The sequence below is a fragment of the Perissodus microlepis genome, chromosome 17 (genome assembly GCF_051167445.1).
Source record: "Perissodus microlepis isolate ML-2025 ecotype Zambia chromosome 17, ASM5116744v1, whole genome shotgun sequence".
In the NCBI taxonomy this organism is placed as follows: Eukaryota; Metazoa; Chordata; class Actinopteri; order Cichliformes; family Cichlidae; genus Perissodus; species Perissodus microlepis.
Window position 1 is genome coordinate 13,115,797 of NC_140477.1, and position 72,089 is coordinate 13,187,885.

General features: G+C 38.7%; 4 protein-coding genes across 5 annotated transcripts in view; 3 read left to right on the forward strand and 1 right to left on the reverse strand.

Moving 5' to 3' along the window:
• Positions 1 to 13,397: 13,397 nt before the first annotated feature.
• On the reverse strand, positions 13,398 to 17,689 carry LOC146369289 (uncharacterized). Its single transcript, XM_084911060.1, has 6 exons — positions 16,512 to 17,689; positions 15,596 to 15,684; positions 14,679 to 15,453; positions 14,096 to 14,270; positions 13,801 to 13,966; positions 13,398 to 13,648 (listed from the first exon to the last, which is right to left on the reverse strand). The coding sequence occupies exons 3-5, from the start codon at positions 15,283 to 15,285 to the stop codon at positions 13,801 to 13,803; spliced, it is 948 nt and encodes a 315-aa protein (XP_084767186.1). The 5' UTR covers positions 15,286 to 15,453; positions 15,596 to 15,684; positions 16,512 to 17,689; the 3' UTR covers positions 13,398 to 13,648.
• A 13,323-nt stretch (positions 17,690 to 31,012) lies between these two features.
• Positions 31,013 to 51,679, forward strand: dcn (decorin). The gene is made up of 8 exons (XM_084910145.1): positions 31,013 to 31,489; positions 39,391 to 39,611; positions 44,398 to 44,510; positions 45,619 to 45,832; positions 47,019 to 47,132; positions 47,351 to 47,444; positions 48,735 to 48,873; positions 50,228 to 51,679. The coding sequence occupies exons 2-8, from the start codon at positions 39,410 to 39,412 to the stop codon at positions 50,426 to 50,428; spliced, it is 1,077 nt and encodes a 358-aa protein (XP_084766271.1). The 5' UTR covers positions 31,013 to 31,489; positions 39,391 to 39,409; the 3' UTR covers positions 50,429 to 51,679.
• Positions 51,680 to 61,601: 9,922 nt separating this feature from the next.
• lum (lumican) lies at positions 61,602 to 66,662 on the forward strand. Of its 2 annotated transcripts, none has more exons than XM_084911000.1 (3): positions 61,602 to 61,730; positions 62,599 to 63,480; positions 65,002 to 66,662. In XM_084911000.1, the coding sequence occupies exons 2-3, from the start codon at positions 62,607 to 62,609 to the stop codon at positions 65,154 to 65,156; spliced, it is 1,029 nt and encodes a 342-aa protein (XP_084767126.1). In that variant the 5' UTR covers positions 61,602 to 61,730; positions 62,599 to 62,606; the 3' UTR covers positions 65,157 to 66,662. The 2 variants fall into 2 exon arrangements, with proteins under 2 accessions (XP_084767126.1, XP_084767127.1); XM_084911001.1 differs by having other exon boundaries at positions 61,604 to 61,730; positions 62,602 to 63,480.
• Positions 66,663 to 71,352: 4,690 nt separating this feature from the next.
• The window catches only part of kera (keratocan), a 5,531-nt gene continuing 4,794 nt past the window's right edge, over positions 71,353 to 72,089 (forward strand). The window contains exon 1 of the mRNA XM_084910355.1: positions 71,353 to 71,541. Coding sequence (XP_084766481.1) covers positions 71,531 to 71,541 — 11 coding nt within the window. The 5' untranslated portion in view covers positions 71,353 to 71,530. The remainder of the gene's footprint in view (positions 71,542 to 72,089) is intronic.

Genomic DNA, 72,089 nt, shown 5'->3' on the forward strand with positions numbered 1-72,089 from the left:
TCACCACCATATCTACCTGGGTCTTCTAGAAATCCTACTTATTTCTTTTTATACCTTTGTGCCTTTCTCTCCCTCCATCTGTCTCACTCACTTTTTTTTCTTTGTTGCACATTATGTTCCTGCACCCACTCACCTTTAAACTAAAGTGCATATCAGTTTATGCATATGTGCATGCCTGCGCGCATGCATTTTTCTTCTCTGTACTTGTGTGGGAGTCAGATACGTCATGATCATGTGAACTGCTCCCTTGACACAGTCTGAGCCCGTGTGCTCATTTAAGCAGTTTGGCAGATGGTTGATTTGGCAGATTTGTGTACGTCGGTATCCTGTGCTGGATGCTATCTAATATTTAAGCTTATCCTAACAGGAGGAATGCAGGAGTAGTAGTAGTAGTAGTAGTAGTAAAAGTCGGGGCTTTGGCATTCTTTATTAAGAAAAGCTTTTGCACTGATTGATTTTCATTCAAATATGACTTATAAGGCAAAGCAATCATGTAATATTTGACTAAAGCCCAACACCACATTTACTGACTTAAACATTCTGTCTATTTAATTTAGCATTGCAATTTTACACTTATATACAGATTTCACTCAAACAGTCCCATAGGTACAAATGCTGTGACTGGGAACAGAAAATATGCAATTTATTTAATTTTTTTTTCACTCTAATGCTGACCAAAGTCATGAAACTCCTAGAGGAATCTGACCACAAAAGAGAGAATAGGAAGACAGAAAAGAACAGACTGAACAGGATATTAAACCACACCCTAGATGTGATCCAGCCAGACAAAACACACAGGCTGACTGGACTGAGTTGTGGTACTATTCAGCTGTTCAGTCTTTTCCTTTCCCATATTTGTAAAACTTATGAAACTTGTATAAATTATCAGATGATTTATATTTTATGCTAAAAGTTTTATTAGCTACAGCAACAATTTTATGGAATACGTATAAACGAAGTGATGAAGTGTTTCAGTGATGGTTGACACTGACAGCATATCATTTGTGGCTGGCCTTTTTCACATACAGTAATTGAATGCAGTTCTAAGAACGACACACATAAAGAAATCATTTTTGCTGTGTATATGTGCTGGGTTTAAGGGTGTCTTGCACAAAAACACACAGACACATACACATACACACCCATCTCTCTCTCTGTTTATCTTGCTGTTCGGCACTATACAAACCAATGGCTGAATTCATCCCCTAAGCCGAGCTCAAACTCTAGACTCCACTATAATTCAACCCCTGTCAACCCTTAACCTTAAATCAAAGCAAAGATGAATCCTAACTCTAACCTTAAGCCCACACTCTGAAGATAAGATTGACCAACACGACCTCAGTTCTAAATCTCAAACGTAATCCTAAAGAATATAAAAGTCCTCATTGAGATTCAAATGGCAGCTCGGTCCAAGCACGGTGACATTTCAAAAGCCAAAGGTAGGTGGCGCTTGAGTTAGCCCGGAGAAAGGGAAGGCAGAGGGAAGTAAAAGAGGGAGGGCAGCAAGTGAGGGAGGAGGCGATACAGAGAGAAACCATGGGAGCCAGAGGGACCTCTAGACACACACATACACACAAATACAGCCCATCATATGGCTCTGCCTCAGGCCTGCACTAACAATACACACAGGCATGAGCACAGAAGTCACACAAGCAGATATACAAAATGCTAAATTGCTCTGCACCATCAAATTTTAGTTACACAAAGCTACTAAGGAACATTTAACGAAGACACCCATTGCAGGGCATTCATTACTAACACATGTGTGCACACACTGTGCACATATGTTACTCAGATTCCACAAGGGGGCCTGTGAATGTTTATCTTCTGGAGCGAGACCGAACATCTTGATCTAAAGCAAAGCACAGTGGTATAAGCAGTCGTTACACTCCAAATGGGCCACATAATGTTATCTAAAGTAATTCATTTGTTGGCCAGTTTGAGAAAGCAGAGAGTGGTTTAGGTGGGATGAGGGAGTCTCTAGAAATGTCACACAGCAGATAAGAAAACTTGCAGCAGGAAAGGATTTCCTCTTCTCTTCTTTGTTACAGTTGAAAACGTGTCTTACATTTGCTATCATTGATTTAACATTTTACTACTGGCATTAAATCCACCTGACACAGGCTTCTGACTAAAAAAAAACTTTGCAGGGTTGCAGTATGCAGAAATATAATTGCCTGTGAGTTATTACCAACCTATAAGTACTCAGGAAACATGCTCACAATAACCTGATTTATCAAGTCTTCTTTCTATCCCAGACCTAAAAAGCTGGTTGACAATTCATTTCACATAAAATAAATCTTCCAACTCAGTCTCCTAGCATTAAACTTGATGGTTGTTTATCATCAAGTCAATGCCTGTTTAGCTTTCAGCTTTCCTGTAGCTGGCCATTTGTTTGAAGGTGTTTGCACAGGGATTCATGCAAATAGCAATTACTGTACGTGCATGGAGCCATGCAGGGGTCCCTATTCTCTGTTCACAGTGAGGACAACTTTGATCTTTTCCTCCCTTTTATCTCTGCCAAATAATTAATAAGCATATTCCATTGCATCTTACATATTCCCTCAGCCTTTTTAAAGTGATCCATATGATCCTTCCAAATAAAAGTAGAGACAGCACGGACTTGTAAAGTTGCCCAATTTCCAAGCTGTTCTGTTTTTTGAGAATTGTAAAATCACTAGCCAGTAATCTCCTGCAGGATTTCCTGGAGCACACAACTTTAAGTCCCTGTAAATCTGGTTTTGGAGCCAATCAAAGCACCTTGTTTGTCTCATTCCCAGTTTGAGGAGCAATAAACAGTCTGACTTCATATCCATTCATCGAAATAAGTTTGAAGACATTAATCATTGCTTACTATTACAACAGTGATAACTGGGTTTTATCCAAAAGGACCTCCTGGAATTGGTGTTTGTCAAATAGTCATGCATAAGATACAAACCAACCATAAGCCACTTTCGCACAAATACTGCAGCTTCCAAAATTTGTATTATCTGATGCAGATGCAAGGGAGAATTAAAATATCTGACACAGATTAAACTCTTTAAGTTGCCAGCTCACCAGTCGAAGGTCAATGTAAGAATATTGCAGGTACATTCACTTGGATCAATACCAAGTGAATGGATGCCTTGCTCAGCCTTCAGCTTGCTCTAACCAGGCGGCACCTTACCTAAAACCATACTGAGTATTTCCAGTATTTGGAATGCAACCAACCTAGACTATTTCATGCTTTGCGCTTCATGTTAGAAAGGGCATCTGCAAGCAGCTAAATATGCAATTTGAAACATACACTTATTACATACGTATACATATTTTGTTTCCAAAAGTGACATGGCTTTACTTCTTGTAATCTTTTAATCCTGCACTCAGACCAGTCCCATAACTATGATAAATATTGAGATTTGAATACATATTATAATGCAAATGTGGAAATATTTTACTCTAAAGCCCAGCTACATTTTCTACATTTCTGTGGTCTAAATCCATCTTTTTAGGTGTCTCAGAAGTCTGTTGTGCTTGGTTCTACATCAGCAGCGATAATTTATTCACCAAAGCCCACAAAGCAACCTAAGAATGCACCTTTGCCTTCAGGCCTCTAATTCAGTAAAGAGGCACTAACACTCACGTTTAGTTCATGAACTGGAATCTAACTGAACTGACTTTTGTGTTTTCTCTTGGTTCAGTCTTGGGTTTCGATCATTAGGTTGGTGAGTCAAAGGTTAAACCTGACTCCTGGAAAATTCCTCATTTTAAATTGAAAACCCGCTGAGCTTTCAGGTGTAAAGTAAATGAAAACAAGTTATAACCACAGACAGGATGCAATGGCATTCCACTTGGTGCTTGTAATATAGTTTAAAGACTTCATTAGGGGACAGACTTTTAGCAGCTGAGTCATGTAAAGATCACTGAATAACAAGATTTGTGCCGATCATGATACTCGGCAACCCATCAATCCATCTACGGTTCCAGTGATCTTCTGTGTCTCACTTTTTTATTGGTCCTGAACCATATGTCTGCCATCAACATGGGAAATCTATAAACCAGGTCACCCTCAGGAAGCATGTCGTTTGTTTCTCCAGCTTCCTGTGTGTTGGCTTTTGACATGGGCTTCAAACAGGTTTGTCTGAGGCAAATCAGGTCACACACAAAAAAAAAAGTAATTCAAAGAAACCTTAGAAATATCATGGGCTAAAAAAAGCCAAACAGTGACAGCTGGCACTTTAAATAAATAAAGATCAAGTAGAACATGGGGTTTTCCATGGTAGCAGACATTACCTAAGAAATTGTTTCCCCACCCCAATTTTACTGATGTCTGTTTTGAATGTCAATGAGCAGAAAGTAAGACAGACAAAGCCAGTGGTTTTATTAAAGGGAAAGTAGGGAAAGAACTACTAGGAACTCTCCAAGGCCACTTAGTGACATTTTTCTGGACCTAATCCATAACAGCACTATATTACATGACGCAAATACATTCAAACAGTAGTCAACAAATCACCTGACACCACAAATCATCACCCAGCATTAAAACATCTGACAATGCTGTTTCTCCACTTCCTGTTTTGCCTCTAATCTAACAGCTGTAAAGTAAATTAGTAACACTAGCAACAAGATGTTAAATTAGAGGTAAGTTCATTCTCAGCAGGTATTACACAGCTTTAATGTCAACAGTGGGGGTTGTGACACACGATTGGATGTTTTAAATAAGAGGCAAGTCTAAACACATGACGATGTGATGCAGACGTGGAGTAGAGCGGTGTGTATAGACACACGATTGGTGACTCCTCAAAAACACTGTCACAGCTAATTTATCTCCCTCGCACACTTCGGTGAGATTAACAAATGGGCCACTGCACGAACAAAAACATGACTGACAAATTAGATCATCTGATTATCTTAACGTGACAGCAAGATGAGTTGGCTGGATTTCAATAATCAGTTCACCGCTCATAGCAGACATTACAGTCAAAGAGTGACTGGCAGAAATGATTCAGACATTATCTGTGTTCCCTGCAGTGTTATTGGCACTTATAATCTAAGTGGCATCTACTATTTTTATGTGAGAAACACTAAGGATCTAAGGATAACCATACTGTTCAAAGCTGTACTTGAGCAGCATCCTAGTTGGTTTTGCATGTATTTTTCTCATAAAATATCAAATAGGTTATAAATTTGAACCCAATAAAGAAAAGACAAGGATTAGCACGTACATTATAATTGACTTTTGGGAGAAAAATGATGTTTTTCACAAATATCATGGCAATCAATCAAGTATTCGTGTTAATATTTCATTAAGACCCCAAAATAATCGTCGCCATACACTCTATGATTCATTTCCTTGCAATCCATAAAAACGTTGTGTATGTTTATAGACTTGCTGGACCCTTTCTTAGGTGCATCTTGTTAGTACTAAGTTGGACCCCCCGTTTGCCCTCAAAACTGCCTTAATTCTTTGTGGCATACATGCAGTAGGCTGGAAACAATCCACAATCCATGCACATCCTTGATGAATCTCTTGTTCCATCAGATCCCAAAGGTGCTCTGTTGGATTGAGATATAGTGATTATGGAGTACTTTAGTGACATGAATGAATAAATTAATTAATTAATGTACTGGGATCATAAAGAGATGGACTTGGTCAGCAACAGTACTCGGATAGACATGCCTGTTTACATGCATGTCCATTTCAAGTTTTGGAGAGGCGAAGCGTGAGATGGACACCCTTGCAGAAGTTTCATTGCTGCATGCAGAAATTGCATTACCAGCGAGGGGAGATAATATATTTAAAGCTATAAAGCAAATTAAGTATATTCCAGCGTGTCTATTACATGCTTTGTCGTGATGTGGAACCATAAATGTCGTGACATGGGTTGTCACATCACCTCAGACTGGCCATCCTCCTCGAACATTTGTGAACAACCGGACATTTTCATCCATAGAACTGCCATTCGCTGGCTATTTTCTCCTTCCTGGTGCTGTACAATTCCAGCAGATCAGCAGTTTCCGAAAAATCTATCTGGAAGGTTCAAAGTCATTCAAATCACCTTTCTTCACCATTCTGACATTCAGTTTGAGCATTGAGTTGGTGCCATGTGATTGGCTGAATAGTTATTGAACTGAACAAGCAAAGGCTTGAAGAGGCGTGTCTAATAGGGTGATTCAAGTTATTTCAGTTGTAACCCATATGCATTATTGACAGTCTAGATGCATTAAAGCACAATTTTTAACCAAATGTTTAGAAAATAACAAGCAAACATTTTTGTCTTACACTTGACCGTCACCCTAATCAAGGTCATGTCGACTTTGGTCTTCAAAAGATCCCTTGTCCTGCTGCATCAGCAGGGACTGAAACAGCATTTGGCAACAACATAATACACTTAATTCCTCGATCCAGGGCAGAGTTTCCCGGAAAGAATGAGCTGTTACATAGAAAACAGATGCACTAAATTTGTGACATTGAACTCTGATTTTCCACAGTGAAACAAAGTTATCCATCCGGGTTTAATTAGTTTGATTTAAAGTTAAGAAACAAATTGAATCATTTAAAAAGGTGGGCAATAGTTTCTCTTATTTTGTTTTCCATAAAAAACTAAATAACAATGGAAATTTCCACACAAAAATGGATTACCATCATGTTTATTTGTTTATTTGTTTGTTTTTATAACAGCACTATGATATACAGTTATTAAAACAAAGTATTGCATCTAAATGTAAAATCCAAAATCCAAATAAAGAATATGCAAACTATAACAGTTACTTTACCAAAAAGAAACAACTCCAGTTAGCATATTTTAAAAAAGGATTTATGGACCAGTCAACTGTTTGTGCCAGGTATTGTGAAACAGTGACTTCTTTGTTGCCAGATATTTTCAGTTGTGCAACAGTTCAATGACTGTTACTTAAATCAGATACTTCATCCATGTTTTTGTGTGAAAATACTACCGCCAACTTTAACATCTGCCCATTTTTCTCTGCCAGGGTCATCAATGTGTCTGACAGAGAACTACAGAAGGATTATGGGAAAACACCCCAGTGGGTGACTTGGATCTGTGAACAGCTAACACCGATGAATCAGTGAATCTTCCTGACTGTGACTTTGATGTGGTTCAGATCCAGTTTTGTAGTGAGTGCTACATGTTTTGTGTAATTTCAGAAAGATAATATATATTCTTGTTGTAACACAGATAAAAAGAGGACTAGTGTCTGAAACAACATCAGATTTGGTTTCCTTAGAGAACTGCTTCCTCTTTGTGCTTGAGCTTTACAAACTTTATAAACAGTCATAACCGAAGAGGCGGAGGTCGAGATGTCCTGACTTTGAATCCCTAGAATGGAAAAATCTTCAAAAGAAAGAACTGCAAATTCTGTGACGCAAACCGCGATCTTTTGTTCAACCCAAGCTTTTAAATGTCTTGTCGTTGAAACATTATGCTCTTGCCTATCAAAGACTTTCTGCAGTTGCCAACTTCAGCAAAGCTCGTCTAGAACCTTTATACAACAGTCTAAAGACAATTATGCTGACATTGGCAAGTTATCGCTGCTTGGAAACTGGAAAATCCCACCACACAAGTTGTTCATTGTTGTTAAAATTCCTGTCTGTATTAACAAATGAGAATTTCAGAGTGATATTTGCGGAAAAAAGATCACCGTGTCTGTCAGAACACAACATTAAATGATCTTCTTCTTACTCTAATCAGCTCTTATAGTACATTTCCAAATTTTCTTGCATTTTAATGAAAACATGATGATCTGTGACTCAGCTCCAAAGCCATCAATCACCCGAAACTCTATGGTCCAAGGAGCTCTCATGATGCACATACCTGGGAAACTGATTCATTTAGTTCAATAATATGACTTGCTTATATTTATGTCAAATGTGTTAAGCTTCTACTTGCATTTGGTTGCCATGTGGTTACATACTTTACAGGCTGGCAAAGCAAGCCTGCATATCTGACATTAGGCTTTCATTGCCAGGGTTACTAATACAGACCATTTTAAAGGTGGAAAAGTGGTTGTGACTACACCCTTGTTTTTGTGTGGTCATCTTTCCCATCAGTAGACTCGAGACACTGTAAAGCTATGCAAACCTGGATGTGAAAATGTGAAGTATGTGGAAAGAATGGGGGCAGACTCAAGAGTAAACTTCAACTGATCCAAGAGTAACTGAATGATCTTTTGGCCTGCTGGTAAAATATCCTGGTTCAATCAGTCAGGCAGAGGTTCTGTACCAGAAATGATGGGCTCTATTAGTACAAGATTAGGCTTAGACACAGAATTCTGACCCTTTGCCACAGGTTTTCTGCTGCAGCAGCATTTAGCTGATCAGACATGGCCACTCCAAGAACATTTCATTTCATCCTAGAGTGAAGAACTCCATGAAAGAGAGGGTTTTTTTCTTTTCCTTTTTTTTTTGTTTTTGGAGTGTTCAGTGCACTTTGGAAAGCTTCATGAGAATACTGGGGAAAACTCTGACCACATCTCATCCGTTCCATGGATAGCCGGTCTGCCATTAACCACGGATAAATTATCAGAGTCTGGGAGAGAACAGATGTGGCCAACACCTAATTGGCTCCACCAACACTCCTTTTGTGTGTTAATCCTTTTCTCCTGTCGGTCTGTATTGTCCTTTCTTCGAAAATCAACTTTGCTTTCTCCCCTGCACATAAAAGACAAACGGAACAATATTCATCATTGTTTTGAAGTTGACCTTAGCATGTGTTTTGCACATGACAGGTACTTGAAAGCATTTTCCATCTTTCAGTGAATGCTCCCTTCAGTTCCTGTACAAATTTTTCCAATCACCTGAAAAGCATTCCCGTGGAATATCAAGCATTCATGCCAATTCTATTTCTATCCCATGTGATTTGGGCAATCTACGAATGCTGACGTGTGTGAAGCAATAAGTGAGATAGGATATGTTTACATAGTTATGCTATGAGGTTATTGAGGAACTGGGAGTGAAAAGTAAATGTCTCATATGTCATTTAAAAAAAACAGAAATAGAGGACTACTTCCTTCAAAACTAAAACATACAAACAGCAGTTTATTTTGTCAGTTGTACTAGCAATAAACACTAAAATTAACAAAAAATCTATCCACTGAAGTAGCAAGTAATAATGTTTGTGTTTTCTTTCACTTTCTTCCTTTTTCTGTCACATCTGGTCCAGTAACAAAGTACATGTTCCTACCACACCTCGATGAAATAAACTTAAACAGCTAAAATGGGAAGTTGGACTGCAGCTCCTTTTGGCACACTGAATTATAAATGTGGATAGAACAGAAAAACATTTCTCAGGAGGCAAACATCACCATTAGTCTGTCTTACTGTCATTCTGGTTGGGAACTGCCATCCAACATATACAAAGGAAGTGTTTTGTCTAGTGAAGAGACAATTCCTCTCAGTTTAATTACAATCCACGTTGGTACTTGAACTTCATCTGGCCTGAATTCTTGGTGAAGATAGATGGTTGACCCACTATTCTACAAAAGCCCACATGCTGCTGCCAAAGTAGGGTGTGGACACTGTGATGGCTCATGAGGGACAATTTGGAGACATAACACATGTAAGTGTTTTCTTATGGACGTGTCTGAAAAAGGGGCAGGAAATAGGTCAAACAAAGTTTCTAAAGACACTGTACAGCTGTTACAGAATAATTACTAATGAAAAGCAACACAACAACATTTAACACCATGCTGCTCCTTTACAGTAACTGTTCTTTGTTCCAAGAGCACACTCAGTTATTAAGGTCTATGAATAGATTAAGACTCTTTCCATGTTGTGGTGATGTTCAAGAATTTTCCACTGGATCTGCTAAAAGTTGCACCAGTTATGTCCAGTACTGGTCCAAGTTGGTGATAAAATCAATAGAGCCTGTAGCGGTCTGTTTGCAGTAACTGGGTAGGAACACTTAGTCATGGCAAACACACAGAAACCCAAGTCTGAGGTTCCCAACAATGTCAAAGTCCGAGCTAAATGAAGGGAAGGTATTTGAAAGTCCTAACTGCATTCCAGACTTTAAACCTGTGGGCGTAGACCTGGAAAACGTGATAGCCGGAGGATAGATTTAAAGAAATAATCAGATATTTTGGGAAAAGCATGTATTTGCTTTTTTGGGCAACATTTTTGTGAGTTTACTTTAGCATAACAACTAAAACCACTGAAAAAAAATCACAGAAAAGGGTGGAGTGAGGGCGATAACACTAGCTTTTGAGGTTTGCAAGCTGCACCTGTAGACTGGATGTACCACATAGATCTATAGTTCAACTGAAAGTGAAGAAAACTTCAGCTGGGACTTTTTGCAAGGTGTTAGTACAATTAAAGGCACAGAAAGTGATATTATCTGTTAGTTAGTCATATTAAAATGCTCCAAAAAGGACTAGTATTAAGGGGTCAATTTTAGTGAATTAAAATTAGCTAACTTAAGTCTATAAATGCTAGCAAAAATATAGAGAGGGATAGTAGCTACATATTGGCTATTTTACTCAGTCAAAGGACTCATGTTGGAGTTGGCATGTCAATATCTGTGGTAAATTTTGTAAAAAATAATTTTTTTTTAAACCACCAATAAAATGCATGCAACTGATTGGCTAGTTACTAGTGTTACTTGATTAGGCTGTGTCCTTCATGAAAAAGCAAAAATGCCATTTTGAAAGCCGGCAATGAGGGAAATGGATACACAACAGCAGCAAGTATACCATCAACTCGACGTCCTCCTTTGTTGTAGCATTCATGTTGCATACCAATGACATTATGGGACATTGCTTTAACGACCCATTAGGTGGTAATGGAAAATGATGAAAACTGAGTCAATTTGAGCCACATCAAGTAGGTACTAGTGGAAAAGGGCTACTAGGGCTGCACCCTCTTTCCAACTAATTTCACCTAGCAACAGCTAGCAACTAGACTTGTAGTCAAGACCGCCTAATCCGAGACCAAGACAAGACCAAGACCAGAGGGTATCGAGACCAAGACAAGACCAAGACCAAGACCAAGTTGAGACGAGACCAAGACCGAGACCGAATCGAGACGAGACCAAGACCAAGACCGAGACCGAGACAAAAAAAGTCTTTAAACTGCAGCCAGATGCTGCTTCGTTTACGGGTGTCAGGCATATTTATGTGTTTTTGCTTTCGCACAGCCCTCCTCACCGCTGTCTACTGTCTCACTCACTTACTGAGAGGACAGACGGATGCTCCACTTGACTGTCGCATCTCTCACCCTCTCTGTTTTTCACATAATGATATTATCCTATATCCTCGCATGTGATTGGCCACAATATGGAGTGATTGGAGCATAACTGAGCCACTTTGTGAGAGCTGAGCAGCGAAAGGAAATTAAGTGAGGGTAGAAATGATTGAAAGATTATTATGGTCTGTTTTGAGTTTTGTTCAAAAAAGAATGACTTCATATATATATATACTTCTATATACATATGCAGGACACCTTAAACTAGTTTTTTAATTAAGCAGCAAGGCAGAACAAAGTCGGGCCTCTATCAAGACACAGGGACTAAACCCCAATTCAACCAGACCCAGAACTGATCCGGAATCAAAACAGGACTACAACAGTAAACAAGACAGAACCAGAATCAGAACTAGATGTTAGTAGCACTAAAAATCATCATAGACCTGCACTACACTTATTTTTTAATTCTACCAAAGTACAATATTTAGATTGAGAAATGTTTATATAATTATTTAGCCTTGTTGTGCAAACAAACCTGCATAACTTAATAAATATAGAATTTGAAAAGTAACAAATGGTATCTAAAAAGAAACACTAGGTACATACATGTTCTGATGAGTTTTGGCAAACAACCATTTGACTAACATGTGTGTCTCACCTGCTCTTGTTCCATCTCTGTTCTGTCGTCATTCTCTCTCTCTCTCTCTCTCCCTTTCTCTCTCTCTGTTCCTCTCTCTCCCTCTCTCTCTCTCCCTCTCTCTCTCTGCTCCTCTCTCTCCCTCTCTCTCTGTTCCTCTCTCTCCCTCTCTCTCTCTGTTCCTCTCTCTCCCTCTCTCTCTCTCTCTCTCTGCTCCTCTCTCTCCCTCTCTCTCTCTCTCTGTTCCTCTCTCTCTGTTCCTCTCTCTCTGTTCCTCTCTCTCCCTCTCTGTTCCTCTCTCTCTCTCTCTCTCTGCTCCTCTCTCTCCCCCTCTCTCTCTCTCTCTCTCTCTCTGTTCCTCTCTCTCCCTCTCTCTCTCTGCTCCTCTCTCTCCCTCTCTGTTCCTCTCTCTCTGCTCCTCTCTCTCCCTCTCTGCTCCTCTCTCTCCCTCTCTCTCTCTCTGCTCCTCTCTCTCTCTCTCTCTCTGTTCCTCTCTCTCCCTCTCTCTCTCTCTCTCTCTCTGCTCCTCTCTCTCCCTCTCTGTTCCTCTCTCCCTCTTTGTGCTGACAATCAAGCCAAACACCAACATCATCAAATATACAGTTGAAACCAGATATTTACACACTCTTCAGATAAAAACACAAACACTTTTTTAATTGTAACATCAAATCAGACTAAATGTTTATTTTTTTTAGATTGATAAATATAAAAACATATTTGTTAAGTTTATTCTGAGCCACACTTATGGAGCTCCACAATTCTTTTCCAGGTGTTTTGGTTGACGTCTCTTGATTTTCCCATGTCACAGAAACAGGCTCTGTGTTTTGCCTTATATGCATCCACAGGTGTGCCACCAATTTACTCACATGGACTCTACTAACCTATCAGAAGCTTCTTCAGCTCAGAATGGAATCGTCTGGAGTTTTCTTATTAATTAACAATAAACTTAGTGTATATGTACTCCTAAATTTGATGAAAGTGATTAAAATAGACAGCTCCCTCTTTTTATTCTGACATTTAACTAATTCAAAAGATATTTCAACATTTATTTATCTAAAACAAAAGTTTACTCTAAATTGATGTCTACACTGTTAGACATTTTATTGTATTTTTACATTAACTTACTGGCAACACTATTGCCAGTAAGTTACTGTAATTACTGATCTACAGTATCTTTACTGTTGTGATGTTTTACAGTTCAACCACTTTACTGTAAACATATATTACAGTATAACAGCTTTACTGTAAATGTTGTTTGTGGTAATGCAGCTTTACTGTAAACGTGGTTTACAGTTAGAAAGACTTACCGTGATTAAGTTTTATAGTATCACTGTACTGCAATTGTGGTTTATGGTATAACACTGTAATTGTGTACAGTATAATTTGTTTAGACTGTAATTGTGTTTTACAGCATATAAAATAATATTAACATTCATATTCAATATAAGAACATTTACAAAAAACAATATAATTCAATAAAGTAGTCTCAGAATAGTGAATTAAACCAACATTTATTGTTGATAATTTTTTTTTAACATGAAAAACATTTTTCAACTGAATAAAAACAATGTCAAAATAAATAGAAGCGTACATGAAAACTACACAGTCCTTCACCTTTCTGTGTCTGATTTTTTTAAGGAAAACAGTTTTTCATTCCACTAAAAACAGGACAAACCCACCAGCATGAACATTAGATAAGCTATTACAATTGTAAAACAAAAATTATTTACAAAATGTAATAATTATCAGTGGGTCCCAGGAAATAGAATGTGACATGGGATTTAGATTTCCGTTACCAGGATGGTCGGGTTCAGCGTAGTCTTTATCACCACCTGTCAAAGACACATCATCAATATTCATGTTTGCTCAGGTTATTCACTTGTTCACATCTGTCTGAGATCATTCATACTGTTGTATGGATGTGTGTACAGTATGTATATAATTATCAGCTATGTAAAAGATATTATCATCTCTGTATTCTTACCTAGTTGGAAGTCCTCCATTCAAACTCAGAGAGCCGCTGGAGGAAGGTGGTGATCCGAGGGCTGATGCTTGTAACCTTCCTCTTTACGACACGACCTGTCTTGCGGCTTGTACCAAGTTTTGCAGGGCATTTTGTTCCCATGTCTGGATTGATCCTCACAAAGAACCTTTTAACGGAAAAAAGGCTGCTTTAATTTCAAAATTAAAACATACATTACAGCAATCACCTATATGTTTCTGCAACTGTAGTCAAGCTATCACATATATTTCATTCTTAAATGGTGTAAAGTATTTACCTCTGTATCATCTCCAGTGTGATGGACGCTGACTCCTGATACTCAAGGTTGAAAACGTAGTATGACGCAAAGAAGACAGCAAGGGTGCTGGCAAAGTCATGCATCTGCTCAGGCTCATAAAATACCTTGCCCTCCAAACTGATCATCCAGCGGCTTGCAGACATGAAATTATTCCCTAAAAACAGACAAGAGTCCAATAAGACAATGTGCTCACCCTTACAAATAAGGTTTCCACAAGAATGCTGGATAGCAGGCCTCACACTGTACAAAAATAGAATCCACACGGTTTGCTGCTATTTCTCTTATTATTTATTATGTAATGAAAATTATGATCAATTACAGGAAAAAACTGCCTAATGTTTTGGCATTTTGGCCTGTGCTGAAATGTTAGGCTGTTTTTTCCTGTTGGTCATTGTGTATAATAAATAATAAGAGAAACAGCAGCAAACTGTGTGTATTCTATTTTTATACAATATAAAACAGACAAACCCCTGTTACGTAAGTTGTTGTGGGTACAAATACCACAATAATTACATAGATTTTTTACAAAAATATTACAAGAGGATTGAAACTATTTACTTACCAAGCGCTATTACCCTTGGTGTGATGGGTAAGGTCATCTCTCTCTCAACAGACATCTTGGTGGAAAAAGCCATTAAAACACAAAAGGAACTGATTTGAATGATGATACCCAAAATCATTGAAATATTTTTCCTTTGTTTATGTTGACAGTATTGAGAGTGCATGTGTAAAATTTTAAATATAATTACGTCAGCCAAGATGAAGATTGAGTCCTCTTTTTCTTGGAAGTACTTCATCAGAAGAAGGATGGCTGCTGTGGCGATCTGGTTGTGGTTCAGCTTTGCACTGTCGCACTCACGTAGCAGATGTTCAATCTCCTTGTTCCACTGAAGTCTCTGGCTTTGAAAGAAGTTCAAAATTCTCCTTCCTTTCGTAAGAAGGGCTTCACTGAGACGTGTCTCTACCTCAATATCTGTGAGTGTGTGGAAGAGAGTGCAGAGGCCTCTTTTAGTAAAAAGAAATGGCCAATGCTCTTGAACCTCACATAAGGTGGGGGCAGGCCAAGAATTAAGCATGTGCCTCTGGTAAATATAAGTCAAAGACATATAAGTATTTACATCTGTTGTTTCAATTGCTTGAGGACCTGCTGATCTGAAGACAGTTGACATAGTCTGTCTTTTTGTCTCCAAAGTTTCAGTCGTTTCTCCTTCTGGTAGGGTTGTGGGTTGCCAGTTGATGCAACCATAGCTATCAAGTTCAGATCTCCCCCTTTTGATGGCAACATCACCCTCATTGTTTTCCCTGGTAGACCTTTTTCTTGGCTTTTTAAATGGAACCTATGAAACAATAAACCACAGTTGAGATTAGAGCAGGCTAACCTGCATGAGAAACTTCAAAACTGGGTTAGATTGTTTTAGCAGTCTTTAAATTTCCAAAAAATTTTGTCTACCTTTATTCTCACTAAATATGTCTTTTTACCTGCTGTTTTGTCTTGTCTCTCAAAGAACTCAGGCTACATCACACTGTCAGCGCGGCCAGCAAGGGCAGGAGGACAGCAATGCACCACACTGGGCGGGAAAAGACAGAGAGACAATTGTTAATTTAATGTTGCATTTATTTAACCCTTGAAAAATATATTTACATAAGTAAATAAAAGAAAAAAAACACACAACCCATCTTTTCCAGAATAATTCAACTAATTGCTCTTTTGACCAACCTAACACAGACGTTACATGGTTTTCCTATGAAAAAGACCCTGGAAGACGTTGTATTAAAGGAAAAAAACATGCTCTCCCCTTCCCACTTAAAAAAATAATAAATATTAAACTTAGGTTGGAGTTCCTCGCGCCACCAACCTAATGTTATATTAACTTTTTAATGTTGTGTACTGCAGCTCACACAAAATTAAATAAAGCAGGCTAACCTACATGAGCAAGCTCAAAACTGGATACGATTGTTTTAGCAGTCTCTAAATTTCCAAAAAAAAAGTTGTCTTTCTTTATTCTCATTAAATGTGTATTTTTACCTGCTGCTTTGTCTTGTCTTTCAAAGAGCTGAAGCTAAATGTCCCACTGTTAGCGTGGCCAGCTTCTCAATAGTCATAGAACAGAAGCGCAGGAGGACAATGCACCACACTCGGCGGGAAAAAGACAAAGACTGTCGTTGCGCCTGTGTTCCTCGCCCCTCCCCGTGGAAAATATATATCTAAATATATATTTAAATAAGAAAAGAAAAAAAACACACACAACCTATTTTTTCCAGAATAATTCAGCTAATGTGCTATTTCGACCAAGCTAACACCGATTTTAAGCCCCCCCCTCCCCCACACAAAAAATATATATGCTCTTAAAAATTAATAAACGAGTATGTTAGGTAGGAGAGTCCTTTGCATTACCTTATGACGTCCCGTTTGCAGTTTCCACACAGAGGTCCAACAATAACAAGGTGCAAAATCTTTTGTCCTCTCGAGCATATCGTAAGGAAGAGTTAAGAAAGTTGGCCTGTCTTTCCTCTCCTGTCAATCACTGGATCACAGGTCATGTCAGTCAGGATATGGAGTGGTGGTTGGTAGAGGTAGGTGGGTGGGCGGGGCCAGCATGCATTCAGTGTGTGTTTCACTAAGTTGGGTTGACTAGTTCCCAGAAGAGTTCTGTACATGTTGCACGTTCAGTAAATGAGCAATTCAGTTACTGCTCGACTGAGAAGCCTCCGCCAAATTATTACAATATTCTCCACTGACTGAAGTTCGCCTTTCTGCGTCTTTTTTAAATAACTTTATTCACTACTTGTCACAAGTACAAAATTACACAAAAACAGACAGCAGCAACAACCTAAGTGAAATCCAACAACAGAATAGTGGCAAGTAAAAAAATTAACAAAAGGAAGTGTGAATCTTGTTCAGGGTTAATCAGAGATAAGTGATGGAGATGCAGCAATGTGAATTCTGCTTTTTTTATTTGTAGTTAACCTTATAGTCTTTACATATGAATGGAAGTCAATTAAGAAAACACAGAATTTTGGGAGAGATTTGGAGAACCTTGCTTTATAAAATTTCCCTACAAGGAGGCCTTTCTGCATTCTTTTCCCTCTCCCCAGGAGCAGCTGTCACTTGAATTGATCTCTATGGCAACGCAGTGGCAAGCACACATTTGCAGCAGCTGTGCATGTGCATACAACTGCATGCAGCAGATTAGATGATCAGAATTCTTGAACCTTTCACACAGGCAAGTCCCCTAAAAAGTCAAAACCATAATACTTTCACTGGTATCATACTGACAAATGGCATAGGTTGGAGGAAAATCTGGAAATGGTTGGCAGTGAAAGAGTTAAAATGTAATGCACTATTGCAACCAACCACTGAAAGAGTAAAAATACACAAACAGTATGATGAACCATTCAAATCACATAATACAGTAGCACTACTGCTAATGTGTTAACGGTAGGTATAACTACTACCGCAATTTTAAAAAATACAGTAAGTAAATGTAAATAACCTTAATATACCCATAATGCAAAGCAAATTACAGTAATTAACTGTAGAAATGTTTTCAGGTAAGTTACTGGGCATTTTGTGGTATTTTACTGTGAAAAATACAGCAAAGGTTAACAGTGTAACAGTAAAAAAAAGTTTTTATGTTTTCTCCCTAAAGCAGCGGTCTCCAACCTTTTTTGCGCCACGAACCGGTTTATGCCTGGTTTATTTTCACGGACCGGCCTTTAAGGTGTCGCGGATAAATACAACAAAATAAAACTAGTACCGGTACCGAAAAAAAGAAGATTTATTCATAACACACGTGAAAAGACCCAGGAAAACCGAGTTAACGATCAAAACGATAACAAAATAACACTGAAAACCGATAAAAACCCTGAAAACCATACATTTCACACCTGAGCCTCAACTCTCGCGGCCCGGTACCAAACGACTCACGGACCGGTACCGGTCCGAGGCCCGGGGGTTGGGGACCGCTGCCCTAAAGTGTATGTAAATATCTGGTTTCAACTGTGAATATACTGCTGTGTACTGAAATTCCTCTTGTTTTGCATAGATATACTGAACAACATCCAAAGCATAATATATAAAATAACATCTACCTGAGTTTTTTCTTTGAAAGAAGCTCCTTATGTCCATTGTTGTGTTCATCAGTACACAATTGAAACCGATTTAGTGAGTTTGTTTAGCCGTGGAGGGTAACAACTGAAAATATGAAATGTAAGCTAAGACTCTCTAAAAAATCAGCATTGCTGTTCGGCTTTTTATTTATCCATTTGTTGATTCACTCGAAGAGCAAGTAACGCAACCAAGTGATCAGTTTGATATCAATCTTTTGTGATACACCGTCATATTTACATTATTAGTTCAGTACGAATGATTTGCTTTGGTACCTGGTCAAACTTAAGCTCTCCTCTGTCTGCAGCAAACTCGCAGACAGCAGCTTCTCCCCCCTCGCTCACATGGGTGCTGTGCTCAGTCGCCTAGTGCCTGAGCTCGGATCATACCAAAATTAGGGGGAATTTACGACGGTGCGCTCTGTGCTTCGTGTGTTGTTTTTGTTTTATACAGTTGTCAGTCAGGCATCTAACTAACAAATTACACTCCAAAAGACCCCATGCTTCTGAAAAAATGACACGGGCTTAAGCCCAGTAAGTCACCCCCCCGCTCCGCTGATGGTTGACTCCAAATCTCCTGAACACTATGTCGATTTGAGAACGCAAGACCGAAACAGCGAGACCGAGACCAAGACAAAAGTCTGTCGAGACCAAGACAAGACCAAGACAAAAGTCCGTCGAGACCAAGACCGAGACCAAGACAAAAGTCCGTCGAGACCAAGACGAGACCAAGACCACGTAAAAGTGGTCTCGAGACCGGTCTCGAGACATCCAACTCTACTAAGACGTCAATGACCTTTCCCTAGTTCTGTGTGACTCAGACAGCAATTGGTGAGTTTTGGTGGATGGACTTTGAGGCAGAGTGAGGCTCCCAGTGTGTGCAAAGCTAAAACTGTTGACAAAAACCAGCTGTTTTTGAGCAAAGCAGTGTTCCAGTATATACTCTGGACCAAATGAGAACGAGTTGCCCAAGATTTTGACCTGAGGGGAGCAGTGGGACATTTTTCCATTTTTATTGTAATCATGTTTGCAGTAGTGTTCTTTGCACAAATAGTGTTTTTCTCTATCAGCATCCTGCTGTGTTTGGGCCTCCTGTTGTTCAGATTCAGGAACATTTTAGTCTTATCTTGCTGACAGCTTGTTTATAATCTGCCCTCCACTGTCTGGCGAGGCTGATGGAGATACTCTATTTCACGTAACGCTTTATTTGGACTATGTTGAAAAATACTAAAGATATTTGACATTTTGGGAAATAACTGACCCCACATTCACATGTGCGCTGGTCAAACAGGATCTCTGTTGGACTGCTGCATTAAATATTGCTACTATCCATTACTGTGTCTGTGTATGTGTCTCAACATCTGTTTATCTCATTACTTTGCAGATGTGTTTTCTCCAAAGTAACAGAGTTGGCTGACTAACACCCAAACTTAGCTCATTATGTCCTGTTGTAAGTTCATATTCTGTGTTTTCAGCTGATGAATTACTTTAAAAAACTACATCCTCGGTAACTTAGAACTTTCTGTTTTCCTAATATTGCTATATTAGAGCTCTTTACAGCTATAAACACTCTTCAAACGAATACAGTGACAGTCAGGCACAGACTAGTGCTTATTAGGTGGATTGTCTCTCCCATTCTAAGCTGACAATGCCACGGCAGGGTTTGACTGTTAATGTGTTTCCCATGCACACACTTTCTGCTTCAGCCTTACCAAATGACACTCGAGAGCCCTGGACTGCCTGCTGAATACATCACCCATTTTACAGCCACTCTTTTCCACTAAAACTCTCATACTGCTACTATTTTCCAAGGTTTCTAAGTATTAATCTACATTTAGTGTGAATAAATACTGCATTTATACAAAATAAGTTAATGCAACATTTGAGAAGCAAGTAAGTTAGACATGGCGGGACAAAGCAATGCAATATGTATGGCATTATTATTAGTTAGCAACTGAAAATCAGCATTTTGTTGATGGATGGCTTCAAAGCTGATACACATTGGCAGTGCCTACTCTTGTGCAACAGGACAAATTCCAGTTTTACAAAACACACCTAAGGAAAAATGTCACAAATCTACCAATCTGTAGCCTTATCCATCCCGGCCTTCCTTCTTTTGATATCTAACCTTAACACAAGCCAAGTTTTGCGTTATAAACACTATTCAAGCATCAACTGCGCCAACATTCCCTTCAGTCGCATCAAATCTTTACCCTAATTCATCTCATGATAGCTGTTAAGAATAGACTGAAATGTTAGGACAGATTCACCAGCTCTTAGGAAGAAAGACTGACAGGGCAGTTTAAACAGATGGTGCAGAAGTCCTGGACACTCCCTTCAATTTGGTTTGGACAGACATCAAAATGGACCGTTGGGAACATTTGAATTTGTAATGTGGTTGTAATCGGTTTGTATATCTTCACTGGTCATTGAATAATTCATTTAGTAAGAATTCTGTACATCGTGCCTCATACGCTCCTAGTATTTTACTCCCGATATGTTTTTTTTTTTTGTTTCTTTTACTAGAGGAAATTAACAAATCTTCGCATGCAAACATTAATTCTTGTGCTGGGATGAATTGCAAAGTGCACTGCCATGCTTATTTGAAATGTGATGTGAGTATTTCTGTCAGAAATACTTTTTGTGGTTTACCCATCCTCCCGAATTGCTGACTATATCTTCTGCCATAATGGATTACTGGAACATCCCAGTGAATTACCATCATTGGATTCAGACCATTAGAGATCATGTCTAATGTGCTGCTTCTTGGGGGAAAAATTAAAGGCATACATTTAAGGAATAAATGTTTGATATATATAAAAAAAAAACAACTGCTAGATAAAGCTATTGCTGCTGTTTGTATTTCACCCACCATTAAACCTTTTTATACTAAAAAACTTAAACTTTACTATAACTGCCTTCACTTGCTGCTTGTTTGTGGGTCTTTCTGTATTCAGTATTGTATTTAATAAAAGCATGCTATATTATGGACTGAATTTGAGCAGCCCTGTATACTTCATACTTCCCTGCTGTTTCTATCAGCAGTCACATCATCGATATGTGTTATGATGTGTTATTCATCAGATCATAAGCTGTTTCTCTCCTTCTCCATTACAAGTTAATCTTGGTTTTGTCTGTCCAAAGAATTCTTTGCATAATCGTGTGGCTCTTGTAGACGTTTAGTGTAACCAGTGGTTGGCGCCTAGTTGTAAACCCTCTGTATTTCATCCATGGAGGTACTATCTCTTGATTGTAGACCTTTACAGTGATACACTGTATTTCTTCAAGAGTGCTCTTGAGTTTGTGAAGTTGTTTTTTTAAGTATGAAAATCTGACATTGTGCACGTTAGTTGTCTTCTGTGGTCTTCCAAGCCTTTTGGTGGTACTGATCTGACTATTCCCTCTTCTTGATTTGCCCACTCCTGAAGTTTTCGTGTCTCTCCTGTCAAATTATTTTTGAGACTCTGAAAAAAGGAAATGCATTAAACTGGTTCTAGTTCCTAAACAGTTAACCTAAAAAAAAAAAATCTGTAAACCCCCAGTTTACAGATTAAAGCTGAAAGTCTGCACTTTAATCACATGTGGATTATCTGATTTAAAATCTACAAAAAATTGTTTCTTTGTCCAACACTTTTTGGGCCTATCTGTATCCCAGGCTACTTAATGCTGTAGTGTTATGAAAGGTTTGTCCTCCATGAATATTATCACACGCACACATAGTAATCGAGTTGATGAATATTAGCCCTGTGGGCAAAATAATGAATTTCAACCAAAGGTAGAACAATATCGGAAAAATGTTGTTTTGCCTCATGTGCATGGAATATAAAATGTGTATAAAAGACATACAACCCTTAAATGCCTACACATTGTCTGGTGTTGTGTGAGGTTAATGGTATATTAATAAAGCTGTCACTGAGACACACCGGCATGTAGTATTTAGCTCATACAGTGTTTTGTGGATCATCTGACTCTGTAAATACACCACAGTGTTAACGCTTAACTTCATTTTGTTTCCATGACTTGAAGGTTGAGCGGAAAATATTTGTGTAGCTCTCAAAGCTTGGTTCACTATAAAGCTTGGCAGCTAACATATCTGTTTAAAAGCAAGCGGCTCTGGAAGGGTCAAACTTCGTTGGCAGACAAGAGAGCTGCTTGGCTGCTCACCTCAGCTCAGTTAATCAAAAACAGACTGAAATGGAAAGAAAAAAATGCCCACCAAACACATGCAAGCCCATACGAAAGATTAATGAAGTCTCTCAAACACCCAGTGGCCATTTGTACTTTGAGAAAAAACATTCAAGGCGGGACGCTTGCACACAGTTAACCCTGTATCCACTGCAGATTTGTGGATGTGAGTAATAGCCACTTATATTCCTTCACCATTATTTAAAAGCAGCACAGATTACACGCCAAAAAAGTGTTCACCCTGTGAAAATGTTGCTAATAGTTGAGCAGAAAATAAAGCAGCTTTGGTCACGCTTTTGTTTAAGCTCACAATGAACTCAAACCAAATTGGATAAAATAAAAGTTAATTGTGTAATTAACTAAGAAAAACAATAGGTCAGCTTGACCTCCTCACCACCACAATATTTTATTGCCTTTTTAATGACACCACCTTGATACACTGGTGTGGTTTAAAAATGATAAAAATCTTTTCCTTTGTTTTCTACCTCAAAGCGTTGGATCAGAAAAGTGTTTTTTATTGTTCTTTTGTGGTGTTCCACAATAAAACACCTGCCAACTGATGGGTGTATTTTCTTCTAATGAGCTTAAACTCTGTTGAATCAAACCACTAAAATTTAGCTATCGTTGCCATTGTTCTCACTTTTTGCTGCAATAGTCAATTTAAAACTGCTGCCTTAGTAGAAATGCATTGGCTTTTTAAAAAACATTAGTGTACATTTGTTGAGACAAAGATATCCTGTCATTTAAAATACAGTTTACAGACAGGCTTGTCAGTGCTTTTGTTTTTAAGGAAAAAAAAAAATTTAGTCTAATCCCACACACTGTTGTCAGGGTTCCTGGGTCGTTGACCCAGTGCTTTCAGTTTTGTTCATGTTCAGTTTATTTTGCCACTTCCATGTTCTCACTTCCTGCTTTTCCTGTGTCAGCTCGTCTCGTGTCATTAGCCAGATTATGTTCAGCTGTGTACTCACCGGTCTCTCATTATCATCCTCATCAGTCTGTGTATTTAAGCCCTCTGTTTCCACTCGTTCACGGTCGTGTCATTGATGTCGATGTCGTCTCTCCGTATGTATGTTCAGTTCAGTCAGCCAGCCAGCCAGCCAGTCAGTCAGTCAGTCAGTCCTTCGTTCCTGCCCTGTTCATCCACGATTCATAATAAACCATCTTCAGTTCTTCACTCTCCACGAGTCCTGCGTTTGGGTCATTTCCTCGCCTCCACACACGACACTCCTGACAACTGTCAGGAAAAAACCAACAGTAAAGTTCATTTTCTATCCCTACAGGTGCAATTTACCCCCCAGGGATAATTATTATTGAACAACAATCTCATTTTTGCATTTCCAAAGGCTAAAAGGGCAAATATTTTATTCCAAGGCAACAAATGGTACATTTTTGCATTATTTCTTTTAGCAAAAAATCAGAAGAAAAATCAGTCTTTGACTTAATACAAAAGAAATAAATAAAATCTGTTAGTTTAACTCTGAAATGATCATTCTTTACAGTAAAAAGAAAAGAACTGAATCCATAGCAAGCTTTTGTATCTGTCTTTTATATCAGTGGCCTGTCATCTCACAGCACCGTGTTCGTGACTTGATGAAGTTGACAAAGGGTGATGATGTGAGAGACATAAAGATGTGATAAATGTGAATCAATTTGTTTAAATTATATAAAATCAATTATAATTAAATATTTTTTGATACCATTTGATTAAAGACTTGGCTTTTTGTAAAGTATAAACTGTAAGGGAACATAACAGTAGCTAAGAGTGTTCTGCCCACTGGTAAGCACCTGTACCCCTAAAAGTATGGTGAGGTTCCTTATTTTCACAGATTTCTCAGCACATCAAACATTTGTAGATTTACTCATTAGCTGAGCTCAGCCACTACATTCATCTACCATAATTGATTAATGCTCACCTGAAATTAACAGGCTGTGATTTGGTTAAGTTCTGAAAATGCCTTCAGTTCTGGTTGTGCTGATAAGACTGGACGTGTAGCTGGAAGTTCCAGCCCAGCCTTGTGGCAATATAGCCGGCGTGCCCTTTTAAACCTCGAGGTTCAAATTCAGAATGCATAAATGTTTAATTTGGCACGAAAGCAAACTGAAAACACAGCAGAATAAGCTTTGTTAAATATCAAAAGATCAAATCAATTAAAACTGATTTGTTCCCAAGGTTCCATATGAATAATCCATTTTTTATGCCATATGTTGCACTTCCTTAACCTAATTCCGCTTCTTCGATTTAAAACTGTGTAATACAACTGAGTCAATATTCTAATACAAAAGCTTTCAGCAACTTTGTGACAACTTTGCAACTACAATACATGAATGATTTTATAAATCAAAACCTGAGCAGTGCAGAGAGTACTGAATCTCTGCTGCACATCAACTCTTATTTGTCCTTTTTTCTACTTTATTGTACAGAGCAGGTTAGTAAAGGCTTTTTAACCTAAGAAACAAAATTATTAATGTTTTAACAGCACTGCTCAGCAACCAGGCGTCTGTGTTTGCCGATTCCATCGTATCCCTCTCCTCTATTACAGGATGTGATGTCTTGATGACTTGGCTGATCGTGTGTTCCGTCTTTCACTTCATTTTCTGCCACACAGGAGTCTGTCTCCATGGACACCGAAAGTCCTGCCGGCCCTGAATGAGCACGTTTGTATCAAAACACTTCTTGAGCATGTTTCCGTCGTCTGTGTGACTCATGTGAGGGCCGAGGTGAAATGCAGAATGAAGGAGACATCTATTTGAAAAGACTTGTGCATTGTTGTGACGATAGGTGGCTCACCTTAATATGGACTAATTTGCAAGGAACATGAAAAAAACAAAAACAAAAATCTGATTTAGCACCCATCTCTTCTTTCACTTTGTATTCATCCATCTTAGTTTCAATTTCCCACAGTACTTTGAGGAACAACCTCTTACCAAGAGATGATAAATGACATCTTCCCTCTATACACTACCAATGCCACAGTTACTCACTATTTGTGCAGCGGCACAGCACCCATCTCACCATTAAGGCTGGCAACTGAGTTGCCCAAGCTTTGTGTGTAGCTCAGAGGAAAGGGTGCAAACAGTGAACCAAAGTGACAGGATTCCTCCACAGCAATTATCATATGAATAAGTATCAACACATAGCCTTGCTTTGATTGGACCAAATAAGGTCATTTCCCACAGTACTGCTGACCCACAACCCGATTGTCTGCCTGTCACTGCCATCACTGGTGCCTCGACTCTCATTCGTGTGTGTGTGTGTGTGTGTGAGACAGAGAGCATGCATGTGTGTGGAGGGTCTGTTTTGTCCATTACAGCTGAGACACTCCATTCAGAGCAATAGGAATGACAGCTCTCCTACACCTCACTGCTGGTGAATTACTTAGAGAACCTGGGATGGGATTTGTGTTCAGTCCTGCACTTTAAGGACTTCCGTTGGTTTGTCACTGAGAATGACAGAAAAACAAAACTTTATTTGAAAAGGAATGTCACCAATGTGTACAGAAGCTGTAAATCTATAATGCAGGAACAGGTACAGTATTCAAATATTTATTTATATTTGCTCTACCATTCAGAAGAATTATAGAAAAAAACTATTTCATGAATTCAAAAGTTTCCTAATTTGTTGTATTAATTTCCTCAAAAATGTAACTAGAACCACAATGGTGCCGGTATTTCACTTCGTGCCATCTGGTTTTGTAGTTTTACACATGCAGCGATTCAGTCCCCCCTCCACTTGTAAATCAAGCCACATTAAGGCTTACTGAGCGCTGGCTTTCTAAATGAAACATAATTTTAGCTCATTATGGTGAAGCAGAGTTTGCTGTCCAGCTGACCACAAACGACACTCAAGGTCATTCTCAGTATGTGAGAACATGACAAAGATTTTTCTTCCCAGAGTTGGTTACGTGCAGGTTACACACATCTGTCTTGTCACAGAATGTAGTATAAAAGCCACTTTGGTGGCAGTGGCACCATAAGAAGCTGATAAAATCTTGGAACGATAAAGATATGTTCCTTTACCCAAAACTTCCCACCAGAGTACCCCTCATTAATGCTGTAAGGCTGCACTGTAGTGTAGTGCATTATAATTTCTATAACACAATATCCATCCAGCTTCTTACAAAATATATCTACTAAACCGTTTTCATTATTTTATGACAGTAGAAATTTCTGTACACATCTACTACTACTCTTCCTTGACAGACAAACACAGTGGAGCACTATCAGTCATGGATTGGCCTCCCCAGAGCCTGGACCTCAACATTTTCAAAGCAGGGTGGGATCATCTTGAGAGAGAATGGAAAAATAGGCAACCAGCATCCAAAGAAAAGCTCTGAATGTTCAAAAAGCCTGCAGAACTATACCTGAAGACTACTAAAATTACAAGAAAGCTTGCTTAAGAAAGTTGAAGAATAAATGTCATACAAAATACTGACTTTCAAAGTCATTTGAATTTCGCAAACTTTTAATATACTGTATTTCCAGTTATGTTTTAACGTGTTTCAATCAATCAGTCACCACAGCAATTTCTAATTTTCTAAGAAAAATATAAAGAAATGTGGGGTTAGCCAGATAGTTGAAGTGACACCAAACAGCTTTTTTTTTCTAGTACTAAAGACTTATGCTAAGTTCCTAATAGGATAAAGTTCGAATGGACTTTTCGTATTTTCAATTTATTCTCAAGAACAGGAATAGTGACCGCCACATATGCACTTCTTCAAGTTAAAAGAAAACAGAGAGATGAAATAGAGCATATATTTAGCCTCCAGCTCTCTGCAGCAGATCACATATGTGTGTGTTTGTATGGTGAGTGACGGATCAATGAATCATCACTCCCGTCACTGAATATGTTAGCACAGGCAAACAAACCTTCACATGCCTGTGTAAAAAAAAAAAAAAAAAAGTAAAACATTTCTAATGCCATTGAAATGTCTGGAAATGGTGTTCAAACAATCTCTGATATGAAGGGAACGAATCCAGCCAGTGGCTTTCTTTAAGACGGATATCAACTTTTTTTCTGCCCAGAGAAGTACAACTGTGAACGGTTATTATTGTCTTGGAGAAAGGCATTGTTCTTTTGTTTTTGGCAAATCCTCTATGATTTAAAAAGAAAAAAACCCACTGCTGAGGTCACAACTTGATGCTGAGCTTTTGACCTTTCTTTCTGACTCCTCTTTACAAGAGATTAACCTTGCTAACCTTCCAATCTCTTTTTTAGACACACATATATAAAGCTATAGGCTATCTGAAATCCCACTTGTAATAGTGTATGTGCTTTCTGCACTCCTCTTCCTTAAACCTATCTTCTTCCTTTTTTGACTGCTCTCAGCTTATTCTTACCTCTAAGTTCTATCATTTTTCTGTCTTCATGAAACTTGTTCTTTTTATTTGCGTCTGCTTTTGACTTTAATTAGTGTTTGTAATCCGACCCTCGTTTGAGTCTGCAGAAATATACTGTAGTCTGCCTGAGGGAGGTCGGATTGAGCTACAAGGTTCAGCGTTCTATATCAAAGCAGAAGACTTCATCAAAACACCCACCCTGTAAGCATAAGGTCAGAGGTTAAATCTTCTCAACACATCCACATCTCCACAACAGCCACGTGTCACGGCAAAACCACCTTCTGTTTTCCATCATCTTCCAAAGATTGAAGGCCACAGACAGGTTGTTTGGGGGTTTTTTTTCCCTGTCTTCATCCAGTTATTGCTATATGTGCCAGGTATGATCTCAGCTTTTGTGCTGGACACCCGATTTTATTCAGTTCCTCACACAATGCTGTAATCTTTCTGGCCTCTGACCTTTTTCCATGCTGGTGTTTGGCTTGTGTCCTTCCTCTCTCCTCTGGCTCAAGTCTCATTAGAGCATAAATCGTGGATTTTAGTTAAGGTCACTATTTTGTACAAAAAACAGAAAAATCATGGTGCTTCTTCCTCCAAAGTACAATGTTAAGACAAAGATGGACCATTTCAACACACTTGGGGGCCACACCATGTGTGGTCTGCCCTTTGCCTTTTGCAGTGAGAGAGTGAGCCAGACAGGATAGAACTTGCTCCTCTGCTATCTGATACTTTTTCAAAAGGAAGAGCCGAAGACAAAGAAAAGGCAGAGCAAGAGTGTAGAGCTGAGATGGTGGAACTAAAATGTATCCTTCTAATGTCTTTTTGATTAGCTGAGTTTTCAAAATAAAGACTTCAACAAAGACACGAGAAAAGAAGAGGAGAGACATGAATTTGAGAAAAAAGAAAAGTGACAGCTTCAGACCTTCATTTAAGGTCTTCCCAGATGTTCATCTCGGCACTGGCTTATTTTACTTAATAATATATACTCACTTAAAAAAAGAACTGGGTAACACCTGAATAACACCAAATATAGTCGTATGAATAACAAAAAGTACAGTACAGCCTTGAGTTATGTCTAGATGAACAATTCAAACTAAGCCAATATACAGAAGCAGTGTGTAACAAATCAACATGGTTTACAGTTGGTGTTTGCACTGATATGCTGTATTTGGTTTTCTGTGCATTATGGCCACACATCTCAACTTCGGTCCCAGACGTTTTGTGGTTTGTTCAGATGCAACTTTGCAAGCCTAAGCTGGAAAACAATTCTAAACAAGCCACTTCAGCCTTTTTCTAATTGTTTCCAAACGCATTTTAAAGTTTAAAATGCTACCTAAGGTCTGTAGTCTGGCAGTCGTATCTAAGATCATTGCTCCCTTCCTCAATGGGTTTGTGTTAACAAACTTGAATGCTCCAGACCAGCAAACTCCCAAAATTTCTGCTTTGTAGGTGGACTTACTTGCTGATAATCAATTATTCAAGTGTATTTAGTTAGCAGCACCTGGCTACTAAATACCCTCTTAATTCCTCCCTTTCATTGTTCCATGGTGCTGTGGTGTACTTGTGTATGCATGAAAACCCAATTTATAAAAAAGCGAGAGAGAAAAAGTGTGTTTTCCCTTTTAAATGAGAGATGTAAATACATCATCTTAACTTATCTGCACTCTCAGTAAATCAGGTTATGGCACCAGTGAAGCAAGGCCTGGTGCCATAAACTGATTTTGGAGGGAAAATTGAGATTTCATTATTGCAATCAAAGCAGAAATAACTCTGCAGGAATAAAACTAGTGACATAATGCTTTTATCCATGTTTCATCATTTCCATTCTAAGTACAATAGCTACTTTTATGACCCAGAGTAAATTACTACAAGGAAGCAGATAGAGGCTTGCCAACTGAACACATGGCTGCACATGGAGATATTGGGTAATGCATAAGTTGAACTTAATGCGACCTTCCTACAGCAGCAATACACTTTCTCTAAACACCACATTTCTGCCTTTCAGTCATGATTATAAGATGACATCTGCCTCACCTGAAGTTGAAAAACTGAACCCCTCAAGCCCCGATGAGAGCATGCTTACACTCATCCAATCAAACACGAACAAAGGCAAGATTTAACACAACCTCACTTATTAGAAGTTTTCTTGAACCTGATGGCTGATTTGGCACTTAATGCTCACCACCCTCTGCCAATGGTCAGTGCATTGCAATCTGGGAACCAATGAGTTCGTCATCTCACTCAACGTTTGGATACTAAAACCAATATTTCAGTGTTTTAGGTGTAGTTAGCAGACATCAAGGCCAAGACTTCACCTTCAGCTGACCATTCTTTGCTTATTAAAACAATCTGAGAAGCTCAGACCACAGCTTTCGGGTAATTTGGGAAATGTTATATTTCTTTACAGTGATTATTATTGACTTTGTAACAATTACCCTTCTCATGGTTTTTCCCTTGCAATGATATTGAGTACTTATTGACTAAATGGTAAATGGACTGGTACTAATGTAAGGCCTTCTGACTAAGTTTGAGCACTCAAAGTCTTCCTGCAACGTATCTCATTATTACAACGGTTTTATTTATATCTAAGTGCTTTGTCTAACTTTCACACGTTCACACTTTGATGGCATGCATTGGGGGCAGCTCGGTATTCAGTATCTTGCTCGGGGGACACTTCGACATGTGGACTGGAGGATACTGATCCACCACCTGGGACACAGTCGCTCCTGAAAGAGTGAAATAGTTCAATATCTACTGGTTGGATTTTGTACAGACATTTGGGTTTCGTTGCTAGATAAATGAAAGCTAATATGTCCTTTACTTCAGTCTTTCCCCATCCATAACCACAGCAATAGGTGGGCTGCTGTGGTAATTTTTTAAAATAACACTATATGAGTTTCGGGGTATTTTTTTTGTTTTTAATAAAAATATATTTTAAAAATTTAATTTTTTTTTTCTCCAAGGACTAAGATTGGAGGGCTCCTCCTCTATTTTTGTCTGGTAAAGCCCAACACATCCTGATTCATGACGGCAGCCTAAACAAACCTCATTAAGATTTGGGCAATGGGGTTAAAAAAGAGAAAGAGGTTTTTGTGTGTGTGTGTGTGTGTGTGTGTGTGTGTGTGTGTGTGTGTGTGTGTGTTTTTCCTGGAGGTAGTCAGTGGAGTTTGAATGAGAATGAATGACAGAGCGTGAAAGAGAGAGAAAAAGAGTTTGTGTGCAGTGTTCTCTGCTGAGCTCCACAGAGGACCTATCATTACCAGATGTCTCAGTAGTTTGCTTCCAGACGAATCCCTGCTCACCGCCTTTAATTCGACTCTGCCTCTTTCTCTTTCTATCTTCCCTTCTTTCTTCCTTTCTGTCTGCTCGCCCTCTTTTTCTCTCTCCTTTTTTTCCTTCCTCCCTTCTCCATTCCCAGCTGTTTTTGGAGCACACGAGTACGAAGGAAGTTCTCCACCAATTGTTTCGGTCCTGAGAGGAGCTCCGCAGTTGGACCCCTCCCCCTTTCTGTCTCACTCCCCTTTCCCTCCTGCTACTCTTTTCCTCTCTCACCCTCTCTCTCTCTCTCTCCCCTCCCCTTGTTGTGACAGAGCACACCTGCTTGATCTTGGCTGCATGCGCTCCGAGTCCAATTACCCCATAGGCCCTCTCAGCCACTTCACAGTCTCATCCCCCTGCTCGACTGGATTTTGGGAGTCAAGCTCATCTCAACCACTCTCTTTGCCTAGCTTCCACTGAGAACAGGTAGGTTAATCTTTTAACTCTGATAAAGGATGAAAATCTGAGAATGAATGAGTGATCTTAGCTCAAGAACAACGACTTAGGCTTGACTGTGAACAGATTTGTTTAGTTTGAGAATAGTTTTGAGATAACTCTTCAGAATTTTGTATCATTTAATGTCTTGCTTACACATATAGGGATGAATTAGGAACATCTCTTTGTCCATTATATAAAACTGACATTATTTGCTGATGATGTTATTTTCTAAACATGTGTCTACATGTGAGGCAAATTGGGTTTAAGTGTGCCTCCTTTCATACTTAATTTTGCATGTGTGTGTTGTATATATTCCAGATTTGTTGCCAACCCTTGTTCCCACAGCACTCTTGGCTTTGTGATGAGACTTTAATCATTCCCAGTCCAATCTCCATACAGCTCTGAAAGCAGCGACTAGGGAAGGGGGTGTGGTAGTGCTGTTGATACCAGTACCTCGCTCGTCTGCCAAAAATGTATTATTTTTCCCCCGTATTTGATCTCCAAAGTATCCACCAGTGAGGACTGTGTGAAGTTCTCTCACTTTACAGTTTTAACTTGCATTTCTAATTTGTTGGTTTTTGTGGTAGCTGACCAGAGAAGTGTTTGGACACTTATTTGTTGACTGTTTAGATGTAACCCATATGTCAGGGGATTATTCAAATGTGTTGTATTTTTACATGGTAATAGAATCAGATTTGCAATGCTTATGGAAGGATTTAAGAGAGGAAAAGGGAGAAAACTTGGACTTTCTTTCTCCTTAACTTGGTTAATTCTTTTTGTCATTATTTGCTAACGTCAGTGGAAAAGATTCTGATTTGTTGCATTCATTTTCCCTCTCCCTCTCTCTTTGTTTAGCTTTCCTTTTCTCTCTTTTTTTCCTTTCCCTGTGGCGTATTGGCCAGTCTACAAGTAAATGAGTGGAGAAAAAAAGTTGAAACGACAACAATGAGGATTTCTTTGTGTTTATTCAGCCCATTACTGCATGTCAAGATGTTGATTGGAAAGGTTGTTTCTGGTGCTTCTCACACTTTCCATTTCAGTGACTCATTTCAGGCCATTTTAACCCCAATCCCTTATCTGTCTGCTCAGTGAGCCTGTTTCCTTTCAGTACATACCTCCTCTGTCCGCCGTGGCATTTGCAACTGTGTTTTCACAGAAGCAGAGCAGCGCCCAAATTGCTAGGGGCAACTTAAAGTGAGAAGAGGAGATGAAAAAGGAGGAGATGAAAAAAACCCTCTACCTGGCAACACACAGCACCATTAATCCTGTAATGGTACAGCTTCCTCTATCAAAGAGGTCTGAAGACTTCCCGGCAAGCCACCACACAACTCTGAGCTAACTCATTACATCCTTTCTTTGCCAGCAGGGAAAAAAACTTAATAAGGCTCAGCTGCACTGAATGACACTGAATGGAATGGAGTAAAACTGGGGAAAACTTAGAAACAACACAGAAAGAAAAATGTCACTTAGAATAGAATCGAAGCCAAAAAGAGGCATACACATTGTGCTAAAATACACCCAGAGCAATAAAAGTACTCCTCCAGATCATAGTTTCTTGGGCTAAGCAGCTGTTTAAAGTTTGAACCAGAAACCAGAAATACCAGATTTTAAAGTAAAAGCTGGACGGCATTTTTTTTCCATTTGGAATTCAATTGTTTGGGTCAAAAAAAGGAAAAGAACAATGGAACTTGAATGGACATCAGCCTTGAAGTATTTTCCCCCTGTGTGTGTTGGAATACCAGAAAGTTCCACATGTCAGTCCTTCTGGCCAAAGTTAAGGGGTCAGACAGAGAAAGAAAATACCAAAAGCTATGAGAGAAAGGCTTGGGAAGGAAGGAAGAGAGCACAAAATGGGAGGAGGAGATGGAAAGAGAAGAAAGGTGGAGAAGGTTGGGCAGTTTGTCCACGTCTGTACAGCACAGACGTTTGATAATGGGACTGAGGCTGATGGCAGGTTGACAGCTCTTCACATGGAACAGCTGAAATGTGGTTTAACCACTCACTGGCTTTCTCATACTTTGATTCCAAACGCCAGGCAAGGTTTTCAGACCCAAGAAGTTCTTTCTGTTATATTTTTTAGTCTGAAACTTTTAGTTTCTCTATGAAGAAACTACTTTGAATCGTAGTGGTGAAAAACCCTTGGGTTTTTCTTGGAGCCTAAAACATCCCATCATGCAGATATACACGGAAGGAAAGACTGATTTGGCTTTACTCATATTAATTTTAGAGAACTCGTTGGCACTGACATTGTTTGTTGGCGGTGTCTGTGCATATTTTCGGATGTTCATGTTCTCCCTCACAAAATCCCGCAAATATGTATCAGAAATTCGTTGACTGTAATGACCACTGACTTGTTGAATAACTGCTGAATTAAAAGTTCTCAGTAATTTTATCATAGTCATCAATCAAACATATGTGTTTGTGCAATCATGTGGGAGGGGGAAACACATTAATTTGCTGATAGGTTAAAGGGGCCACATGTGTTTTAAATGTCCTGTGGCCTTGTAAATACCTTCCAGTGATTCATGGCCTGCAGACACTCTGCTAAGTCAGGAGCAGGCCTGTGGAGAGTTAAGAGGAGAGGAGCGAGGTAGCAGACAAGGGTCGAGAGTGGCAGTTAGCGTCTGCTTTATGGTGATTGGTTCATCATGGTTTGATTTGTTCAAATTAAAGCTCTGTGGTGTTTAAAGCTCGAATCTGTTTCTGTTCTGCTGTTGCACTTTGGTCGATCAAAAGTGACGAAGCATAGAAGGGAAAATTGCTTTACTCCCTCTTGCAGGCTCTGTTTCCTGTCTGGGATTCATTAGTAATGCTGAGGCCAGTTTTGGGGGAGAATGGAGGGAGGGAAGGGAGATGAGACAAAAGTTGAAGACAGGAGAACTGACAAGGATGCCACCGCCACAGGAAATGTCAAACCCTTCCGCCACTTTTTTTCATCAGACATGAACTGATGAATCCCAGGTTTCAGATACGTAAGAAAATATTGTTGAATGGTAACCTTATCGATTAAAGTTTTTCACAGCTGCCCGAGCTTTTCACATTGCTATACCTAGTTTGATTCTTTGGCCAATGCTTTGAGAAGCCTTTAATGATCACTGGAAGCCCTTTCAAAGTCTTTGGAAGTCGTTAAACCATCAGTTGTCTCAGTGCAGTAAAATACGACAATTAAAAATTGCTACTACACCAGTATCTTGATCCAAGTGTGTTTTAAATCTCAGTATAAAGCCAAACATATTTCTCAAGTTAGGTTCCAATGACTGGCTATATATCACTTCTGCACATGCTAATCTTTGTTTTACTGATGATGACATTTTTTGCAGCCCTGTTTCTCAAACATGCATTTGTTTTTAAAGTGCAAGTGTTTGTTTCATAGCTCAATAACAGGAAACCTTTCGTCTAGCAGCTTTTGCCAATTAGTTTCTGTCCACTTTTTGTCAACAAAGAATTTCTCATTGTCACCTTCCAAGCTGGCATACAGCCACACCATCAACAATATTCGTCATGTTCCTCGAATAAAGACACTCTGACCTGAAAGATCAAGCAGGGAGGTTTGGAAGATGGTTTAATGCGGTTACTATTTGTTCACACTTTCATGTACGTTTAATTTGAAATGTAATTTGGAGATTTTACAAACATTAAATCACTGAAAACATATATTAAAGTTGGGGTTTTTTGTTTTTATTTTAATAGAAATAAAAGATGTTTTCTGCATTTTTAGGAACAAAATGATAAAATTTTCTAGTGTTATGTTTGTATCTCCAGCTTTGTGGTGTCCTCTGTAAAACTGGAAGTGATAAAGTGAATCACATTTATCCTGTAACAGAAAGCTGTATCTTCTTAGAGGGAATTAGAAATGCTAACACTGGTGTGATCTGGAGTTTTTCAGGGTCAAGTCATGTTCCTGCATGCTGTTCAGGGCTGACAGCCCTTCGGGTTGTTTGAGAAGCCATATTTCAGATTTGCAGGCCAATCCTTCGGGGCCTGTAGATGCATCTGAGCAGACTGGTAATTAAGGAAGCAATGCCTGGGGTGCAGCAGGTTGAATTTTAACTTTTTCATTGTGTCTGTGGGTTTTTAGAGTAAACATTAATGCTTACAGAAAGACTTTGGGTGACCAAAATTTTTAACTAATATTCCCGTGATACTAGTTTATAAATTTCTACACCTCTTGATCCAAAAACGCCTAACTTAATAATGCTAATACCACTTCAAGTTTATTCTGCAGCTATGGTTCCAATTTCTTAGTTAACGTCCCAAACAACAATCTCTGTCTGAAAAGCTTTTAGTTTTAGTTTTCTTGGGTTTGTTTCAACTAATTTTACTCTCATCATCAGCAACTCATGAAGTAGTAAGCAGTAAGCTTTGTGTTTGCAGTATTGCTGCAGCGGTTAAAGGCTAACAGAGCTCAGTTTGAGATTGCTCTAATATCGTTCTTCCTTTTGCATGTCTGGCTTCCATTAAAAGATGCTAAAGTGTTTATGGACACCGTCTGACAGATTGACGGCAGGGAAACTGAAATTCTGCACCAGTGAGCATGTTCATGTATATCTAGTTATGTGTTTTTGGCCAGAGGTCAAAGCAGACAGATAAGGTTCAGTAGTCCTTGGTTATGTGTGCCCATTTCTGTTCTGTTCTGTTAAACAAACCTGGTTTTGCTGATTAATTTGAGTTTTCAGCCTCTGAAATGTGCCAGATGTAAGGAGTTTACAATATCAGTAGTTCACTGAAAGGATTGGCAAAGTGGCTTCAAATAGTTAAACTATAATGCTTTAGCAAATGAATTATCATGCAAAACAGGTCCATCCAATTTGACATAGATACTTTGTTATAGATACTGTGTCAACAGCACAACATGATGTTGGTTATAGTTATTTTGGTACCATATGATCTGGCATCCACTGGCTCATAATACTCATAATACTGGCCTACGAGTGCCTTACATCCCAAAATCCAACAAAATTAAAGAACACTGCATTCAGTTTTGTAGACGAGGTTTTTATTGGATTGAATTTTCTGCTTTGATTAGATATGAGAGCCTAACACAGCCAAGATTACGCAGCCCTTGGAAGACTGGAACAACTTGTCCTCTGGATCAGATGTTTGCTGAGACCAGAGCTTTTTCATTCAACACATTCAAGTGAAGCAAATGCAACATGTTTTTAAAGCACAGAAAGCTGAATCTGGACATCAAACACATGATCATGTGACACAATTCCAGTTTCTAATATCCAACCTATAGAATCAGCTGCTTTGTTTGGGGGGGGGGGGTTTCTGGTTTTTGCACTTCATAGCAAAACAAGGAAAGTTAAGAGGCAGAAACGAACCTATCGAACTTGATTCCCCTCTGAATGGATGTGATTTCAAGCTTGGTCACACTGTATGCAAGCACTGTAACCGCTGGACTGAAGCTGTACAGTGTGTCAAATCGGTGGCTGTTTTGTGGACAGAGACTATAATTACTGCTCATGTTGAGAGTCACTTTGAGCCGTGATCCCCATGACCCGACACAACCTTAACCAGGATTTGCACTACGTCAGCACTCACTTTCACTCCCATTCTCACAAACACGCTCTTAAAAGCTTACAAAATAGTTTAAGCAAAAGTCTAGTATTTTCATTGTGACATGCCTAATAATAGAATAGAAAAAGTACTACAGTACAAAAGAACAACACAGGCACCTGTGTTAACACACATTAAAACAAACTTTTTGTTTCATCCACACTTGAGAAGACCTTAACATGAACCCAGTTACACAAAAACCCCCCAATAAAATAAACATATGGGCCACTAACATCCTATGTGTGCTCAGAGGTCATATAAGCAACCTCGGAGTCGCTTTTAACCCTGGCCAGCTGATGGTTTTTGTTAAGTTTCATCATCCTGGTCATGATGCTCAGGTCAAGGTCGGCTGCAGACCAGCAGCTCCAAAATTGTTTGTTAGCAGCTGTGGCTCAAAAGCGCCCTTCAATTATTGTGGCACCACGAGGGAAGGAGGAACGTTTGGCTTTAAGGTTGACAAGCAGATTGCTGGGTCTTTGAGACTCTGCATGCGTGTGTGTGTGTGTGTGTGTGTGTGTGTGTGTGTGTGTGTGTGTGTGTGTGTGTGTGTGTGTGTGTGTGTGTGTGAGAGAGAGAGAGAGAGGTTATCTTTAGAAATAGGAAAAAAAAAGGAAGTAGGATTCTCCCAGCGACTCCACTTGTACTGTAGATATAGACCCATACAGAAGATGAAGTGTTCGACAAGCAAACGATCATTATAACTCGTTAAATATGATATACAGCTGCAACCATGAAATTTCTTGTCATGCATCTTCTTTGAATTACTGTAAAAACGCAAGCAGCTGTTAGCTAAAATGGTTATTAAAAAAAAGAATTAGGTGCAAAAAATATGAAACATGCTTAATGAAAAGGTAAAAATTAATGGAAAATGAGCCTGTAGAGGTAATCCAGGACTTCTTTGATGCTACATACTGGAACCAGAGTACTTGGTTCACCTCATGGACAGGACATTAACAGTTTTGCTGGCAGCATCACAGAACACATTAAATTTTGTGACCACACTATCTCCCCAAACAGGATTTCATGTTGATTTATGAACAATCCTTTGGTCATTGAAAGAAATGCTTAATGAAAAGATGAAGTCTTCATGTCTAGGGATAGGGTGGAGCTGAAGGTTAAGTTGAAAATGTAAGCGCTCATAGAGGAGGAAACTCAGAAACTGTGCCAAAGCACAACAGACAGACGACCAGTGGGCAGGCTGGAGAAAGCAAATGTCTTGGCCCACTTGATGCTGCTCATGAAAACATCTCTTGACCCTCTGTAGTTTGCATATAGACCAAATCTGGGAATGGATCATGCAGACATCTGCAGTATGTGCTGCAGAAAGCATACTCCCATCTAGATAGCAACAGGATCACCTTCTTTGATTTTCCAAGTGAATTTATCATGAGAAGATACAGGAAATGTCAGTAGACTATCTGACAGGCAGGACTCGGTGTGAGTTTGAGTAGTGCTCTGTCTGAATTGGTGATACAGTATGAAAGAGACTATATTGTCTCCTGTTCCTGTTCACCTTATACACCTCATAATTTCAGCAAAGTTTGCAATACAACCTACAGAAATACTGACAATTCTGCAGTGGTTTGCTGTATTGGTGATACAGGAGGAGAAGCATGGAGCACTACTGGATTTTTTTTTCTAGAGTGGACTGGGAGGTATCATCGTGTGAATATGAAGGGCTACGTGGGCCATGTTTATGCTGGGATTGGATGTTGATGTGGTGTAGGTGTAAAAGTACCCAGGGATCCACATGGATTACACAAAGGCTCTATGGGGATAAGTGGATGATTTTCTCTTACAGACTGAAACTTAGGTGCCAAAAGGACAGATAAAGGAAATCTTTCATTTCATTTCATTTGTATATCTCATTCTATAAATGTTTAAATGTTAAGCCTTCTGTAGTTCCAGCAGTAACAGTAGAAATGCAAACTTGACCATGGTCACAATAAGGCTGACACTTGGATTGTAACAATGTAAAAAAAAAAATAAATAAATAAATAAATAAATATATATATATATATATATATATATATATATATATATATATATAAAATAAAAATATATTATTTTATATGATTGTTATTTTTAACAGTATCTGTAAGATAACCCTCAGTCGGATGACCCTCACTAATCTCTTTAAACTAAAGGTGTTTTTACTTCTACATTTCTTATTCTTTTTCTTATAAACTGCATTCTTTTGTCTACTTTTGACTTATTGCAGCATTCAACAGCATCCAATTCAACAGAATTTGGTCTTTTCTAAACTTATTTTCTAAACTAAAAGACTATATTCAAAGTGTATCCACCCAAAACCTTCTGTGTCATTTCAGGCTCCCTACTATCAGCACCATGAGGTCTGCCTGTCTCTCTCTGCTCCTGGTCACCGCCTGCTGGGCTCTGCCCTTTCGCCAGTCTGGCTTCTTAGACTTCGTGATGGATGAGGGGTCAGGGGACCCTGTTACTCAGTCCCCATTGCCCCCCGTGATTGGAGGCCCTAAATGCCCCTTCAGATGCCAGTGCCACTTGCGTGTGATCCAGTGCTCTGACCTTGGTAAGGCAATACACTTCCCAGTGGTGGTTTATATGGTTGTGTAGACTTGTTTTCTACCACTGATTAAACAATATGAGAATTATCCATGGTGAAAGTCCAAAATCTTTCAGTATATATAGACAAACAGAACTCCATCACCTATAAAGATATGCTTTGCATGTTTCTTTTGGGTTTGCTTGAGCACAGCTAACATCTATTTTAGGGCCTAATTCCTAAACATTTGTGAGACGAAATGTTTTCTTCATTCAGTCCTTCATTTGCAGTCCTGTTCTAGACTCAAAATGCCTGAGCTTGTTCCACTGTACCATTCATGGCATTACATTTTTTAACTCTTTTCCTCCTCAGACACCTACTAGGGGTAACCATAGCTTCTCTTTTCTGTCATATTTCAGGCCTGCTTCCTAAAAAAAGATTGGGTGTGCATCAGGTAGTGATGGGAGTGATTTCTCCCTGTACAGTTCACTAGGGCTACCCTATTAGTTGCCAAACCACATCTTAATTTATATATAGAGGTGTGAAAACTCATCATTAAGGGTACTGGAGAGATCACCAAATGTTCTTTATGGGGGAAGGAGTTAAGAGCCTGAAAGAAGTCACTTGCTTTCCTCGCTCCACCCAAACCGAAAGGGTCATTGGAAGGGTGTATTGTGTTACTCATTCTTGCACAGTCCTCCAGAGAACTTGTTTTGATACATTAAATGCTTCCAGATGCTGCAAGTCTTATTTCATTTCTTGTAACAACAAGATTATCTTCTTTTTCTGGATAACAGCTTTTCTTTAATCACAGCGGAGATTAAAGGTTAACCTGGACTTCATAAATATATTCTAGTACCTTAAATTAACCAAAAAGTGCTTCTATAAGTTTACATGGTTTATTTACCAACGTTAGAACTACTATTAGTTGGGTTTTTCATTCATCACACTCACAACAATTTACTCAATAGTCATCTTCTTTGTTTGGACCTCATCTGCCATGTTTGTCTAATCTCATGTATGGCATACACAAAAGGTTCAGTCATCTTTCAGAATCCAACACACAAAAGTCCCTGACCTCATTTATATTTGGTTATTATGTAAAAGTGCTTGACTAGGCAGTTCGGTTTGACAATTCTTTGGCCCTGTTTTTGTTTGGAAAGTATGAGCTTCAAGGAGGAGGAGGACAGGGAGGAGTGTCACTAATGGAGGATACTAGGATGAGGAGTAGACAGACATCGCTTAAACAAACAAAAGATGTTTCAGATTCTGGAAAAGAAGCATAAGGAGACGGGCAAACAAATACGAGCAGGCGACTCAAACGGTTAAGGGACAGACAGGCAGTCACAAACACAGACGGTCAGAGAGACCAGTTCCATTATGTCATTACTCCAAGAGGGGCAGTGAGCAGCAGCACTTTCCCCAAAGATGCAACTCTAGTCTCCACTCTTGCATCAGCACTATTTTCCAGATCCCCCATCTGCTCCGCAGATCTGCTGGCATGTCCACAATAGACATTCAAATGCTCAGATGCACACAGGAATAAACATTGCATGTGTTTGGACACACACAAGTCTGGCCATAAAATGTCTGAAAGAACTCAGAGATTTGGATTTTTCTCAGTGAGGCTGATTGCTGCTGGCACGATGACAGTTAAAACATTCAGGGGGAAAACCGGTGTAAGGGTCAAAAGTTGCGATTATATCTGTGAGAAAGAGGTTTTGCTGACAGGCTGCAGAACAGCTTTTCTTTTTCCATTACAAGTAATAAAATGGCGCAATCCCCCATTAAACCTGTAAAGCTAATTGTCTTGTAAAAATATATGACGGTATAAAGTGAGCAACCTGAGCATCACACCCTTCTGAACAACCCAAAAAAGTCCCAAACTTCCCAAGAGCCATTTGGTTCTGTGACAACTCATCCTTCCCAGACACAGTTCCAGAAAACGACAGGAAATTTCATAAATAGTGTCATTAATTCTTTGTAAGGCTCCAAATTAGTCCAGTCTACTCCAAAGCAATCATGCACTTGAGATTGTAATCACTCTGATATAAAACTGAGTGATTAGTGAAGTGAGGACAAGACTCGAAGCCCATTTTTTTCCTTGCTCATTTCCCGATTGCTAACAGATGAAAACTAAGAAATGAAACATTCGGTTAATTTATGCTGTAATTTTAAACATTTTTTAACTTTAGATATTTGCTTTTGTGTAATGAGGCGTTTTTCTTTCAAGCTTTGCATTCGCAGTACATTTGACAGCTTGGCTACAGTTCATTAACCACAAGAGGTTAACTTAAAGTCTCCAGTCACACAGGCTTAGAGAAAGATCAGAGACCCTCCGGTAACCACCTGTTCCTAGGGGAAAATGTTTATTCCCAAGCTAGTTGACTAAAACGTCCTTGTTTTGGAACTTGCTTTGGTCGCTAGCGTATTGGTGCACTCGTAGTATGAATGGAGGTAATAAAGTTGTCTACTAACCAGAAATGAAGACCGTTTGACTTCAAAGTTAAAGCTGCAACTTTTGAAATGTTTTGGCTGCAGTGCCGAGGCTCAGATTTTATTTATAAGGCAGCTAGGCAGCGAGTATTTGCAGACCAACATGAAAAACTACAGACAACCACGCCAACTCATTTCACCCACGAGAAAGCCAGCAACCTTCAGGAATCTCTACTAACCAGTCCAGGGATACAGATTTGTCCCTAGCAACCTGTGATTGTATCACATACCAAAGGGCAGACAGCTCTCCAACAAAGAGTGCATGACATCACATGGAGAACATTAATTAAGCCAAACTTCGTGTCCAGAAAACAACGCATTTGTTGGGCCTTATGGAGTTCATATTCAGGTAATTTATGGCTCAACTACTTTGAATCACATCAGATTGCATGATTATTGCACAACGCCCTTTATCTTGAATGTTTTTGAGTTTCTTGCGAGATTTTTTTTTCCACACACGAGATGTCAAATCATTATTCACACTCAAATAGAAAACATTTCTTTTTAGTCAAGTTTTAAGTTAAATATTTTGAAGGGGTGGTTTTTAATTAATTTGACACTCTTATTATAAAAAATGAATCTGCAGATGAAACATGCCGTCATAAAACCATGTATTTTGTTGGATAGTCAGCACCACACGTTCCACCCATTTTTCTTCTAAACCTCCGGTTACATGGAGTACTTATTAAGCTGTATTTGTCACCAGATAGTTGACTGTAAATTGTAATAAATAGTGTCTAACTGAGGCAGATGACAGATGTTGGGAACTAGGTTAAGGCCATATTTTTCAGCAGTTGTCATTTGCCTGACATATTAATATATATGGTGCATTTTTTGCTTCTATTAGAAACCACAAACACATCCTTTTGAAAGTTTTTCCAGCTGGCTTTCTACAAAATTGTTGCTTTTACAATAGAGGCATCAAAAAATGAGATTTAGGCCCATGGAAGCAGAGATATTTTGACTTTTTAGAAAAGAATAATGAAAGGTGTGTGTGTAAGACTAGAGCTATACAGTGCAGTGCTGTAATGATGACCACAAACTGCTGTGTTAATGTGTCATGCACTGCCAAGTTGGAAAAGCTGACAGAAAAACAAACCAGCAGGAAATAATGTTTGGGTGAGCCAAACAGAAGTAGTCACAAGTTATTGAGCCAAAATTTGTCAAGACATACGTATGGAGTGGAGAAACAGAGTGTAACCTTTTTTGTTAAACAGTTTATTCTACGCCTCTTCCTCTCAAATGTAAACTGCCCATTAGGAATCTCGCCGTATGTTTTTTGTATCACCACAGAAGCATAAAAATCTCCTAGGTGTCTTCATTCAACTTTTTTGAAAACTGTCTTTCACATCAGATGCCTTTTTTTTTAATTTGCTCATGACGTGCCGCGCTAAAGTCCAAGCAAAAGGATTTCATGTGACCTCAGTGTCCAGGTATGCAGTTGCATTAATGCCAAAGGAAATTTGTTTCAAGGTCCATTTCCACCATGTGTGCCTCGCAGCACATCAAATAGATTTTCTGTCCCTTTGGAATGTCTGTTCTTAAGATCTTAAAGAACCCAGAAAAAAAGTCAAAGCACCGTCCTGTAATGTTAGATATTCCCAAGCCAGTATGCAACAGACATCACGGAGAGGCTTTATTCAGTAACACTGCAAGGCAGACAAACACACAACAGTTATCACATGTGGATTTGTAAGTTTAAAGGAACTAAAAATGAAATGTGTGAAATTGTGAAAAATTAGTTTTTCTTGGCTGTTCAAATTAAAAACAAATCATCAAATCAGCTACACCTGTTTTTGTTTATTGCTTTGAAAAATCGAAATAAACTTTTCGAATCATCCACACTATCAAAAAAAACTGAGTGATGCTCAGTATCAATCTGATTATTTTTATGGGATGATTTAAAAATCCACATGTTACCTGACAAAAAAAAAAATCATCCTTCCCAGGATGAAGACCAGTAACTCAAGACTTCAAATTCAAACATCTGCGTCCAAACTGTCTTTCCTGCAGCTCATGCTGAGCACACATTGCCTCTGGCAACAGCACAAAGTTCCACAAATACACACTACACATTTTCACACAGTCGGACAAAGGCGGACAGAAACCAGGGAAGAATAGCGGGTAACCGTTTGGTATCCATTTCCTCTTGGGGTCAAAGTGTGGTTAACCTCTCAGCACCTGAACCACCACTGTCACCGCCTTACTTCAAACTCCACCATCCATCATTCTGATGGATTTATTGCACTTGTATGCTGCTGACTGTCATAACCACACATGCAGTTAATAAGGTTCTTATTGAAATCACCTCCTTTAGGCCTGAAGGCTGTCCCTGAGGATATTCCAGATGACACCACCCTGCTGGACCTGCAGAACAACAAGATCACTGAGATCAAGGAAAATGACTTCAAGAACCTTAAAGGACTACACGTAAGAGATCATTCGCTTTCACAGGGTCCGCGTGCCCATGAACCATTTGTTATTCCCAACATTATATAATGTCTGAAGTTATGTAACTATAAAACTCACCACAGCTGTCTTTCAACATAAAACTTGATTATCCACACTGGGAAACATCTTGTCCATCCATCCATCCATTTGCTCCCGCTTAACCTTTTCAGGGTCGCGGGGGGCGCTGGAGCCTATCCCAGCTGTCATAGGGCAAGAGGCAGGGTACACCCTGGACATGTCGCAGGGCTAACACACAGAGACAGACAACCATTCGCACTCACATTCACTCCCACATTCACACCTATGGGCAATTTGGATTAATCAATTAACCTAACCCCACAAACTGCATGTCTTTGGACGGTGGGAGGAAGCCGGAGTCTTGTATTAAATCAATTTTTTGATGTTGGATAGATCCTCCACCACCATAAAGCACCACCTCCATTTCCCTATACAAATAGTAAATACCACGACTGCCCCTCTCACAGTCCCCCAGACCATGGAAAGTATTATCCCTATAGGCCTCACAGCCTTACACCTCTGAACTCTCGTAGCTTTCCTTCTCGCAATAAATGCCTCAGTCTGACAGCCAGAGCTGTTTCCAATGTAATGTAACTGGCCTCACAAGGGGATTGGTCCACATATTGCTTCATGTCTGCTCCAAGAGAGGGCAACAGCAGGAGCGAGATTCCTCTGAAAATGCATTAGGAATAACACCCACCACCACAACATCTGCTGGGTTCAAAATATCTTTTGTTTTTGTTGCGGTTTTATTTGGAAAGTACGATTTCTTTCACAGTCCTATGGTGCATATAGCCATGAAAGTTTCTCAGTGGAAAAACTAGAAGCCACCAAGGTGTAAAGTTTCAAATAAATGTTCAAATTCCATATAAATAAATATCAAACAGTGATCTGGATGTGAAACGCTGCTGCTGTATTTTCTAGACTGAAATGTTGCTGTTAATGCCTTGAACTCATCATTTCATGCATTTTTTTAATTAACTTTAACACTGTTATAGACACTAGGCAGCAATAATAACATTTTACAGTCAAGAATATCATCTTATTTCCCTTGTATTCCCTCTTACAGGCTCTGATCCTCGTGAACAACAAACTCACTATCATCCACCCCAAGGCCTTCAGCCCTCTGACCAAGCTGCAGCGCCTGTACCTGTCAAAGAACTTGCTAAAGGAAATGCCGGCTAACATGCCAAAGAGCCTGCAGGAGCTTCGCATCCATGAGAATGAGATCACCAAGATTAAAAAGGCCTCTTTCCAGGGCATGTCCCATGTCATCGTCATGGGTATAAAAATTTACTGATATAGTTACTACTAGATATTCTTTTGCTCTTCCCTCAAGTAATTACATACAGAGAAATAGCTAGCAGGTCTGATTTTCATTTGAAAAGAAGCAAACTTGCTCATGTAAACACACCGAGTATGCAGCTGGTGGCTTGATGGCCCCTGCGAAGGTTGATTTAATGTTTTGTGTGTGACCTGTTAATGTATTCTCTATGGTGTCTTAAAATGCAACCCCCACTTCTTTTGCTGAAATGTACAGTTTACAAATCAAATGTGCATATTTGGGCAATGAGCTGTACTGCTGTTTATCCATCTAGATTGTTTTGCTATGAGTTGATCCAAATTTTGGAGCTAGTGTCTCCATTCTTCTGAATATTCTCTGCAGAAGGATCTGTGCTTTTCCCTTGGCTCGGTTCTAATGTTAGCTGATTGCACGCTTGTGCAAATTTCATACATGAAATCGCAAAGTTGTTCAGCATAGTGAAGCCTACAAGCAAGATAAGGCAGAGCCCCTACCATCATACAAATGTAACAAAACTCCCTGTGTTCTCCTAAAATACCAACACATCTTCCCAATTTGGTGTGACTCTTTCCCAATCATATATGTAGAAAATGATGAGCTTACAGTTTTTATAGCTTAGAATTTGGTGTTTAGGTTCACTTATCAATTCTTCTGCTGTAATAATAACAATATCAAACTTAAGTTGTTTGATTAAAATGTACTGGAACACTAAAAGGCAGGAGTTGTTTATCTTCACTATATTTGCAAGATTAAAGAGGTTTTCACTACTGAAATCTTCAAATCTGGGCAACTAACACCAAATCTTGCTGTGAATTGTCCCATTAATTTCCTCCTCACTTTGATAACTCATATCTAACTCTTAAAATTCCCTGTCCCACAAATAAAGTATCAGTGTGTCACTGATTAAACTAAAGCCAGCGTGTGGATTCAATCACCTGAAATACAGTGAAAGTGGTATGAGAATGATGCTCCGTCTGTGACAAACCAGGAAATCTGGCATGGAGAAAGATGACTGTGCAAACAGAACTATTCTCTTGCACAACAACAACAAAACTATTTCATTAGTCAGCCCTCGTTGTTCCCGTAACACATCCAGGGAGGAACTAATTTGGGATCCATTTCTCTTTTTTTGTCATGTGTCCTCAATTCCATCTTTTTTTTTTCAGAGCTTGGATCCAATCCTCTGAAAACTGCAGGAATTGAGGCCGGTGCTTTTGCTGACCTGAAAAGGGTGTCTTACATTCGCATTGCAGACACTAACATCACAGAGGTTCCCAAAGGTATTGCTCTCATCTATTACCACAAATAACTCCTAAAAAAAAGATTTGTGCATGCGACTGGAAAAAGAAAAGAAAGAAGGAATACTGCATATTCCTAGACTAGAAATATCCTCTTCTTGCTTTTTTTCTGTCACAGAAGATTGAAGAAGTCATAGAAGTTGCTACCTCTTAATACCACTTGGTTTTTGATGTGCATCTATTGTCTTGTGGGTTTGCAGGTCTGCCCAGCTCTCTCTCTGAGCTTCACCTGGATGGAAACAAAATCACCAAGCTGACAGCTGATAGGCTCAAAGGCCTAAATAACCTGGCAAAGTAATATACATATGTTTATCATTTTAAACTGTGATTTCCTTTGCATTTTGAGCTTTAAAGTGAGTGCAGGTGGGACCACTTCTTCAATGCAGTATTAACCACTTGCAACTACATGGCTGTGAGTAGTTGTAGTACTCTGATTTAATGCTTTATGCTTAGAAAAAAGGAGAAAAACATGACTATCCAGAGTCCTGAATTTAAAAAAAAATGCAGATGCCCAAATGGATTTAAGAGTGTGTAAGAGGGAAAAAGTTTATTATGGGGTTTGTAAGTGAATGATAATTAAGCTGAGGGTGCCTGCAGTCGCTTGCAGACAGGCTGGAGTGCAGTCAGAAGGGAGCCGAGTGAGTGGGGCACTCACTCTCCGATGGATTGGAGTTGGTTGAGTTTTGCAGAGCTAGGTTTTTCTGCAGTACATAAAGAAGAACAGTCTGGGGAGGTTCACTGGAGACCGAAGTAAGCCTCTTAAGACGCGCACTTTTTTTCCATTAATCCTAGGTCATCTGAATGTGTCAGCTTCAGCTCTGAATGTGCACATTTTGTCACATTTCTCACATTTCTCTGCAGTCACTTTTGCATCATTGCCGCTCCCTTTAGGCAGCTTTTTTCTCATTGGTTGCCACTCACAAATAGAAGGTTTGAACAGCTGGTGGGCGTGGCTCCTATGAGTGCAGCTCTATTCCTGACATGAGTACTACATCAAGAATATCTGCTATCCCTGATATCATACAGAGCTACCAGACATTTGTACAGCAGGCTGAAGTCTAAGCTTGTGGCTCATAATTTATGATAATGTACCTTTCTGAATGAGTTACCTTTTTGAATTGTGTTTCCACTCTTTGGTTTGGCTTGTTGACCTGGAAAACTAGCTGCAGTGTTACTGTTTAAGCAATTTTCTGTCTGGAAAAACGTAAAGCCTAAACAGTGGTTTCTGGATAATCAAAATAAATGGTTTGCTCATAAATGACTAGAACGTGTTTATAAGATCACTGCTCAGATTATGCCAGGGATGGCATACCAAACCAGAACAAAGAACACTTTGATGCAGAAGCTGAGTGAAGAGGAGCATAAGATGCTTTTTGTTTTCCATTCTCTCATAATGAAGTAATTGAGTGGGAGATTCTGGGCTCTGCAGCAGGTGTGGATATTTTCCTGCATGCGCATTTCCTCTGGTAAATCTCTCTCACTTCCTTTCAGCTCATTTTATTAGCTATTGAGGACTTTGGAGTGAATGTCACTGGCTTAGTTTGCAATGTACTACTTTTTTCTACTTCCTGATTTTTCTTGCAGGCTGGGTCTGAGCTACAATCAGATCAGCTCTGTGGAAAACGGCACATTGGCTAACGCACCCCACCTGCGAGAGCTGCACCTTGACAACAATGCTCTGACCAGCGTTCCTCCTGGCCTGCCCGACCATAAGTACATCCAGGTACATACTCATCTGATTAACGTTAGGATTATGGCACTTTTCCAGTTTTCAATACACATCTTAATCAAAGGAAGGTTGTTATTGCAACCACTTATTTCCAGCACTGTAGTTATGTTTCTCATTCTCTTATGGTTTGATCACACACAGCTCCTTTTCTCTGATGTAAACCATGCTGAAAAAGTTTACTTTGCTGCGTTTTTTCATTTGGGTTGTTTAGGTTAACAATGCTCAATTACAAGTCAGCCAAGGCTTTTATAACTCAAGTCATATGGATTCATTTTTTGTTTGTTTATTGACTGTTGGTAGCTTACACTGATACAATCTGATCTGGAAAGTAGGGGGAAAGTAGACGGGCCATTTAACGTTTAGTTTGGCATCTCAAACAGTGGAACTACTGCTTCAATCTTATCTCAGAAGGCTCCTTCATTTAAGGTAATTCCCTGAATTTCTCAATAGATCAAAACGTATTAGATTACAAACTACCTTTTTCTGTGAATGTTGTCAAGAGCAAACATCCCAGACTTTTGGAAGAAATGAACCAGATTGTTGATATAACTTTCAAAATTTGCAAACTATGCACAGTCTGCACAAATCCTTTACTTCCAGCACAGATTGGGACACTTCCATTCTCTGAGTCAAAAAGGATATTGTGTGATTCATCTGCAATTCCTGTTCCTGGACATCCCACGCAAGTCTGTGGAAAGCCCAAAGTGGCATGGCAATAATTAAATGACGATCAGATACAGTATGAGAAGGAGAAACTTGCAGAGGCAGCAGCAACTGTAAGCATGCTGGAGCACATTAAATAGCACACCCTCTATGAGATTTACCAATAGAATGAGCAGAAATGTATCAGCCGATGGGGACTGATAGAAGTTGCATAACAGAAGGTTTTATTGCAACTGTAAGAATATCTACACTGCGATATTTAGGGTGTTTTTTACATAAAAAAAACAAAGAAAGGTGGACAACAATATTGTTTTTAGTGAAACCAGATGTTTAGAAAAGGTGGCACATACAAAGAAATTATTTATAGAAGTCTCTTTCATGCTTTTTGTTCTGTCTTTTGACTTTTCCATTGTATATGATGACATATTTACTCTGAAGTCTGTAATTAACATTATAATGTTATGCCACTTTCCCGCCTTTGCTCCTAGAGCCTACCAGCTTTGTCATTTTCCTGAGTTCTCCATATTTTTGAAGAGAGGAGGAAAAACAGCCTGGCTTGGTTGTTGCTATCATTCATTTTGAGACATATTATTTTCCTCTTAATCTGCTTTATTCTGGAAAAGCCAAATTATTGCCATGCACGTTCGGTGACCGAATGTTGTTATTATTTTAATCCCTGCTCTAGGTGGTCTACCTTCATGCCAACAAGATTGCCGCTGTGGGAACAGAGGACTTCTGTCCTCCCGGCTTCAACACCAAGAAGGCCATGTACTCTGGCATCAGCCTGTTCAGCAACCCCGTGCCTTACTGGGAAGTTCAGCCAGTCACCTTCCGCTGTGTCTTTGACCGCTCCGCTATCCAGCTCGGCAACTACAGGAAGAAGTAGAGCGTCCTACATGCCACTGCAAGGAAGTGTGTGTTTGTAAATGAGTGTGTGAGAGTTTTGTATGTGTGAGTGTTTGACAACAGCCCCACAACACTGACTCCCTACCAACACTGCCTTTCCACAAATGATGATACAGTTAATTCGCATACTCATTTCAAAACTCTGTGGACCTCAAACACAACATATCAGATTCAATATTCAGCTTCAAGGTTTGTGCAACGATAGTACCCACAGCTTACTGCAAATACTAGCACACTACGGTGACGCTTTCGTGCACAGGGCACATCATTCACGGGACCAGTTACGCAAGCATTAATATTGCATATGTGTTCACATAAGTGCTGTAACATATTAATGTGTATAATATGTGCAATTTATTCAGTGGACAAATTAAAAGATGAACCCAAACCAAAAAAAAACCCAACAACAACAAAAAAATCTCACTCAGTGGAAATCTCAATTTAATCACCTTTTAGACCTGTAGCATTGTATGAATTAGCTGGCCTGTAGAGCAGGCAGCAATGGGTTAACTTGTGTTTTACAATACCTTTAACAACCGGTATACTAGAATGTAGTAGATATTGCCTGTGTACTAGGAATAGAATTCAAAGTGTAATATTACCAAGCTGCATTTCAAGAACACAGAGTGTCTATTTGAATTGTTCTCAATCCAAGTAGAGATAAAAGCAGCAGTGATTTCATTTGCTTTGTGATATCTTGTGCTTCCTTCCATGTTGTTTTAGCTCCGGATCTTTTTATATATTTTCTCCATCACATTCCATCTCCTGTTCTGTTCCAAGTGTGTGCTTCCCATAAAACAAGGTGAAAATAGCTTGTTAAATGTAGAATAAATCATATATGTTTTAAACAGAAGCCATGCCCAAAGATTTATATGCATGCTCTTAATTTTTCCTTTCAACTTGAACCTGATGCTTTCTTTATTGTCGTGTTAATGCGTGTATGTATCTACTTCATGTTTACCTTCCCTTTATTTTTATTTTTTATTCTTTTTGTTGGAAGTTGGAGGGTCTATGTAGACTGACATGCCAGCAGCAACCATATTGGTGTGAATGTTGTATGTATAGATGCTGTATATAAATGCTGTATAAAAACCTCTCATTGCTTAAATGCACAAGCACTTACCATAGCTCAGACTTAATATATCAGCAACAAACGTGTTCCTCTTTTTTTCGGAGCAGGGGCTCCAGCTAAGTTGTCATGAACAAAATAAAAATACTAGTGGAAACAGTAGCAGTTTTTAATGGTTACAATGACCAGAATTAGCATTATTATCTTTGGTGTGAATGGAGAGTTAGCTCCAAGGTCACTGGATAGCACAAATGATCAAGAGAACGTACTAAACATGAGAAATCTTCACTTACATAGAACATAAATTCACATCAAATTTGAACGCTAACAGGAGGCATGTCATTGAGAGAGAACCTTGGCAAAGACTGGAAATGTGCAATGAAATCGCGATGAGTTATCAAATGAAAAACACGTGCACCCAAACACTAAAAATTTCAATTTCATTATTTCAGCTGACTGCATTTCAGAATAAAACCAGACTAATAAGCGATCTAGGTTGGACTATGTTTCACTTTCGATTATTTAAAAGTCATCAATTGCTTTCACTTTTATCGCTGCCTTTATCTGCTCGTGCTAAACATCAATGCTTTCTTGCCATCTGGCAACAGTAAGTGAGTCACACCATCAAAACTGTACTTCTCTACAGTTTTAATTATTTTAATTATAGTATACAGGCCTGCAAGAGCTCAACATATCTTGACAGAATCAGGTGGGTTTTAGTGACTTATTACATCAAATTAAAACAGCGCTTTTCATTAAAACAGTGATTTTGAACTGTTAAGTATACTGTGTTACTCACTGGTACAATATATTACCAGTACGGTATGTAATAGGTGTTTTAGTGTATTTTCTACATTTACTTATGCTGCTGTGTATGGTTCCGGGGGTTGAAGACATTCCCAACAAGACACTTTGAGCAGATCATCAGTCGACTGTTGCACCGTTTATATTTACATGTATGCTGCAAATGTTGCGTCCAGAGTGCACCCAGCCTCTTGCCCTATTACAGCAGGGATAGGTTAAAAATCCGAACTGCAAATACTACACAGTGCAATCACCATAAAGTCTCCTGTGCGGTGTGTTTGATTCTTCAAAGGAAACCAGAGCTCAGACACAAACACATCACGTACACTTCACACAGGTTACCAGGTTTGATAACGGAGCTCTATAATCACCATCACACAACATCCAGATCCCATGGTGAGTGAAAACACTGTGGTGAAGGCTGTAAAGAGCCTTAAAAATCTAACTTATGGTAGATTAATTTGCTTCGAGCTACCCCAGCAGGCTCTAACTCATTTTGATGGGTTTTGTGGTCCAGGATGAAAAAAACAGTATTTGCAGAAGAAACATTTCTGGCCTGGGAGCCATCGGAGATTTATAGTCAACGAGTCATTTGGGAGACTTTAATGGGAATATTTAGGTTGAAGAAAAAAGAAACTGGCCTCCCATGAGATATATATAGTGGTTAAAATTCCTGACTCCAAAAAAGGCTGTGACAAGAAGTTTTTTGTTTTTTAATATAGTTACAATATCTTATTTAATTCAAAACTGTGGTTTTATCATTATTTTTTGGCTTTTTTGAGCATTTTTCTTGTTCCTACTACACACCTTCAATTCATTCAATTCAATAATGCTTTTTTTTGTAAGGTATTGACAGTAGAACTGTCATAGCATTAGCAGCCTGCCTTTTTTATGATCAACACAGTGCAAAACGTCTCGCATCTTTTCCATTCAAACAGCCGTCACTATCATACCCAGTAACATAATTAGTAAATATGAAATAAGCCAGAGAAGGCCTTTAGATCATCGGATATATTGCAACGTATATACTGCTGTATTTCCTATAAAGGGAACTTACCCATGAAGTTCCCAAAAATGTAACACAGATCAAGATTTTTTTTTAATTAATCCACCTTGCAGTCATGTGTATCAGTGGAAATTCTACTTCTGTCATACTTCTGTTACAATCAAGCCAAAAAAGCAGTTTACTGTGCCTTTACACTTGGACTGCTTATTTTAAAGGCAACTCTGAGGACATACATGGGAAAGTAGCAGCAGCAACAAATGCAGTGATCCCTTTCATTGTATAGTTGTTCAGCAGTCCATGTAAAATAAACACTGAGTGAAATGTATTCAATGACTGAATGAATATGTTAGAACAGAAAAAATATATAATTGGCTTATTGAAGTAGAATGAAACATATAACTCAAGAAACACAATAAACACAATTTTGTTGTGCATGTATGATGACAATAAAAGGCTATTCTAATCTAGTCTTCTGTTCTAAAACACCAGACACTATTTAACCTGATGAGTTATTCAGTTTTCATGAGATCATCCTGTCATGGAAATGTTTGGGGTTTTATAATAATTTCACTTGGTAAATTCAATTAAAAACATGTTATGAAAAGCAGAGTATTAACGAGTTGCCAAAAGCTCAGAACTCTCTGCCTCTGATATGACTTGGTTCTTCTATTTTCTTTAGACAAGGACAGAAAGCATCAGTGTTTGAGCTCTGGCGCTCATCCCAGGACCTCAAAGCGGGTTCAGCTAGACAACATGAATGCTCTTCAATCTGTTGCCCCCATGTGGTGGCTATCGGTAGAGCACTTTCTAGTTTCCATCCGCCTTTCTCCCTCAGTCTCACACACACAGACACATGCCAGAGCAGCATGCAACTTGATTTTCTGCACAGTCATCTATCTTCTCGTTGCCAGGACTTATGTGTGTTTAGGCATGTGTGTCTGGTGCTTTACTTCATGTGCTGGAGAACTTGAGAAGCACTAGTTGGGCTGTGTGCATGCACAGATCACACTGATTGCTAAGAATAAGTGTCTAGTGTTATGCAATTGAAGTAGCCTGGGCCCTTCACCATGTTATGAGAGGAGAGTCGTGAGATCCTGGTGAGAAGCAGATGTGCCAATGATCCATGCAGATGTTTGCTTGAAACTACATTTATCAAATGCAGCTTATAGAAAAAACCCTGAGCTTATATCTGTCTGACTATCTGCAATGTGGTATTCCCCTTAATCTACCTATCAACACCTTAACAATGTGTTAAACCCTGTTATTACTGCACGAGGTATTTTACACAAAATGTGCCTAAATTGGTCTACTTTACACTAAATCCTTTGATTTAGGGATTTAAAGAAAATTAAGGCATGTTTGTGTGTTACAAATAGACGCGCAAAGGTCTGTTTTGTTAAGTAGATCCTGTCATCTAATTTTGTTGCCGGGTCACTCTTGGAGCACATGTGAGCCCATGAGACACCAGGTGAGAGAATCACTCGGGCTGCCAGGGATGAGTCTCTCTGTGTTAAGCACAGCCACATGACCCCATGGTAGGAACAGAAGGTGGTGTCTGAGTGCTGTCTGAGACTTTATTAGAAGCTTCTGTGTGTCGGTGCCAAGAAGTCCAAGAATATCCTGTTTGCTAATATGCTTGCTTGGATCTCCATCCGTGTACCTGGCAGTCCATGTGCATATGTGTGTTACTTTGTTCAGTGTTCTCTTATTTTCCTATGCCCCTTTATTTTTATGCAATTATCTGTCTGAGTGTGCTGTTGATCAGAAATAAGATCTAACATTAAGTAATGCAAATCTGTTGATTAAAAAAAGAGAATAATATGTAATGTTTTGTATACAGAAAAAAAGGTTAGTTGAAGGTTAGATGAAGTAAAAATGGGCAGACTATATTATATGGTGCACAAATGCTGTGTAAGATCCATGTGGGATTCAAAGTAGTTAGGTGTCCATTAAGGTCTCTTTTTATTGCAAAGCTTTCAAAAAAGGTAATTTGCACAAAGTTAGCATATATATACCATTTGGAATTGCGTGCTATTTTTGAGAGTCATGCAGCAAATACTTTTAAAATCTAGATCTACCAATATCTTGCTAAAAGACTGAGGCTAGAGTTATATCTTCATTGCAGAAAAGCCAGCTTCATCCCCAGTTAGTCTGAGTGACTATAGCCAATCTATGATGCTACTGTTGTAGTGAATGTATTTATTTTTTGTGTCTATTTCACATTTAATGTTAAACTAATGTGCTTTACCAGATGCCAAGTGAACTATTCACTAAAGGAAAAAAGAAGGAAAAAGGTTGCCCAGGTTGCAGTGAATGCTCTACTTTGCAAACCGCTAACTCATATATTTTTTTGTCAAACTACGTTGTCATCATTGAGCAATTATTGCAACTATCATGAAGAAATTAGCTTGATATGACAAATAGTATAATTATGAGGAAAAACAGTGTTAAAAGTCAGTGAGAACATGTTTTATAGGAGCAAGTAAGCTGACTAAGGATAATAACAAAACAAGAGCATAATTTCAGATTGGTCTCACTCTGGTTCATAAAATCATTGACAGGAACACAGCAAAGATTAATGAGCAACCAAAGAAAAACACTTTTTCTAGTTTATTTATCTGATTTTATCTGTAAAAAAAAATCAAGTTCCTGTTTTGCTGCCATTTTTACTGATTCCAAAAATATCATAAACCTCAGCCATATGTAATTTACCACGAAATTAATTTCAAACATACTAAAAGAAAACCAACATTAGGACATGTGCTATGTGGAGCTTCAGGTTTTTTTTTAAATGTGTGAATATTTCAATATATGATCACTAAGGTGGACTCCATCTTTCTAGCCTCTGCCATTTGAAGCATCAGTATTAGAACTTTGTTATCACCATATTGACTGCTAGCAGTGACCAGAAAATAGAGTGTTAAGTTATTGGCTAACATTAACTTAACTGACTGCAAGCACTGAACTTATGATCTTGTTCCGTTTGATATGGTGGCTTCAAAGATGGGGACCAGGTCTGTTCACAGCCAGTAGCTGTCTTGAAGTCAACTTTGGTGCATTAAGACAGCAATGAAACAGGAATAAGATGCAATTACGTGCACTTTGTTTGTCATAACACAGCCGTTAACTGCGACAAATGAGTAGCAATCCCATTCCTGTTACCGTCTACATACAGTACAAAGAGATTAACCTTGGGTGGTAACAATAAAGGTCAAGGAGAATTGCTTTGTCAGTCTAGTTACACATGTCCCCCAAGGCCTAGCATATTGTTGTGAAGTTTGAAGACGATTCATAAAAATCTGTGGGCAAGTTTTCACATTTTGTGTGACCTGGACCTTTAACTGCACCCAATTGTCACCTAAATTAAATCAGCTAGAACTGTTATTGGGATCTTCCATCACACAAAATATGAAAATTATATCCTGAAAATTGTGGACACTAGACTGCTAACAAACAGACAGACAAACAAACAACTTGAACTGATTAGATACTCCCTTCCTTCAAAGGGGGAAAAATCACAATAATTGCTTACATTCATCTAGATTTGTAGATTTGATAGATAAATTCCTCCACCAATAGTAACATAGTTGCAGGATAGCAGTATAAAACGGCTCAGACACTCTGCAATTTCACATTTACATAGGAGTTCAATTCAATTTTATTTATATATAACCACAACAACAGTTGCCTCAGGGCACTTTATATTGTAAGTTTGAACTACTCTTTTTCCAGGGTGGAATGATTGCACAGCATACTTTTGTAATGACTTTAAAAATCATAAGAGTAAGGTGCACAAGTTTGAAGTTAATTTGGATGTTCTCTAATCCACATGGCGTCAAAGGTATGGGTACAAACTGAGGCTATGTCATTTTGTAGTTAAATAACCATCCTGCAGCAACTATATCACTATTTGTGGAGGAATTTTTGAATTTCTGCTTATGTTGATTTCTACTGTGGGCACAAACCTGGTCCCCCTTTTCAAACCAGCCACTTCAAATGTAACAAGATCGCAAGTTCATTGCACAGAGTTGCTAAAAATTTGGTTGTGCCATATTGTCCAACCATTGTTTTCCCTAGTGTGACTCTAACATAATGTGTGCGAGCATTGTGACTGGTACGTCACTACCACATGGGCGTAAAGTGCTCCTAGGTTTCTCAGTCAGTTTCACCCCTCTGCCATCATGATCAAAAGACCAAGATGGCAACCAGGAAAATGCTGCGATCAAAGCTTCACAATAGGACCTTACCAATCGGATGATGTCAGGTTGGTTATGGCCATCTTTTACATATAGTCTACCTTTGGGAACCAGTCTCAAGAGGCCAGTAGAGGTTTGTAACACTTCCATGTTACTTTCATTTTCAGCACCAGCATTTTACGCTTTGCCATTAACTGCTTGCATTCAATTTTACATCTGCATCTGTTCTGTCAGACACACCTGGGATGTATGAATATGTCATCCAGGCTAGAATGATTCATTTTAAGCTTCAGCCTTTAGATTAATAAGTTGTTAGTCAATATATCAATATATAATATTTTTGGAGGGAGTAGGGATCACGGTGGCTTGGCTTTTAAATGTAGGAAAGGTATGTTATTACATTGAGCTCTGAAAGAAAAAGGAAAAAAAATAAAAGTAAAAAATACTTTGGCACAATCTTGTCACTCGAATTTGATGAAGAGAAAAATTATATATGTGAGCCATATAGATAATATTTCATATAAAACAATGTGTTAATTGGAATGATTACTTGAGTTACACAAGTTACAGTTAATAAAGCATTAGGAAAACTGTGGTGAGAGCCAGTGTCAGTCCTCTGGTCTAATGGAAAGGATAGGACAGCATAAGGCAGACATCAACACATTCAAAAACAGACATAGTGACTAAGCAAAATGACTAAATGTCTGTTTTCCAGCCTCAACTAAAAGAACAGTCTGGAAAAACTTGAGTCTGAGTTCATACAAAACAGTTCCAATAACAGGGGTATAAGTACAAACGCCTCAAAGAAATAAACATTTTGGGCAGCTTGTAGCAAATATGTCAACTGTGCTGAGACCATTGAAATAATATTTTTATTCAGTATATAATTTGGAATATGCAAAGACAGTTGTTATTATCAACAGGTTTTATTGTTTGTGCACATTAGACTATTGGCTCCAATTTGCAGCAACAATTAATTAAATGTGAGGTGGGAGGAAAGTCACTCATAATGAGGAAACCAGTGAGAGGGTTTTTTTTCGTATCTCAGCAGAACTCCTCAGCATTTAAAGATCATTGTTTAGGTTTTATGGCCCACAACTTCTACTAATTTGCTTTATTGTCTACAGCCACTGTTTCCAGTAACAGTAACAGTGTTTTTACCTGACGCCCGTCGCACCAAACGGACAAATGTTACTGGCTCCTGAACATTAATTGAAGCTGAGCAGCTGCATGGCTACATAGTAGTGGATATACATCTGTCACTTGGACACCACTTCTGGTCTGTGTCCACCTAAACACAAAAGATCAGTGCAGGTTTCTTGGGAATTGGGTTCAAAATCCAGTTGTTGGGGGGTTTTTTTTGTTTGTTTGTTTTTTTTTCAAGGGAGTATGTGACTGTAATACATAATGTGTGACAGATAAATCACAATAAAGCTGTTAATAGATTACTCTTCCAGCAGCACAGAGAGCATCAGCTAAAATATAGTTTATAGTTTTTGATCAATTCTCTGTTCTTTATAGATTTCTGTCACCTGTTCCTCTGCTGTTGTCTCTGGTTGGGGTAGGGGAGGCTCTGTTGATGATTTTTGTGTGAAGGATGAGTCAAATAACATGTCAAGTCTTCCCTTATCGCCCTTATGTGAGTGTGCACAGTACCTGAAGATGAAAGCCTGTTGTTATGAAGAAAGTTGATAACCACCATCTGGACATCTCTTATCTCTGTCTGGAGTTTGAGGTTTTGCTATAACAGCTAAGCCATTTATATCTACTAAAAATATGGAGGCTCTAAAAGTAGCCCAAATTTACTGCAAGTTTTATGTAATAAAAGAACATTAACTGGAACTTGAAAGCATCATTAGCTGTCATCTATGAATCATCAATGTAAAACAAAGATAATCCAGACTTTTGTGAGTTATGTCTTTCTGAATTTAGACAGGTTCATTCAATTTGACACATGTTAAACTCGGTTGTTTTGTCTTAGTTTTGTTTACTGAGTGACCTACAGTAGGATTTTTAGCATTTTGGCATTTCAGTGAAAACTTAAGTACACCATTTGTGACTTTAATCAAGAGGGTATAACACAGCGCTGCAATCTTCTCTGCAGATGAATATCCCAGTAAATTGTCCCATGCAGTGCTCAGAGAAACTTAAAAAAAAAACATCTTAGATTCTACTTGCCTTAGTCAGCATTTTAGATGTTGAATTTCATGAGTACAATTAGAAAGACTGAACAAGGATGGCTTTTTTTGGAAGGTCTGCCAGTAGAAAATTTCTTGTCTCTAAAATAAAAACATGGCAGCATGGCTTAGATTCACAAAATTGCATCTGGACAAACCACAAAACTTCTGGAACAGTGTCTTTTGAATAGACAAGACCAAAGTGGAGATATTTGGCCAAAATGCACAAACCGCGTTGCAGTCATTGAGTCGCGCATTCTACTCTAGGGGGAAATGTCAGGCCATCTTTCCAAGAACTAAAGCTTGGTCCAAACTGGGTCATTCAACAGAACAATGAACCCAAGCACAACAGCAAAGTCCAGACCTCAACCCACCTGAAGATCTGCAGTTGCATCTTAAAAGAGCTGTGCATAAATGAATGCCCCCAACCCTCTGTGGACTGAAGTAATGCCGTAAAAAACAGTGGGCCAAAATCCAATGTGAGAGACAAAAAACAATTTTTTTCACGTTATTGCTGCTAAAGGTGCTTCTGCAAGCTTTTGAATCAAGGCTTTCACAGGACTGTACCCTGACTCTGACCCTTTGCTAGAAAACGTGATCCCACTGTAGGTGCAAAGGAATTGCAGGATGTTTTTTAATAAATCACATGGAGTGAGTGCCTAAACATAGTCGTAAAAAATAACATCCAATAAATATTCTGCTGGTCCCATTTCCTAGGTCCCATCAAACCATTCAGTATGAGCTCCTTGGAGACACACAAAGTCCCTCTCCAAACTCTGCATAACTATAATGCCTCATTGGCCTTTTAATTTCTTAAATTGCATACAGTTTAAGAAACTGCATACAGGCCTTTGCATTAATTGTAGAACCACATAGCTTTGTGGAAACCTTTGCATGTCATTATGTGTAGCGAGGATCCAACTGTTAAAAAGAACTCTGTTGTTAGAATTTAAAGGTGGGAGTTTTCTCCATGAAATTTAAGGGGTGTGTCAAGGAAGGTGTTTATGATTTATATGCGAGTCGGGTAACAGGCTGCATTGCAACCAATTAAATCCAGGTGCCAATTCCTGGAATGCATTGATGGTATGATGGATGCCCACCAACGAATGAGAGAAACATTTGGCCCTTTACTCCCCTAAACCTCCTTATTCAGCTGCAGTATTTAGAGAAGTTATGGCCACCACGGGCCGCATTCTTCTTTTGTCTTACTGTTTGTTTATAAATGAATATGACACTGTAAAAGAATGTGGGGAAGCAAAATAAAGGGTGCAAGAATGAAAAGTACAATAATTTACATCGTAGACATATGGGATCAATTGGATCTGCTTTGACCTGCTTTTTTAGTCAAAAACAGAGGAGAAGAAATATTTACGTCAAGTGTTATGTAAGTCTGTTCTGGCTGTTTTTATCTTCTTGGTCAAATTTTCCAAGCCTGATTCACAGCTCGAGGAGTACAGCTGAATTTATTCTTTTTCATGACCAGTGTCTGCGTTACGGGTCTGCCAGAGATTGTTTTCACATTTTTCCAGACCTAGCTTCTCCTGCCCTTTGAAAATTTCCACGCACAACCTACTAAAATTAAAGTTTGTTTTTTCCAGTGTGAACAAATGCAATGACATGGTTTGACTGTAATAGTGACAGGTAACAATAATAAGGGAAAACTACTTTTATTTTCGTCGTATATGGTGCAATATTTCTGTTACTTGATGCACCTGCTCTTGGTTAGTTTACAAAACTTTTTGGATGATGCTCTTTCAGAAATTCATTTTGATGACATCTTCAATTTATCTGATGCCCGGACTCCAGTTATTTGAAGAAGCCTCCTATCAACCCCCCCTCGTCCCCTCGTCTCCTCTCCTCTCCTCCCCTTCCTATTCCCTCTCTGTGTCTCTCCATCTACCCCTCTCTCTCCTCCCCCTCTCTCCTTCTTTCTCTCTGTGTTTTTCTCCAGAGACTTCCAGTTTTTGAACACCAAACTCTTCTTACCTACTGGCCCTCCACCCCACACGCACACTGAGAGAGAAGCACAGGTAAGCTTGCGACTGAGGGCATGGATTTGTGATTTCCTGTTTGAGTATTCTTCCATATTTCTGGGATTACCAAGTGTTACTACAAGGCTTTAGGGCATTGGCTGGTGCTGCAGCAGAAAAGGAAAAAAATACATGTGCACTAACAATTAATGAGTAGAAGTAGGAGTTTGATCATTTGCATTTGGGTGTGTGAGCCTTAGTTTGTTACTTGTTTACATATGTCTGCAATGCATTTTAAAGACTGTGTGACAGACTTTGGTGACTTTAGACTTTGGAAAATAATCTTCTGCTCTTGGATCCAGTGTCTGCATTTTTCATGGGTCTGGATTCAATTATTCTGGTTTTCCTTTGTCTGCAGACTTGAGTATGAAAAGCCATGATTCTGAACGAATATAGATTTTTGCTTTTATATGTGTTAGAGTCATTAATTATGTAGCCAGAAAGCATGTATTTTTAAATGTTGAAAACGTAAAGCGTGCCTTCGAAGCATTTACATCTGCTTTTGTGTATTCTTGGAACATACATATTATGTTACTGCTTCAATTCATGTTTTAAAAAACATCTATCATGCAGTTTGGCTTGTGCTGCAGCTATAATGATGTGATTCAAACAGATTATTAAAATCATCTAGGGCTCAGTGCTCTCCAAATTAGTAATGTCTTCCTTGACTGATCATATAATATCCTTTAATACACTGGGGAGTGGGTGTGGCTCTTGGGTGGGTGAAGAGTTATCCTAACAAATTTTCAACTTCAAAGTTTACATTTTATTCTTACTTTTTTTTATTCCTTTTTATGTATTCAGATTTTCAATAATAACATTTTGATCTTATTTCCTACCTCCCCTTCCTTTCTGTCAATTGGATCAGCAGACACCATGTTGCCTCTGCGTGTACCCATCTTGGCTGTGCTGGTCACACTGTCCCTCTGCCAGTATTATGACTATGATTACCAACCTAATCCAGTGATGGGGCCATCATCGCCCAACTGCAATCAAGAGTGCGATTGCCCATTCAATTTCCCCAGCGCCATGTATTGTGACAGCCGCAAGCTCAAATTTGTTCCCATAGTTCCAACAGGGATCAAGTACCTGTACCTCCAGAACAATCTGATTGAGGAGATCAAGGCAGGAGTGTTTGATAATGTTACTGACACACTGCGCTGGCTGATACTTGACAATAACCAGATCACTAATGCTAAAATAGCAAAGGGCACAATTGACAAACTCTCAGGCCTGGAGAAGTTGTTCATCAGCTTCAACAACCTTACAGAGCCAGCCATTCCTCCCTCAAAGTCCCTTGAGGAGCTGAGAATTATGAACAACAAGCTGTCCAAATTTCCTTCTGGACTCTTGACTGACAAGGAGAATTTGACCTCCATTCACCTTCAGCACAATGACCTAACCTCTGAAGCCATTTCAGGGGCTTTCAAAGGGCTAAAGAAGCTGCTGTCACTGGATGTAAGCCACAACAAGCTGAAGAAGCTCCCAGCTGGTGTTCCCAGTTCACTGGTAATGCTCTATGCTGACTACAATGTCATTGAAAGTATTGGAGCAGGATACCTGAACAAGCTGCCCTCACTTCAGTACTTGAGAGTCTCGCACAACAAGCTGGTGGACTCAGGGATCCCTGCTGGAGTGTTCAATGTGACATCACTGCTGGAGCTTGACCTCTCTTTCAACAAACTGCAGTCTATCCCTGAGATCAACGAGCAGTTGGAGCAACTCTACCTTCAGGCGAATGAAATCAACAGTGAGTGATCAGCATTTTAACATCACAGAATTCTGAATGTTTTGCCTTTTTTGTTAAAGGTGCCAATCTGAGTTTTTTTTAGAACAGCATCGAAGTTCGAGTCCCTGTGTTCTCAATGAAATATCTAAACATGTGAAAATAATACGGCCAAGGTTAATTGGTTAGTTAGGCCAGTTTTGTGCCAATTAAACACACATGACTGGATAGCTTAAATGTGGGCGTGGCTTAGCAAATATAAAACCAGAGAGAGGTTCTAGGTTGAAGCCATTTAGTTTGTTCATGGGTATTGGCTTTACCATTTTCCAAAAGCAGAGTAATTGATACAAAGTTCAGAACTTTCCAAACGATCCTTTTTAAATGTTTTCTAACCAGATGAAAGATTAACAGGCTAGCATGTGCAGTTCTCTGTGCCAGTCATGTGACACCCAACTATGCTAAACATCCATATTATTAGATCAGGAGAAAGGGAGTAATTTAAACTAACTAACCAATTTAAACTGTAAATATAAATAACTTATTTTCAGCTGAAATCTGAAAACAAAAACATTGTGTAAAACAATGATGGCTACAGCATGAGTGGTTTTACATGACAAGAAGGGTTAAACTGTGTATATTTATGTGACCTCTGTCAAAAAATGGAGAAGTTTACATTGCTAACACAAGGCAATGTTTTGTTTTGTTTTTATTTCACTTTATATTTAAAGCCATTGATATTTAACATTATTATTATTATTATTATTATCATTATTATTATTATTATTATCATTATTATTAAAAGTGTGATCCTTAGTAGAAGCAGCAGTGTGATTGCAAATGCACAATTCCAACTCTACAGCATGTGCAAACAAGCATTGTAATGCAAATGTTCATCAAGGTTCTTTTAAACTATAGACTGCAGGCATGTAAAGGATGGACATAGCAACTATGGCATCTCTGATTAGTTATTGACAGTGTTGAAGTCTTGAAACTCTCGTTTTTAGTCATATCACTTTGGCTTTTTAAAAACGGACATAGCCAAGTTTGGGGCTAACATGCTAAGGCTAGCACTAGCTTGTTAGTTATATATGTTGGGATGCCAACTTTAACTAGCTAAAAAAAAAGCTTAAATGTACTTAAAAACTGAACAGTATTACACTGTTTTAAGTATCTTATAACTCAAATTAAGGGGTGGATCTGAGCGACAAAGCAAGGGCAGTTAATGCACATATCAGCAACATGTCAGTTAAAACGTCGCTATACCCCAATGCATTCTCTGCTTTATCATCTATTTTTCTCTCGATATAGCCATAATTAAGAAAAATAAAATTCCCCCTATGATGAGGGGAAAAAAGCAATTGAGGAAAATGAAGGGTCCTTTTCTCAAAGACAACCAGAGCAGTTGAAGTAATGGTGATTTGGCACACTTCCAAGGCACTTTTGTCATTCTCTTTACCAGGTTAAGGGGTTGAAAATGTAAAAAAATTAAAATAAAAAAAATCCCTACTGGCAGCTATAACGATCTCCACTTTTTATCATTTGTAGAGTTTGACCTGTCAAGTTTCTGCAAGCACATGGGACCCCTGAACTATTCACGTCTGAAGCATCTGCGTCTCGATGGAAACAACGTCACTCACAGCAGCATGCCAGCTGACGCTGTCAACTGCCTGCGCCAAGCCTCAGATATCATGTTCGAATAAGGACCGGCTCTTCTCTATCATCATGACAAAGCTCAGCCCATAACCTTCTGGATTCAAATGTCCTAATAACACGCCTTTCGTAGTACTGCCATGCCTTTGCATGTCCGACATAGGTACTAGATAATCTGGGAAACATTGGCCAAGCTTTAGAACAAATCTATAGCTTAGCCAATGTGTGATACAAAAGAAGCCATGCACGTGCAATCAGATCAATAAATTCAACAGGCATTAAACAAATATTCCAAATAACTCATTGTCAATATTTCTAGATACCAACCAATACTAAATCATGAAGTTTAAAAAAATTGAAATGCACACAATCTAAAAATAACCGAAAACTCCATGAGATGAATAATTATTATGCTTTGGTTATAACACACACTTTAAACATTCCAAACTTGTTTTTGAGCACACTGAATAAAGACACAATATAATAATACCGAGAGTTTTACGATGTCTTAATTCAGCCCTAGTGTTCTCTTTTTCCTTGTCTTGTATGTTTCAGTGTCTAGCATGTATAATATAATCAGGGGGATTTTATTATTAATAATAATCCATTGCTGTGCAAAGGACCAGCACATAAGGACTGCATACTTGGATTTAATGTGTAGAGTAAGAAGAAAATGGGGGTGGGTGGGTGTATAATAGCAGCTACGTTGCAGTCGTGTTTTCATCAAAGCGGTTTTAGGGAATATATCAGTGTTGTGAACTTGTCTGCCATTATATACTGCATACTTTAAACTGGTTTGAAACAAATTTTTATGAAGTCCCAATGACTGACTTTTGTTTAGTTTTTTTTACTGAATAAACGATAATCGACTAAGAAATGTCTGTTTTCTCCTAATAATTAACTAGTTCTTCAAAGGATTAGAATTCTGTTCAGAATAAATTACTATTAAAGCTGATATGTTTCTCTGTTTAGTTGTACCTTGTGATGTTAGAATGATGTAATCTCGAGATTGTGTTAGATTGTTTCTGTATACTAACTAAAGCCTAACTATTTGCTGTCATTCACATTACTAATTTGTATACAACATTTTCTTTACTTGCATGCACCCTTTGGTGCCACTCTTTGAATAAACTACAGCTTTTGCAGTTAAGGTGCTTTCATTACTATGTTGTTGTTGGTGTTTAATACTGATAAATGTTTCTTACCAGCATTACATCAAAATGGCACCAATTTCATGTTGATCGAATGGTGTGTCTATTTTATTAGGTTACTACATCTGTCTAGTATTTTCTTTCCTTTTTTCATGACTTCTTTTGACACCTTTGACTCAGTAACTGTTCATGGATTCACTGTAAGAAAATTAAACACAGTTGAACGAACTATGTTTGAACATATTTTCATGATATCATTGGTAAGCCTGCCTATATGTAAGCCTATAAATAACTTACAAGTCTTACTTAGTGTAAATGTAAAGAATTGAGTTAACTAATCTGACATCCTGTATTTGGGACTTATTTCCTAGAAATGCTGGGGGTGTATCCCAGCAGCAAGGGCAAAAGGGGGGTACATGAACTGGTTGCCAGTTTGTTGCAGGGCTAATACAGGAAGACAGATAATCATTCATACCCACATTCACGCCTATTGGCAGGTTAGTCTAAATTTCAATTTTGTAACACTTGTAAAAAATGTATGAGTTTTATAGGAATCTTTATAAGTAAGTACATGACCACTATTGAGTTATGGAACTGCAAAATGAGTGGAAGAAGAAGGACTAATGAAATAAACCCTTAAATAACATCTTATACGATTTCTATTATAGTCAGAAGATTCTTTATTTATTCTCTGAGGCCTGCTAGTGTTCTTTAAACATACTATTTACATTCAACCTTTTTCAAAGCACAGTGCATAGTGGGCTTCAACGTCATCTTGTTTCAGCAGGTTTCTCTCTAGTCATTAATTTAAAGGAGCTGCACAGTCAACCTATCGTGTATATTTCTATTCAGCTGTGCAAAACAGCTGTGCTGGTCCACGAGGTATGCAGGGGTTGCAGGGTTTTGCTTGATATAAGCTTAAGTAGAAATAATTTTTGCTGTAAATCTACCCTCCCAGCTGTCTCAAATAGAAACCACAAGTGGCTGAAGATTTCAAAATTATTGTTTTTACAGTAAAGGTTCCTTGTGGTCCTTCAAAACAAAAAGGGAGGACTCACCACTCTTACTTATCTCACTGTTCAGTAAGGTCTATTTTTAACTTTCTATTTTCCTGTCAACTGTGATAAACTTGATTATTATTGTTATTATTATGATTACACACCCTCTGCAAAGAAACTGTAGAGAACAAAATAGGCATCACGTTTTATGTTCATCTTAAGAATGATGTGCTTTCAGACTAACAGTGACTCAGAGTCTGAGAAATGTGGGCTTAATGGTATGAAGGAGGAAAAAAAACATAAAACCCACACATTCCTTTCCAAAGAGGTACTATCCATTTAAACATGCTGACTGAATGTTAATATAAAGTAGATGTGTTTGGAAAGTTGTATGCTTTCTTTTCCTTCACAAGAAAATGTATCATTATTAAATATGAGATTACATATACAGTCATATGATAAAAACTGGACTTTATTCAGTCCTGTGAAAAATAAGTCCAACCCATGATTCAGTAGCTTGTAGTACCACCTTTAGTAGCAAAGACTTGGAGCAATCCTTGTCTCTAAGACTTTATCAGTCTCTCACATTTGTCGTGGCGGAATTTTGGCCCGCTCTCTTTACAATGTGGCTTCAGTTCATTGGTTTGTGGGCATTTGTTTATGCATAGAGGTTTGTTGGCATGCACAGTTCTCTCATGGTCCCACCACAACATTTCAATCATACTGAGGTCCGGAATTCGACTGGGCCATTGCAACACCTTGATTATTTTCTTTTTCAGCCATTAGGTTGTGCATTTTCTGCTCTGCTTTGCATCATTGTCGTGTTGCATGACACAGTTTTGGCCTAGATTGAGCTCTTGCACGTTTGACTGTAGAATACTTCGGTATACAGAGGAGCAATGACTGCAAGGTGACCAGGTACTGTGGCTGTTGAACAAGTCCAAATCATCACCCCTCCACCTTCATCCCTGATATTGTTGCATGAGATGTTTGTGCTGATATCCTGTGTTTTGTTTTTGTCAGGCATAGAGCAAACGTGTCCACTCTGGTCTGGTGTGTCCAAAAGACATTGTTTCAGAGGTCTTGTGGTTTGTTCAGATTCAACTTTGCAAACCCAAGCTGTGCTGCCATGTTCTTTTTAGAGAAAATAGTCTCTTTTTTTTCTGGTGACCCTTCCAAACATACTCATTCAGTCTTTTTCCTTATGCTGTCATGAACTTTAACATTTTGCTAACTGAGGCCTGTAGAATCTGAAGTATAGCTCTTGGGTTTTTTGCAGTTTTTTAGGTTCTACATGGTCTGACCTTAGGGTGAATTTGCTAGATGCCCAGTACTGTGAGGTTGTGGCATTATATTAACACAATTCAATGCTCCATACCATCAAACTGACAAAGCCTCTATTGTCATTTAGGTGGTCACACTTTTACTTAATCAAATGCATTTGATTAGCTGCTACTTACCATCTTAATTTCCAAGGAAGCAGTAAGGGTGTGCCTGTAAAGACCTTCTTTTTCGTATGAATATATGAGATGTTTTCAAGGCGTCAAAGACACAGCTACAAAGTACACTTATTAACATATTTACTTTGTATCTAATTCAAACGGTCGCTTTATTAAAAATGTGACCTTAATTCCTCAATTACTTAATTGCATATTGTGTTTGTATATTCTTCTCACCATGAGGTTAAACTGCAGATCTTAAAAGGACCAAAAGGTGCCTATATCACCAGAAAAATTGTCCTCAGAAGAGTCTTGTCAGAGGCTAAAATGCCTAATTTTCATTATATGTTCCTGTTTTAGAAATTAAAAAAGATTGTTTATAAATCTCTGCAAGCCTCAACACAGCAGAAGTTTCAACATGTACAAAATATGACATCGGCCATCTGCCATCTCATCTCATTTCATCTGAGAACATATACAGTTTACAGCCATTTTTTTTTTTTTGCAAACAACACCTACGTGAATAATAATTTAAATACATCAATTTAACCCTTTGGGTAATAATCAGGTCAGAATTTAGTCAGATTTTAGGTTTGCATCTACAAAATTAACTAATATTTGATTCCACTTCATTCTAACTGCACATTCTGCTCATACGAGATAATTAACATGGCAACTATTACAGCTGCCAAATATCATTCTGAACATGTTGTCAGACTTACATTAAGCCTGAGGTTTGGCTGTTTTTATATTTTGAGCGTTGCTTGAGTCTTAAGCAGCTGTAGATAATTTCACAGTGATTAACTCTCTCATCTATAATGTATGTAATGCACACACCTATTTATCAATGGGTACCATTGCATTGTGCATAATAAATTAGTAACACGAATACTGACTTTAGGTATGTACTTAACATTCACTTATTACAACTTACACAGGATCACCAGCGCCTTTGCAAAGCTTTACACGAACTGTAACAACACTGCTAATCCTGGCTGATAAGCACCATATGCGCTGGAACAACGTCTTTCTTGGTGCATTAGTCTAGGTTTTCTTATTAGATCAGACACCATTTAAAGAGAGTAGGTTAGTTGATTATACCTGGCACTTATGGCTATTATGTAAACTGATTCCAGATGTCCCATTTGACTCATGCTAGGCTCTTATAATTCAATCCTGCTGTAAACGTCAGTTTGACCTAATTATGAAAAGTTATCTGTCTGTCGTTGGGTGCTGGAAATACACCACTTCACAATATCATCCAGTCTGTTTTAGCTGTTTTTGCTCAGGTAAACCTGATACACGTCTGGAGGTAAAAGAATTAGCTGTCGCCTCACCGCTACCACCATTACAAAATCTAACATGTTTACTTTAACAGCTTTTTCACATCTCTTGTGTTTTTATACAATCATATTCCAAGTGTAGGACAATTTCCTCCTTTTCCTCCTGTGCCGCCCCTATTTAAATCTTAGGTAGAGCTCCTGCTGCCAATGTCTAGACAATAAAGTCTTTTATAAAACCTTAAGCCTAATATCTTCCTGCTTGTGATGGCAGGTGAAAGTATAATCAGCTGTTGTAGCCTGGCGACCCAGTTTCATAGATCATCCTTCAATCCAGACTGCCTCCAGCTGTTCTTTTTGTTTATCGCTATTTTTACTCATAAACTGTGTCAATCAACAATCACCCCAGTTTTTGTAATTTCCACTAAGCTTACACACTATAGTTCTCTTAAAACGGTTAATTTTTTTCACCTTTTGCCTTTTAATAGGAATAAATAGAATAAAGTAACAGACCTTTTCATGGAAAGCCTAGTATTGCAAAAAAAAAAAAGAAGCTCAGCTAGAACTGCAAGAACAAAGAGAGTTGAAATGTGCACACCTTTTGTTTGATTTAGGTCTTCATGCTTGGTTTGGATACCCATGGATAAATATTTGCCAACATCACAGTGAAGAAAGTACAAATGCTTGCATTAGAACAATAAATTGATGTCTATTATGTCACATTTACTAAAATTACAGTTTTCCCTGCAATGTCTTTCTACTTTGAGTGGTTAACTTTAATTGCGGTTTGAGACACAAGGAAAATCTTTGTCTTCTGCAGTTGTTTTTGCAGTGAAACAGTGTAAAATATTCTCTAGTACAATCTAGGTGAGTAGAATCGCTGAGTGTAATTAAGTAATTTTTTTTGATAGTGCCAACAGTTGCATCACGGTACTTTATAGTAAATATCCTATAATACCCTATAATATCCTATAATAATACAGAAAAAATGTGTATGTGCTTGTATCTGATTGTATGAGCTATGTAGGAGAAACAAAAACAAGACTTTTTCTGTGAAAAGCTGGGTGTAAAGTACCTTCTAACCTCACCTTGCACCCTAGAAAATGTACCCCAAGGCATTTGAGCTGAAATGAGCCATAACTAATCATGTGTCCATCCCCCAGAGTTATGAGTAAAGAGCAAAACATCCATTTAAAGGTGGGGTGACATCAGCTTAACTGTCAATCGTTCAAGCATGACTTCATGTTCTATAAAAAAAAGAAAAAAATGGGGGGAAGACAAAAAGATGCAGAAAAAAAATGCTGGGCTGGCAAAAAGTAGGCAACACAGACTTCTGAAGGGACATCCCAGCTCGCACACAATCGTCCTCCCACCAACAACACACGCTCCATCTTCTCGGTTGCACCGGTGACCAAGGTGCAGCCTTGGGGGAATCAAAAGAATAACAATACAAGAAACAGGGCTAGGCTGGGCTTTTGCTTCAGACCACTGAGACTGCAGACAATCATCAAAGCTAATCATTTGAGGAGCACAAGATCCAAAACTCACCTGGTCGAATGAAAAGCAGGTAAAGATGATTTTGGCTTTCATTTACAATGAGTCTGTTTGAGAGAGTAGTGGAAAGAGTTCAGAGAATTTGCAGATTTCAGATGAGATTGCTCTTTATCTTTGATATGGCTTCACTTTACTAACCTCTATTTAAAAACTTACACTTATTATCTCTTCTTATGATCATGATTGAGCTGGGCACTTTTTTAACCAATTTAAAGCCGTTTTACTAACACACTCACACCTAGAAAGGACTGAACCGCAAAGAAACAACTGTGGTACTTTTGAAGTTTCCAAATAAACATCTTGGAAAGTCGCATTTACTGCCAAACCTGTTTTTTTCACGTAACAATTACCCATAAAAACATTTTTTTTGTCCTTTGTGGACACAGAAAGTCAGGCCAACTCTTCCAAATATTTCAAAGTCATGAAGAGGATTTCAACAAATGGAAATAATCATGCAAAACTCATACATTGCAAATAAAAGCCATTGTGTAATTAACATAGCTGGCTCTGACACAAAGCCCCTGGCAGGAAATTAGCATTATCATATTCGCCTGCATGTGT

Bases quoted from the DNA above. Each gene is read 5' to 3' on its own strand.
- lum (XM_084911000.1), top strand. From the start codon at position 62,607: ATGTTGCCTCTGCGTGTACCCATCTTGGCTGTGCTGGTCACACTGTCC. The intron at 63,481-65,001 runs GTGAGTGATCAG...TATCATTTGTAG, and splicing joins TCAGGCGAATGAAATCAACA to AGTTTGACCTGTCAAGTTTC.
- LOC146369289 (XM_084911060.1), bottom strand. From the start codon at position 15,285: ATGTCAACTGTCTTCAGATCAGCAGGTCCTCAAGCAATTGAAACAACA. The intron at 14,271-14,678 runs GTAAGTAAATAG...GTCTGTTTTTAG, and splicing joins ACCAAGGGTAATAGCGCTTG to GGAATAATTTCATGTCTGCA. The intron at 13,967-14,095 runs GTAAATACTTTA...TTCCGTTAAAAG, and splicing joins ACACTGGAGATGATACAGAG to GTTCTTTGTGAGGATCAATC.
- dcn (XM_084910145.1), top strand. From the start codon at position 39,410: ATGAGGTCTGCCTGTCTCTCTCTGCTCCTGGTCACCGCCTGCTGGGCT. The intron at 45,833-47,018 runs GTATAAAAATTT...TTTTTTTTTCAG, and splicing joins GTCCCATGTCATCGTCATGG to AGCTTGGATCCAATCCTCTG. The intron at 48,874-50,227 runs GTACATACTCAT...TCCCTGCTCTAG, and splicing joins CCGACCATAAGTACATCCAG to GTGGTCTACCTTCATGCCAA.